Consider the following 69,186-nt stretch of genomic DNA (forward strand, 5'->3'; position numbering starts at 1 on the left):
TAGGGGCCAGGGCCTCCTCCCCTCCCCCTCATACCCAGACAGCCTCTGCTCCCCTGGCAGGGCTAAGCCCACAGACAGGCAGTGTCTGGGCTCCTGGACCACCGCAGGGCAGCCGTGACCCGGAGGCCCCAGTGTCCAGGGCTCCCAGGGAAACCTGCATGCTGCTCTCCCTTTTCCTCCCCATGTCCACGGTCAAGGCCAAGGCCTGGGTCGTTTCATGAGTCACTCCTGGCTTCTCCATACTGGGCATGTGTCACAGGACCCTGCGTCACATTTGCCCTAGTTCAGTTGCTAAGCTGCCGTCACCCTCCCACTCTGAGCTGATCTGCCCTGACTCTGTGTCATGCCAACTGAAGAGGTGGTGGTTTTTTCCAGGTTGGGCCTGCTTAAAATCTACATGGTCACGTTAAAAGGGCAGTAGTCTAGAAATTGCCTGATGGTCCAGTGGCTAAGACTCCGTGTTCCCAATGCAGGGAACCTGGGTTTGATCTCTGGTCAGGGAGCTAGATCCTACCTGCAGCAACTAAAGATTCTGCATGCCACAACTAAGACCCCTTGCAGTCAAATAAATAGATAAAAACAAACAAAAACACAGCAGGAGTCTAGAGGAACTCTGGGACCTCACCTGGGGCACACCCACATGACTGCTCACTGCCACGCTGAGAGCAGAAACGCAGCAGTGGCCTCAGTGCCCGCTGCCAGGGGAGGGACACGTGGTCAACACATAAAGGACCCCAGGGAGCTGTGGAAGTGAACCTGAGTCACAGGCTTCGGGTGGACGAAGGGCGCCAGCAGTGTGAACGGAAAAAGCAGAACGAGAAAGCTGCCCTGGGACGCTGTTCAGGCGCTGTGAACTTGCAAAACAAAGCTGCGGGCTCCCCAGTGGGGAGTTCACGTGCGGTGACGCATCAGGGAGGGCCTGCGACACTCAACCATCCTGCGTGTGTTCACTCAGCTCTCCCGGGGGCCTGGCTGTCGGCGGGTCACTCTACCTCTCACTTGACGTCCAAGACAGTTTAGCACCAACTCAAGTGCCTGGAGAGGGACTGCACTAGCGCTGCCTAGCGTGGGGGAGAGTAGCTGAGCACACACTGCCTGGACAGCAGTCAGCTCCCCTCCGGGCGCAGCTGGGAGCTGAGAGGCCTCCTAGACTCAGACCAGGCAGAAGGCCCTCCACCCTAGTCCCCTGGAACAGCATCCTTGCGTCCTGATCCCCGACGTACCCTGTCTCCACAACTTCCCATGGAGGCGTCCCAAACCCACAGTGCCTCCTACCTACCACCGGCCAAGGCCAAGGGCACAAGGTGCTCTGGGGTGAAAGGGGACAGGAGGCCACTGGTGGGAAAGGCATGGTGATGAGGAACCCAGAGAGGTGTGAAGTAAATGCATCAAGGCTGGGGGAGGAGGAGGAACCTCAGAGAAGTCTCTGGGGCATCACCCACACCAAGCTGTAGCAGGGCAATGGGTGGGGAGCTGCAGCTGCTCCAAGGCTCCTTGGGGCCGAGATGCTGACCTTGCGGGACAGCAAGACTTCCCCAGCTTGGAGGAAATGCCCTAGGAGAGGAGATTTAGGCCAGCAGTTAGGGGTAGGGGACATGGAAATCCTTGACCCCATTCCCTCGGCTGGCCTCTTCTGGACAAAGGGTGGCCTTGACAGGCCAGGGCTGCCCTCCGGACTTCAGACAATTAAGGCTCTGATGACCCGAGGCCATTAAGTTGAAGGGACGCCTGCTGGGGTTGGCCAAGGGGCCTCAGAGTGGGGAGGCAGGTGCCAGGGGATGGGGAGGGAGTGGTGCCTGAAGTGAGAGAGTTCCCGGTTTCCTTCCCTAAGTCTCCGCTAACTCTTGGGGCCGAGACCCAAAATGACCAGAGAGAAACCATCAGTCAACTGCTCCCGCTTCAGAGAAGGTGGGACTGGCTTGAGCTGTGCTGGCCAGCATGGTGTCGGGGAACTAAGCACACAGTCTGAACAGGGACAAAGACTGTCAGGCCTCCTCCTCCCCAGATGCTCGGGAAATCCACCCTCACCCCAGAACTCTCTCTTCTGAGACTTAATTCAGGCCTGCAGGAGTTCCTGGTTCCACGTCAAGACTGTAGGGGCAGGGGAGGGGTGCCAAGAAGAGAGAGAATGCAAGGGACAAGTGAGAAAACTAGTCCTGCCATGATCCCCTTCCAGTACCCTTCGTTCTGGCTAGGAGAAACTTCCTGGTGGATACTTATTTTTTAAAATAAATTATTTTTAGGCTTTTTTTTTAGCTGTGCCACATGCCATGTGGGATCTCAGTGTCCCAACTAGGGATCGAGCCCGTGCCACTGCAGTGGCAGTGGAAGCACAGTCTTAACCACTGGACTGCCAGGCGAAGTCCCGGTGGGGAACTTGCGGTTTCACAATTCTTTTCACGAGAGCAGACCCCAGCTTCAGAGGTCAGGAATCCAGAAGAACTGACTGCATTGCTTTGTTTCTACTGTATATGGTGATCCTGCTACTATGATTTATTACAAGAAATAACATCAAGATCCCCTTTAAAAACAAAAATGAGTCTATTTGAAGGTCAAATTAATGAATTAATTCAGGCCCCAGGCTAAGAGGCTGGTGCACAGTATTTACTGCAGGCTTAGATGCTGAGGATATAGATACAGCAGGCTCCCAGGTCCTCGGGGCAAGGACAGGGAAGGTCAGGGCTGGGCCTCAGGTGCATTGGGCCTAGGAGCCCGTTGAATTGCCTGTACCAGCCAGCCGGTCTGGGACCACCATCTAGAGGGTGACTGGGTGTGTTGTGACTGGGGATGAAGATCTGGAGGGGTGAGGGGCGCCAGGGAGGGAACTCAGGTCCAGGAAGTAGAAGGCCCAGAGGCAGGGTAGCAAGTCCACAGAGGGTACCAACAGGGCCAAGCAAAGGACAGGAAGAAAGCTGGCTGCCTGTTGGAGGAAACAGAAGAGGCAGAAGGCGGCCAAGGGTGGAAGCCACAGGGGACCCAGTCAAGTCCAAGAGCTCAGAGGTCCAGGAGCCCAGCAGGCTTCTGAGGCCAGAGTGGTTGAGCCCAGGGATCTCCTTTCCCCAGGAAGCTGGGCACCTCCCGTTAAGTTTGGATCTGGCTGTGGGGTCGGAGCAACAGAGACTGCCTGTGACAAAGTCAAGTGCAGGTTCCTCTGGGCCTGGAGCCCTCAAAGCAAATTCCAAGCAAAGGGAACAACCTCTGAGCTCGGATGACTTATTTTTTAAACCAGTCGGACCTGTTCCTGACTGAGGCCTCGCTGGCCACCCTGCCTCACACTGGTACCATCATGGCACCGGACTGCCCCACGCCTGCGCTGGGGAGGTGTCCACCATTCCTGACAACTTGGTCAGTGAGCCATGACCTGCGGGGACCTGGGCCTGTCACCACCCACCAGGCAGCCCCCGCCCTCCTCAGGAGCTCACACCCAATGAGAGGAAAGCATTCTGGGTGTAAGGATGTGCTCGGGTGTGCAGAACGGGGGCAAGAGACCACTGGGCCAGAGGCTGGGAGGGAGGAGAAGTACTTCCGGAGAGTGGACCCGAGAGGCAGCAAGGATGAAGGAAGTCCCAGGGTCTGAGGGCCAACAGGAAGTGGACAGGAGAGCCGGACAAGGGTGGGGAAGGAGGGAAGCTACAAGGCCAAGCAGACCTGCTGGACTGGAGTGTGCTGTCCACACTCGCGGGAGGGTGGGCAAGGAGCTGACACGGCACCCCAAGTCACCAGGGATGCTCCCCTCCGCAGGCCCAGCTCTGCCTTCTCTCTCATGCCCAGATGGACATCCCACTTTTGCACTCTCACAACCCACAACTTGGGGCAAATGTCTCTTGGGCCCACCTGATATTCACCGAGTTCCTCAATGGCCCCTGGGCGGGCTGTCTCACACCTGGGACAGGGCACGGCACCTCTGGACGACTGTAATACCCAGGTGTGGAAGTCTGAGCCACCGGCAGCAGCTCTTCCCAGAGAGGCAGCGACTGATGCTGAGTCAGGTCCTTTGGAGGAAATCGCACGTCTGTTTTCCTGCTGTGGTTGGGAGTCTCCGAGTGACCCTCCTCTCAGGCCCAGTCAGCAGGTTTTTCTAGGAGCTGAGTGGAAAAGGAAGACGAGGCCATCCTCTGGGAGCCTGGGCTAGTGGAGCCTGGGGGACTGCTCAACAGGAAATGAGCAGAATGTACCCAAAGTGCAGCACTAGGGAGAAGTGTCTGTAAATTCAGCCCTGGGGAGGGGGGCAGGGAGAGAAGCCAGGGTGTGGGGAGAGAGAAGAGGGGGAGGGGAAGGAGGAAGAGGGAGATGAGAAAGGAGGAGGGCAAAGAGCAGAGAGCAAGCAGCTGCTGCTAGTCTGACACATTCCACATTCCTTGAGAAAAAGTCCAGAAAGATCACCCCTAACGTTTCCCTGGGGAAGGGTTTGGGCAGGGCTAGCAGGTAAAGATGTCCCCACAGGTCTGCAAGCTCCCAAACCCTCCAGTGGCTGGGAGGCTCCAGCATCAAACCCTCCTTAAACCTCAGTAACCTCCCCCTGCCCCTCCCCCGACCTTGGAAACCATAAACAAGACAATTGGGCTTTCCTCCCCTACTCCCCCGGCCAATGGCCTGATGCCTCTGAAACCCTATGGAGGAAGCTGGCTGCGTGCCCCAAATGAAGAACTAACTTTCTCTAGATTGGGTCAGTCTCAAGATACTGGCAACAAAGAGGAGAGGCCAGAGATAGGGGCCAAGGCAACATTAACTGTGGTCCCTGACCCAGGGTCAAAGGCCATGGGACATGCAGGCCAGAAGCAAATGGCGGGCCTGAAGAGCCCAGTTGCAGCCTGTCAGTTTGTCCTCTAAGGAGAGACACAGAGCGCTGCACAGAGGGGCACTGGAAGGGCAGGCGGAGCACTCAGGGCCCCGAAGGAGGCTGGCTCTGGAGGGACGCTGGGGGGACAGGTGGGTGGACGGCATTGTTTTCTGGGTTCAGTTGCTAAGTCTGCGACAGTTCTGGGGTCTCAAAACTGTGATAGCCTCCAATTCCTGAAGCTGAGCAGGAAGATACTGAGAAACCTCTCACCTCACAGGCTCTTATTAAGTGGCACACGGAGTATAATTAAGTATCCCACAGCCTGGCCTCAAAACACACCCAGATAGGCAGGGCGATCAGCTCCCACTGAGTTCTGTGATAAACTGCCTTTACTACACCCAGGATTCTGAGTCACAGTGAGCTTCAGGCTCCATACACAGCCGTTCCGAGCAGTGGACTGAGAACATGATGAGCCGGTGGTCCTGGCACGTTAATATCGAAGAGCTGCAGGATGCTGTCTGACCCTGGGGTGCCTCCCTGATGGCGAACAGTGGGTCCTGCCCAGGAGGTCAGGTTAACCTGGTTTTACGGACAGGCCTGGGAAGCACTGGAGATGAGAGGCCCCTGCTTCCTTCGGGGAAGGGCAGTTTTGGGTTGCTTCTAAAGCTCCACAGCCCAGCCTACAACACAGGGCTGGTCACTGCACCCAGCTAGCTTGTGAGGCAGGATGGGATCATCTCCGCCCAGGGTCCTGCAGGGACACTGTGAGGTCAAGGGTATTCCTACGGATGAGTCAGCAGAATGGTTTCCTGTAAGAGTGGACTTAACTCACTTCCCGCCACACGTGGACAAGGCCACGGCCAAAAGCCCTTCCCACATCTGCTGCCCCGAGGCAGAAGGTTTTCCGGGGGTGAGTGTCTGCAGCTGCTGGGCTCAAGGTCCTGAGCCAGAGACCAGTCCCACTCCCACTCCCACCCCCACCCCCAGACCTTGCCTGACACCTGTCACTCCCAGGCTCCATACTTTGATTCGTGCTGACACTTAAGGGGTTATAAGTTCCAGATTTTTGTGTCCTAAGATCATCCACGTCTGTTACTCAGCAGGCCAAGTACTTTGCTGGGAAATCAAGAGTGTGATTCCACAAAATGAAGTTTAAAAAATAGGTCGGAGCAGGCAGTATCTGGGAGACCTCTGACATTTCCCCAACTATTGCTTACTCCTACAAGTTCAGGTCTGGGTCCCCTAGTCCTTCCCCACCCCCATGCCTCTCCCAGGAAGCTCAATCTTTCCTCCTAGACACCAACGCGGGGCCTAGAGAAAATCGAACAAACTTCAAAGTTACGGGATTCGGGGGTCATGAGTTCCCCTCCTAGCTTGGATGGAACCAATCTTTTAATTCAAACTCTCTCCCTCCTTTCAGGCAAAAAAAAAAAAGAAATCAGGCCAGCATTCCAGGCGGCTGCCAGATCTACTCCTAGTTACACTCTCAGATCTCCACATACATAGCACAGCCACAAGAATGACCAGGAAACCATCAGCAGCTCAGGTGGAAATTAATGTCACCCCCACACACTACAGTGACAAGTGAGCTTCTGAGACTGGAGCTAGCTAGTGGGGTCCTCGACCCACCTCTATTCCCCAGAAAGACTCATAAAGGCGTCTCCCCCCAGTTTAGATGTGCACAAAGACCAGGTGATGCTGACTGGGATTATTACATGGGGAGGCGGGAGAGGACCACAACCACGGGCCCGGGACAGACACCTACTTCTTTTTCTGCTTTATGCTATGGATTCCTCAACGTTCTCCAGTTCAGCCTGTCAGTGACCAGAAGTAAAAACTCACAAACTTCCCACTCAAGCTCAAATCGATTTTGTTTAAGACCTGAAAGCTTTCACCAGAGAGGAACTGTTGCGGAACTGGTCATGCCAGCTACCGGAAGCTGGTTTGTCACCGATGTCATCAATGAGGGAGACCTGCTGGAAACCTGCTTCTCTACTCCTGGCTCTCTGTCATGCGTCCACCTTTCTCAATTTAGAGACGACACTGTTACAAGCCTTTGAAATCAAGAACCTGTTTCAGAGCAGGGCTTCTAACGTTGGTGCTTCTGTCATTCGGACAAGATAACTCTTGGTGGTATAGAAGGCTGTTCTGTGTGTTACAGGGTGTTTAGCAACCATTCCTGGCCGCTACCTACTCAGTGCCACTAGTGTCTGCTCCCCAAGGCCTGACAAAACCTCTGATGCTGCCAAATGTCCCTGGGGTGCTGCACGGAGAGGAAAGGGGAGAGGGAAGGGTTAGTCACCTCTAAGTGAAGAGGTGCCGATGCAAGCTTGACAGATGGCAACAGATACTCTGGGGTTCTTCTGAGGACTTGGGCAGGGAAGATGTGGTGTCCGGGTGCTGAGTTCTGCATATATCAGGTTATCTCTTGTTTCAAGAATTAGAAAAAGCAGGCAGCTGCCACAAGAATGCCCAGGAGGGATTTCTGTTGTTGCTGTTTGGTTTGGTTTGGGTAAAATTATCCTCACTTTTCTCAAACTGTAAAACAGGGTTTCCCAACCTCAGTACTGCTGACATCTGGGGCCCAGTACACTGTAATACAATTAATTACCTCCAAGTTTTGGCAGCCAAACATGCCTCCAGACATTGCCAATGTCCTCCAGAGGATGGAATTGGCCCTGGCTGAGAACCACTGTCCTACTGGAAGACAAATGCCCCTCAATCCTTTGGTGTAGAAAGGGGAGTATGCTGACCCTTGGGCCAGATAAAGTGAGACTGAGACTGACTGAGATCAACAGAGACTGGTTTAAAACACATTCACTTGGTGAACCCTCAATATATATTAAGACTTAACAGGAATGTTACCTGGCCCAGACGATCCTATCCTGAGGACACAGAAAGAGGATGAAGGCGGTGTTTCTACAATCAAGACAAGAAATATACAGAGAGGTGGACATGTCCAGATCCACAGTGGAGGTCTATGGAAACTATTGCAGAGGGAATGGAACACAGCCAGGGTGATTCTTGAGAGCACAACTCAACACAGACTTGGTCACGAGGCCAAGACGGCGGCTCTCAGGCTCTCAGAGGAGCACGTGGCCATGGCTGCGATTCTTTGGGACTGGGTCCCAGAATGCCGCGATAATAAACTGATCCGAACCACCAGCTTATGCTGCACTGAGCTTTCCAGGTTTCTAAGCGCTCCCTCTAAGTGCTACATTCAGGTCTGAATGCAGGCCATTCTTCCTTCCTTGAGAGGAAAGGCTCAGGTGGACACCCTGAGAGCCCCAGCTAGTCCCTCCAGCACAATGAGTCTTCTAGGGGGAGGATGGGCTACTAGCCTGAGGGTGGGGCGGGGAGGGTTTCCAGACACCCGTCCACAGGAAGGAACGAGGTGGCCCAGGAGTTCTTCCCAGACCTATAGTTCTTACGTGAGGGGCTACATCAGGGTGCAAGATAGAGAGCAGCACTGCAAAGTGCTCTGGTCAAGTGTGCAGCGAGGCGGGGCGGAGGGGGAGGTAGAGGCTTGCTGGGCCAGGTGACTCATTCCACCCTGCTGGGGCACAGGGCTACACTCTGAGCAACAACCCTAGCATCCATCTAGATTAAGTTTCTCTTCCTCCAGTGTTTAGCCTGGAGTCGAGAGACAGACCCCACATATCTTTAGCCCTGTCTAGGATCATTACTTTCCCCCTCAAGGGGCCAAAGGTCCCAGCTGTGTATCACTGAGGACACCCTTCTTTTCCCTCCCACTGGACCTCTCCAAGTCATGGGTTAAAGTCTGGTTTGCCAGCACTGCCTAAAGGATTCCTATGACCATTGCTTGTTCCTTCCTGGAGTCCATCCACACAAACTCCAAACCTAAGATTCTTAAGGGATAGAGAAATCTGGGAACTTTTTGGATTTGAGCCTATAAACTGAATTTTACATTTGCCTAGTTTTCTGAAGAGTGGACCCACTCAGCTTTCACCAGATTTGTGAACAACGGGGCCTGAATTTCCAAAACACCTATTTTGTCCATCACAAGTAGAACACTTAAACATTCTTGGATTCCACATTCCACTTCTGGGAACTTAACCTGTAAAGCCAATCCTACCTGTGAGCAGAGATACTCACTGGCTTTTCATAACAGTACTGTACGTGGCAGAAAACTACTTGAAACTATCTAAACATCCATCAATAGACACCTAGTTAAAAAAAGTCATGGTAGACTTCATGGAACAGAATATCACGTACCCATTAAAAAGATCCAGAAGGAGGTAGAGGAAAAGCAAAGGAGGAAGATGAAATACATGACATCTTATCTCTTCAAAAGAACAAAACAAAACAACAGAATTGAGCAGTAGGCTCTAGTGCTGGGGCTCTACGGGGAGAGGGGAAGGAGGGGGTTCCCCTAAAGACATCTCGCACCATGGGAGACATGGGTGGTTGTCACAATTGGGGGAGCTCCTAAATCGACTGGGAGGGGGCCAGGTGTGCTGCTCAATGCCCCAGAGTGCCCAGGATGGCTGCCAGGACAGAGAAAGACCCGAGGTGGAGAATTCTGACTCTAGTATGATCTCCAAGACACAGTTAATGAAAACCAGCAAGTACATGGTTCTATGCAGACCATGCTACCACTACGTGGGTTTTTTAAAGAAGAGGCGTACACTTCTCTTTGGTAACTGGTGACAGTCTTGTTTCTGGGGAGAGGGACTGGATGTCTGAGGAACTGAAGTGGGAAATTGACTTTTCACTCAATCCTTTCAATTCTGCACCCGGCCCACTGAGAAGGCTGTTGGTCATCTTTGAAAAAAAGAATTGCTCTAGACACAGAATTCCCTGCCCCGGGGCTCTCTGTGTCGACAGCCTCCGGACGGCTTCTTCCTCTTCTCTCTCTCCGCTCCCTCCCTGACCTTTTAGAGGGAAGGACAGGAGGCGAGGGATCCATGTCCGGGAACAACCTCTGGGTGCATCTCTGCTCCCCTCCACCGTCTGCCCACCATCCTCGAGGAGACTGGAGCCCACATGGCGGACAGAGCCTGGGCGCCCTCGCACGCAGACCCTGTACCTCCTAGGCTGTACCCACCCTGCGAGGGACGCGTGCCAAGATCGCCCCCTCACTACCTCCGGTTCCCTCCTGAGTCAGGGCCAGGCCTGGCATCGCCTGGCCCCCCTCCGAGCAGTCTGAGCCCGGGGCTCACCGCACACCACCCCCACCCCGCCCCGCCTCGGCCTCCGCTCACCTGGCTCGCCTTGTAGAACTGCTTCTTCAGCCCCGCCACCGACATGCTGCCTCCCGCCGTCGGGCCTGCCGCCCGGACCCAGCGAACCGGAGGGACCGCGCAGGCGACAGGTTTCCGGGCGCCACCAACCCCCAGCGCGCCTCAGCGGGCCCCTACGGCACCGCCTCCACCGCCCTCAAGCCAGCCCCGCCCGCCCCGGCGCCGCCTCAGACCCTCGCGAGCCCGCGCGGCCAGGATATTACATGGCAACCGCACACTTCCGGTGCCGGCCCCCGCGCGCGCACGCGCGCCCTGGGCCCCCCCCGTCTGCTCACACGCGCCCCCTGCCGGCGGGGGAGTGCAGGCACATCCCGCCTGCTAACCGAGAGGCCGCCTCGGCCTATGAGTGGACTGGAGCGAACCTAGAGAGGCTGTAGCGGCTGCAGCGACCCCTGGAGTCCCGGAGGTGGCCCTGACGTCTCAGGAAAAGTGCTTAGACCCTTTCTGTAGAGGCTGGGCAGGCCAAGGGACAGGTAGAACTCCAGAGGCTGAGTTTACAAATCTTCACATACCTTTTCGCTAATCTCAGCTATATAGAGTTCTTCTGAGGTCTTCCACCACCTTCCCTTCCAGTCCTGTGTTCATTCATTCAGTTGCCCAAATCAGACATCAGGTTATGACTTGTACCTCCTTTCCGCTACCCACTGTCTCTCTGCCCTGATCAGACCATTCCACCAGTCTTCTCTCTGGTGTGCCCAGCTTCAGGTTCTCCCCTCCAGTTCATCTGTTACAAGGCTGCCAGAAAGATGCTTCTATAACATAATTCAGATCACATGATTCCCTGGCCTATTCTAAAGCCAGTAGTATTGGCCTTAGAATACTTCTAAGGCCTTCTTGACATGGCCTACAAAGCTTGTAAAATTTGGCCCCATCACCTTTTCTGACTTCTATAACCCATCATCCTTTTTCCCTATGGGCTTTGCTAACATTATTCCTCTCTTGCTCATTTCCCCCCAATCTTTCCTCCCATCCCTTGTGCATAAAAGAACTCTATTTGTAATGTCACCTCCTCCAGGAAGGCTTCTCAGATTCATACATGCTTACGGCTATTGATTTTTTTCATCAGTTGTTTTTTGTTGAACGAATCGAAAGTTAAGAATGAATCAAAATGAGTAAATGAATCCAAAAAGAAGAGCAGGGTTGGGGCCGGTTGCACAATGGATAACAAGTCTGACTACAAGTTGTAAGAAGAACAATAAAGTGACTAGAGCTAAAGTGCTTGCAACTTCCGTGTTGAAATCTCTGACAGAGTTGAGCGATTTTGTGAAGCAGAGGATTGCTGAAAGTTTACAAGTGCCTCTACAGAAGGTACTGGACTAGATCAGACTATTGCTTTAAAATATACATGCCCCAACCTCTCCCTAAGGTCCTGATGGGGCTATTATGAATAGTGTGAAAAACCTCCCATGTGATTTTGATGGGTGTCCTAAATGGTGATCCACCAGCCTAAATCATTTCAGGTGCCAAAATGTCAGAGAAAGAAAGGAAAATATCCTAAAGGTTCAGACAAGGATACCGAGACCTTGAGTAAGACATGACTTGTCCAAAGTGATGTCCTATTTTTCCACATTATTTTCAACCAACCCTACTGATGTAATTATCCAATCTACAAGATAAATAGAATTCTGAAATTGGACTAAGTTAATTATTTGCTTCTCACTTTGCTTTGCTTGAGAGAGTAAATTGGTGCTGAAGAAAACCTGTTCTAAGGCTCAAAGACTGACTCTGAAGGTCTCTGTTCCATGTGAAGTTTTTAACTGACATGATCACACAGTTCAATCAAATGATATTTATGTATTCACTCAAATATTTATTGGGTACCTACTAATGAATAAGTCACCAGTAGGTCCTGCAGATACTGTGATAAATGATTCATGTCCTCATGGAGCTGACGATAAAAACAGAAATGAATTCACCAGCCAGTAACATGTTAATAAATAAGCACAAGCTGTAATTGTTCCAAGAAAAAGAACAGTGTTGTAGCAACTTCATCTTGGAGGCTGGGGAAGAAAGGCTCCCCTGGGATTTCAATCTAAGATCTGAAACTGACGTAGAAATCAACCAGGGAAGGAGCTATGGAAAGCGTTTCCGGCGAAGAAACAGTATGTGCAAAACCCTGAGGATTAAACAAGAAATGTCCATTTCATTCATTTCCTCTGAATATATATATCGCATCTCAAATACTTTTGAAGCGATGCCCAGAGTTTATTTTGCTTTTATTGTTTATATAAATTATAATTTTAATTACTGTGGCTATATTCAGTGAAGTGAAGTGAAATGAAGTCGTTCAGTCGTGTCCGACTCTTTGCGACCCCATGGACTATAGCCTACCAAGTTCCTCCGTCCATGGGATTCTCCAGGCAAGAATACTGGAGTGGGTTGCCATTTCCTTCTCCAGGGGATCTTCCCGACCCAGGGATTGAACCCAGGTCTCCCGCATTGGAGGCAGATGCTTTCCTGTCTGAGCCACAACCTATGTGCAATTAGGATAAAAAAAATTAGTCTTCAGCAAAATCGCAGTTTCAGGCTGTCACCAGCGCGCTGCGTAAAGCGTTTCGCCGTGACGTAGGAGCCTAATCATCCCGCCTCCCACAGACATATCACACGGGCTCAGCCAATCACAGTGTGGAACACTCAACTTGACATCACCCATCACCAATCGCAGGACACCCGCTACCCGTCAATGGCCGGCCACCGTGAGGAAGCCCCGCCCTCAGCTGGAATATCAATAGGGGAGCTATGGAAGGAATGGAAGCTTCGGTTCTCGCGATGATGCTCCCGGCTCTCCCCTCTTCCCGAGTAGGGCCGTCACGTGACGCGGCATCACCCAATTGCCGTGTGGGCCGCGGGGGTCGCCGCGGTTCCCGCCAAATACGAGCGCGGCGGCCGCGGCAGCAGCGGCGCGGGCGGGAGGGCGAGCAGCAGCGGCCGCCTGAGCAGAGCCCGCTCCTCCGCCGCCTGAGAGGAACTCGAGACGTCGCCCGCGCAATGCTGGAGGAGCCGGAGTGCGGGGCGCCGGGCGCCCGGGGAGAGGCCGCAGGTCGGTTCCAGCCTGCGCTGAGGGAAAGGGGGGTCGCGGCGCGCGGCCTGTGTGGGCCGAAGCGGCGGTTGGGGGTGGACTGGCCTCCTGGCCTGGGCCCACGGCTCTGCATCTGGCGTTCGGTGCGTAGAGCCATTACAACCCCGGGGAAGGGCCTTGCGACCCGAAAGGCACCTCTTTGACGTTATTGTTGCAGCCGCGACCATTTTTTTTTCCGGCGCTTTTACGTCAGTTCGTCCTTCCAGAGCGCTTTGCGGTGACGGGTGTGTGTGTAGCCCGGAGGGGAAACTGAGACCCAAAGAGGCGAAAGGGCCGGATTTGTTGGTTACCGAGTGCGTTTGTGTCCCCCGGACAAGTAGGACCCTGCAGCGGCGCTATGGGCCGGATGTGGAAACTGAGGTCCGGGGTCCCATGGGGTCGTGGGACCGGAATAGCTCCGTCTAAGGGTCGGGGCCAGCCCAGGTAAGAGGCCCGGGTGGTAGGGGTCCCGGATTCTTGATGCCGCCGGATATGCAGGAAGAGCTATCTTTCTCCTTCCTGTGTCTTGGGAGGGGGCTTTCTGGCGCCTGGCAGGCCCCTTATATGGGATGGCGAACTGAGGAGGACCAGACGGCTTGTCTCCCCTGCTCCACTCCCATTTTGCCCCCAGGACTTGGCGCAGTGCTTGCTTGACACATAGTGGGTGCCCAGTAATTAAGTGTCGGTAGGGACATCCGTTAATCTAGTTCAGAATTTCTCAGCCTCAGCGCTGTTGACACTGGGGGCCATTCTGTGCGCTGAAGCAGCACCTCTGTCCTCCACCCATAAGATCTCAGTAGCAGGCCCTGCTCGTCTGGGACAACCAAAAATGCATCCACTGCCAAAGTGCCTCCTAGTTGAGAAGCACTGTGCTGTTTCCAGACTTTGGGATTTCAAAGAGACAGAATTCATATAAAGTTGGGGCTGATTGTCATGGACGGTCACTGGACCCAGTATCATGTTTAAGAAATTTACAAAGCACCTTCTGTTATTATGACCAGGCTATCCTAAAATGGGAGGATGTTTTAATGCCAGATAAAATTAGGAGGGATATAGTCTCAGAATAAAAAGCAGTGGTAAGTTTGTACAGAAATGTTTGTTAATTGCGCGTATACCTTTGAATAGACTGAGTCCCTGGATGGGATCCCTTTTATTTCGACCTGAGGGCACCTCTGTTCTGCTTGCATCAAAGCTGGTGACTCAAGGCCATGCCAATAAATCCTTGTAATTGACTGAAAATTAAGTGGCTAAAGATTGTGTATCCTTCAACGGGGGCGGGGAGGAGTTCATGTTTTTGAGAACCGAAAACTTGGGAATAATACTATCTTGAAATGGGAAGAAAGGAAATGTCTTCTGGGTACCTTTCTTGTATTCCTAGCTTGGAAGCAGGTAGAGTAGGTTCATCTGTGGGCAGTTGAGTTTTTTTAGAAAGCCAGGATCTGATTTTTAAAAATACTCACTCGTATGCATCTTTTAAAAAAAAAAGAATGTAGATTAGCTAAAATAACTAGACTTTTCCAAGCCAGATCTAGCAGATGTCAGCTTCTCAACTTATTCTAGCCATTTGAAGATATTTATTCAAGGACTTAGTTCTGTTTATGGTCATTTCTATACCAGTTTTGATACTGTTATGCCTTTTTTTTTTTCTTGCATATTTCTTTCCCCCCTGTGCAGGAAAATAGCCTCCCTTATCATTTCTTGACTGTGCTTCAGCTCCAACTTGGCAGGCTCGAGATGCTTTAAGTTGTATCACCTTTTATAATAAACCCTATTTTAAGAGAAAATAAGCCCTATACCAATTGTACAGATTTGTTGGTGGGGAGGGGTTGGATTGGAGGAGAATGTTTGGGCTCCTATTATGGTAAAATCAGCTGATGCAATGTTTTCTCTCATCTCTAGTTTCCTTACTTGATTTCCTACTACCTGCAAGGCCCTGAGCCCATGTGTGGGACAAGTCTGTGTACTGTCACAAAGCTGGTGTTCTGATGGGGGGAGAGACAGAAACACAAAAGTCTCAGGTGTGCTAAGTGCTCAAGGGAAATAAAACAAGATGTGACAGCATTCAGGAGAGAATTTCTTAACCTACTGACATTTGAGATCAGATAATTCTCTGTGGTGGGGAGCAGTCCTGTGCATTGTGAGATATTTAGCAGTGTTCCTGTCCCTTACCCACTTGATGCTGGTAATACACTCTCTTCAGTCATGACAATCAAAAAATGTCCTTTGTTGCTCAGTTGTGCTTGACTCTTTGCGACCCCATGGACTGTAGCCTGCCAGGCTCCTCTGTCCATGGAATTTCCCAGGCGAAAATACTGGAGTGGGTTGTCATTTCCTTCTCCGGGGGATCTTTCTGACCGGGGATCGAACCTGTGTCCCCTGCATTGGCAGGCAAATTCTTTACCACTGAGCCACCAGGGAAGCCCAAGGATGGTGTTGGAGTACCCAGATGAGCCCCACTGGACAATCACTTTGTATAGTAGGTACTGTATTTTTTGCTACGTTGTTTCCAGCACTTAATAACATATCCTGTGACATTCATTCACAGCCATGGATTGCAAAGACAGGCCAGCTTTTCCAGTCAAGAAGTTAATACAAGGTAACTCTGGGAATGGGTTAAATATTTGTTCCTAGCTTATGTCCTTCATTGTTTTCTCAATTATTATATTTTTCATTTCCCTTGAGCAGAGGCAGGCCATCTCCTGGGGTCCTCATCAGAAGCATCAAGGGGGTGGAGGGGAGAAGACAGTTGCATCTTACATTTGGAAGCTGGGAAACCCTTTTCACTGCGTGCTGTTCCCAGGACCAAATGCAGAGGTTGCTGCTTTTACAGCTGGATTCCAGCATATTGACTTTGTAATATTTTTTCTCGTGGAGGAAAAATATACTGTATATTCTATGTACCGTAGAGCAGGGGTACCCAACCTCTGGGATCTAGTGCCTGATGATCTGAGATGGAACTGATGTAATTATAATAGAGTGCACAGTAGATGTAACCGTTCCCCCACCCTCAGTCCATGGCAAAACTATCTTCCACAAAACCTGGGCCTGGTGCCAAAAAGGCTAGGACCACGGCTGGAGAGAGTTTCACAAGCATTCTAGCCTCTGCTCCCAAGTTGTCAAAGCCAATAACATCTCTTGATGTTGCCAGATGTCCCCTGGCAGGCACAGCTGTCCCCAGTTGAACACCTTTTTACAGGAAGTGTCTCAGAATCCTTTCATTTGCAAAAGGGAGGAATGAATTTACCCTTAGGTCAGATTAGTGGCTGGACTATATAAAAAAGGATGGGTTTTGGTTTTCAAAGCTTGGTTATCTGGTTCCCCTGTAGCAGCTGGCCTTCTCCTATCATGACTGACAGCAAGGTTGGTGTTGGTAGGAGTTGTATGAAGGGCAGCCGCCTTCCGAGGTTAAAGGATTAGGGCCAAACCGTATAATCTGTGGGCATGATCATCTTATAAACAAGCCAGAACAGGTTTATATGTTTGGTCTACATTAGAAAGTAGTTAATAAGATGTTTGGGTGTTTTGAGTACAGGCAGACTCTGTAAGAAAGTCACCCATCTGCATTTCCTCAGTCTTCCATGTGCCTGTCTCTCAGAACCATCCAGAAGGTTGACATGCAATGGGAGGATACTTGTTTCGTTGGCAAGAAAAGCTAACAGCCTGGAGTGCTAGGAGCAGAACAAAATCTTAACTGCAAATGGATCTGTCTCTTTAGCTTTTGGAACCAGATACACTTATCTTCAAATGGGATTTCCACCTGTAATAAATAACTTTAGAATTTGAACTGGATTTCAAAGAGATCAGAAAATGTCTTCTTCGAAATTCTTGCAAAGTCCCTGCTCTAAAAGCTTGTCAGTGTTTGGGGATTTTGTTTGCTTTCCATTTCTTTTTTTTATTTTTGTTTTTTTTGTTCATAAGTTTTTGCTTTTAATTCGGTTGTTGGAAAAGTCCATAATGAAAAGACTTGTTTAGTCACTAAATTGTGTCCAACTCTTTGCAACTCTATGGGCTGCAGCATGCCTGGCTTCCCTATCCTTCATTATCTCCTGGAGTTTGCTCAAACTCATATCCAATGAAAAGATAATCCCTTTTCAAACTTTAGATATCCTCCCTACCCCCAAGTACATCAAGGTTGTTCATTTTTTGAGAATATGGAATGTTAAAGTATTGATTGTCACTCTTCACACTATCACTTAAAAGAGGTCCTCCTTCTCTTCTGGTTTCAGCCCGACTGCCATTCAAGCGCCTGAATCTTGTCCCCAAGGAGAAAATTGACGATGGCTTGGACGACACAGGGGGCTCTCGGGGTGGCCCTGTGCAGACTCAAGTCCACGACTTAGAAACCTCTTTGGACCACTTGGAGAACTGTCACATGGGTTCTGACATCGATTTTAGGCCAAAACTTGTCAATGGGAAGGGACCCTTAGATAACTTTTTAAGAAGTCAAGTTGAAACCAGTATTGGCCAGGCTGTGGTCATAATCGATTTGACAGAGGACTCGAACAACCCCCGGGACAACATGGTGGGCCACAATAAACTGAATTCTGCCACCTCCCCAGCGCAGAAGAACATAAATGGAGTCCCAGACAAAGCTGGAGATGACAGGGGACTGCCAAAGGCCAATCAGAAGGACGAGCTGGCAAGTCCCGAAGAGGCCCTTTCAGAAGTTTCGTGCAAGACAGAGGCATGGGGTGCTGACTCGGGGGGTGTAGACAGGAGGGGACTCGCACAGAGGGGCTCACCCCAAAACTCTCCCAAGCTGACTGGTGGCCTGAGCGCGTGCTCTGAGAAGGACCTGGACGGCTGGCGTGAAGCCGGGGGCATCCTGTTCAAGGGGAAGATGCCCGTGGTTGTCTTGCAGGATATCCTGGCTCCCAGACCGCCAGCCAGGTCTCCTCCTGCCACTCCTCCCGGCCAGGCTGTGCCTTCTGAGAGTGAGACACCGGAGTCCAGCCCAGAAGAGGACTTGGCACTGAGCCACTCGTCCTTGAGCTCTTCCTCTCCCACCAGCTCCCCCGAGGGGCAGTCTGCGCCCACAAAGCTGCATACAGGCCCCAGCCCCCTCCCTGCCTCCACACCCGTCTGCAGAGTGAGTACCTCCCCTGAGTCAGTGCTGCCTGAACCTAGAGGCTTCATCCAGCCCCTCACTCTTCACCCAGGGATCCTATGTTGCCCACCTGGCTAGTGGCTGAGTGAGTGCGGCCACAGATGAGCTCTTGTGACCTGGGCAGGTCCATTGCAGAATTCTTTCTGATAGCGAGAGCCACTGAATTGTTCATTGTTGTGCATACTGCGATGTGCACCAGTGTGTGTGTCCGTGCCTTCCTGGTAGCCTTGTTCACACTTAAATAATGGTGCTGGTCACCTTAGCCACACTAGTGACTTAATGGCTGTGATCCTCAAGTTAGCCTTTATGTATATATATATATGTATGTATATGTGTGTATATATATATATATATATATATATATATACACTCACGTATATTTTTTCCGATGTTTATTTGGTTGCACTGGGTTTTAGTTGCAGCGTATAGGGTCTTTGATCTTTGTTGTGGCATGCGGGATCTGTAGTTGCAGCATGTGAACTCTTAGTTGCGGTTTGTGGGATCTAGTTCCCTGACCAGAGATCAAACCTGGGTCCTCATGCATTGGGAGCGCAGAGTCTCCGCCCTTGGACCACCAGGGAAGTCCTTCAAGTCAGCCTTTAACTTCAGCTCCAGGCACTCCTATTCCAACAGAAGAGTCACATAGTCATTGCTGGTAAGCACTCAGCGTTGGTGACGAGACCCAAAGATGGCAGGAAGAACAAAACGGGGCATCCTGAAGGGTCAGCTCTCATGACCTCCTGTCTTAAAACCTCACCCAGAGAAATGAGAACAAAAAAGACCTGGCTCTGTGTTTAAGGCCCCAGGCAGGTGGCTTTGGAAATTTCTGTTTCTATTATTGTCTTCCAAAGGACATAATGGCAAATATCTCTATTCTCACCTGTCCTTGAGGTGCTATGGGTAGAACTGAATCAATTAGTCAAGAATCACAAAGCATATTTCACAGTATCTGTGGTTTGAGGGTTTTGTAGCACTTATATGTGTTCATAATCGGGTTTTCACATAAGATTGGATCCTGGGGCGAGTTGTTTATTTTCTACTGTACTTGCTTTATTTGACCATAAACTGCCTACCTTGACTGCTTTCTGAACTTCTCTCCCTAGCATATTAGCCATTATTCTAGACAGTTCCATTTCTTATCTTATCTCCCGAGGAGATTGGAGAATGGGGAAAGTGGCTTCCTCTTTAGGTTCACAAAATAGCAATCAAGTCCAGAGTCATCTTTTTTCCTTCTGAGTTTCTAGATGTGTCAGACTGAGATACTCAGCTTTTAAATTCCCATCTGAGCTGTCACCCAGACTCTCAGAACCTGAGTTTGGGTCCCATGCCATCAGCCATCTTGTTCTGTTTTGACCCTCCAGTCACACTGAATCCTTGCTGCTTCTGCTTTGTAGAACTACTTTGTCACATGACTGGTGACAGCCAGTGAGCCCAGAGAACAGGACATATACGCATTTTCATTTTCCTTCATAGCTTTGTTTTTTAAGTTTGTTTTTATGCACATAGCCAGGTCCCAGGACTGGGAGGCCACGCTGTTGGGGCTTGTCACAAAGCAGTGCTACTTCCTGTGCACCGGCCTAAATGCTGAGCGCATGAACCAGGTGTGCTGAGTTTACCAAAGCCTGCCTCTGAGACCCTGATCTGACTCCATACACAGGTTTGGGGTTTTAGATGTTCTAGAAGACAGTGTTATCACTCAGCTTTGCAAATAGTTCATGCTGCAGGCAGTGAGGTCTTATAGCCCTCCCCGCCATCCTGTGGCACAGAATTGCCCCGGTCACCCACAGTGTGGAATAGAGCCCCCTGATGCTGGGTGACGCCCCACGTGTGAGAGTGAAATGGAGTGACCACCAGGAGATGCCTGAAGGCCTTGCACACTCAGTTTCTGGTTTATCTCCTCACTTTCAGGAGTGCTGGATTTCCTGAGTAGTTGATTTTTGTGGTTGGTAACTAACATTAACAACTTTCCCTGCTGTGGGCCCAGGTTCTTCTTGACCCCTGTTACTGTGGGGAATTCTTTTTCCATTTTCTCTCTGCCTTCTCATCTCCAGATTGTAGGCAGAAGCTTGTTGTAGGCTTGCAGATTGTTTCTTATTCCCATGTCATATGTGTGGTTTTTATTGGGCTCAGTTTATCCTGGACTTGGTATCATAAATCTGCATTGGGAACCCCCAAACATTAGCTGATCCGTGTGTGCGTGCCTGTGTGGCCGAGAGGGAGACCCAGCTCGTTAAAATGAAGATCACCCCGTCCCTTCATCTAGAGAGCCTGACTTTGAAAAAACACTCAGGAACACCTCTTCTAGATAACCCCAGGTCTCTTGACTAGCCAAAGCGTGGCTGTTTGGCCTCAGAGCTTTTACCACCTGGGATAGAGCTGTTTCTCCAGTTTGTTTGCAGAGACATGTGTGATTAGTCCACGTTATTGTTGACTCAGATGTTTGTTCCCTAAAGAACTGTGTGGATACGGTGGTGTTACCGGAATCTACACCTTGCCTCTGTACAGTTGCTGGAACTCTTTAAATTATGTTAAATAATGGTAATATAAATTATACAAGTATTAAATGCTCTGTTTTTTAAAAAAAGTATCACTGAACCATCAAAGCCCCTTTTGGCTTTTTCCTGTCCTGCAGGTTGCCACTATAGTCTCACTTTGCTCTGTGTGGTGTGTATGTGAAGGATCCCTGGGAATATACTGTATCATTTTGTTACCTTACATGAGCCATATACTGTCAATATGTTTCTTTTTTATTCCAGGGTATGTTTAACTGTATTTTACACTGGGATGGGAAGATGTATGTCTTTTTAACTGCTATACTGTATGCAGATGGTGCCATGGTGTGGATAAACTGCAGTTTGCACAGTCATTCTTGTTGACGGATATTTCTTTCTTTTTTTTTTTTTTTTTAAAGTATTTATCTGACTGCCCTGGGTCTTAGTTGCAGCCTGATGGATTTTCCAGTTATCTTCATTGTGGCGTGTGGGATCTTTAGTTGTGGCGTGAGAATGATTAATTGCAGCGTATGGGATCTGACCAGGGATCAAATCCTAGGCTCCCTATATTTGGAGCCCTAAGTCTTAGCCACTGGACCACCAGGGGAGTCCCAACGGATATTTCTATCATCTCTTGACTCTCAGCTTTGATGGCTGATAATTGTCCTGAGCTTCCCTGGGTGGTGGTTCAGAAGTGCAGGCTCACAGGACTGGTCACTGCACTCCGGAATACAGTGCAGGAATATTACTGCACGGATGTGGTTACATATGTTTTGACTCTTGGGTAGTTGATGTATCTGTTTTAACCTCATACTAGAATATCCTGGGTCTTACTTTTGGTAGCTGAGTTCCAGATAGGGCTTCCCTGGTGTCTTAGGAGGTAAAAGAACCCACCTGCCAATGCAGGAGACAGGTTCAATACCTGGGTCGGAAAGATCCCCTGAAGAAGGGAATGGCTACCCACTCCAATATTCTTGCCTGGAGAATTCCACGGATGGACGAGCCTGGTGGCCTACAGTCCATGGGGTTGCATAGATTTGGTCACGACTGAGTTGCTAAACACTGACACTTTCCAGGTAAGTAAAATGTGTGGCCTGTATTTTGAAAGAGTCTTATAAATACTATAAATACTTAGGCCAAATCTCAAGAAGATAAAGTTATAGCTGTTCAGTAAGGTTTATCCAAATGTATGGTAAAGCAGAAGAGATACTGGTTTTAAGTTAAATTGCAGTTGCTGTGATTATTGGATATCATGATGCCAGCTCCTGGTAATCATGTGAACTCTTTTATTCCTGGACTCACAACACAGGGTAAGATTTGGAAGGGGCCTGATTCTGCAGCTGAATCTTAGCAAGTATGGGCGAGACCCAACACGTCTTCCTGCACAAACGCCCTGGTACAGCAGGGTGTGGCAGTCACGTTTGGTGCTGTATTCTTTGAATACAAAGGACAGTGACATAGATACAGCACCTTCCAAACCCTGCTACCTTCTTTGTTGTGGGGGTGAAGTCCGCAGGTTTGACAGGCAAAGTGGATGCTGGAGAAGTGGATGCTTTTTCTTAAGCGCTTGATTAGACAGCTTTGGTGTTTCTGTGGGCACCTGGCTTGGAGAGGTGGGGTTGAGCACTCTGCCAGTCACGTGGCTTTCACATGGCCAGGCTCGGCCCTCTGCTGAGGGAAGGCTTGGTCTAGAAAGGACTCAATGTGTCCCGAGTAAGAAAGGTATCTTATCTGTATGTGTTAATCTGTAGGAAGTCTTAAGGCCGGGCTTTCCTGCCCTAAGAGAGAAAGTACTGTTTTCATGTATTTTTGTCGGTATGTCGACAGTTTTGAGAGAGATGGGCTTTTGATCTTTCATCTTGTCTCATTTCTTGGCTGCATAAGATGAGCCCGGGGAGGGGGGCATCCAGCCCAAATTCTCCCCATTGCTTGTCCAGTGAATGGTGTGATTGCCAGGATACCCTGCTCTGGAGGGAGCTTAGACCACTAGCCTGGACTTCTTGTGTGTATTCCTGCTGCTGCTGCTGCTGCTGCTGCTAAGTCGCTTCAGTGTCTGACTCTGTGCGACCCCATAGAGCCATTTTGCCAGCATGGTGAGGGAGCCCAGCCACGCGTCTTGGTCTGTCCTTGCAGCCCAGGCACAGTATGCAGCAGGGCGATTGAGAATGCTGTGCTCTAGAACATAGGGGTTCTGGACCGGATCACCACTTCCGGCCAGCTGACTCTTTATCCTGGACGTTCACGCCGTGTTCTAAGAGGTAAAGCCTCACTGGGCAAGGAGTACAAGTTCGTGGCCCATGGGAATCCAAGCCCACGCACGTCTTGCTTGAGTCACATGGTATTGATTTGTAGACATGACAGGCAGACCTCTGACCTAGTGCGGATCTGGTTTCAGATTCCCCTGCCATAAAGTGCATGTCAGAGTAAAGCAAGTCATGTGGCTCTGTTGGTTGCCCAAAATACATACCTTAATTAAAAAAATACTTAACTGTGAAACTTCCCTGGTGATGCAGTGGTGAAGACTCTGCTCTCCCACTGCAGGGAAAGTGGGTTCAATCCCTGGTCAGGGAACCAGGATCCCACATGCTGCACAGCGTGGCCAGAAAAAAAAACTTCACTGCAAAAAATGCCATCATCTGAGCCCTCAGTGAGTCGTGGCCTTTGTAGTAGTAACATCGAGGATCACTGACCACTGATCAGCATACCACGTATAACAATGAAAACATTTGAAATTTGAGGATTACCAACATGTGACACAGAGACACAAAGGGAGCAAATGCTGTTGGGAAAGTGGCGTTGATAAGACTTGCCCAATGCAGAGTTGGGGGGGGCCCCCCCCCCGTTTTTCTTAAACGTGTTATCTTGGAAGCGAAAGAAAGCAAGGTGTGCCTGGAGTCTCAGAAAACCTCCACTGTCAGCCTTCCTGGGGAAAAGTAGAAGGGGCAGCCATGCAGGGCTGGGTGTCTGCAGGACTCGGGGACTCGGCCTCCACAGTTGCTTATAGGCCTGCTGCTCTGTGTTTCCCCAACACCAAGGCCCTGCCTGTGGCTCTTGATACCAAACTTGGCCTCCATTTTTGGTCATCTGCCTTCTGGCCTCCCTTAATATCTCCACATGTACACTTATGTGCTTTCATTGAAGCTTATGACCCAACCAAGACCTTCTGGTTTTGTTTGCTGGAACCATCACCCAGAAAGGTTTCCATTGTTGTTTTACAGAGTGTTGCCCCGCCGGAGACCTCCCCTCAAGGACAGTTCAGTGTGTTAAACGTGTTAAAGTGATTGAAACAACCCGTGTTCTCATTTCAGTGTCTTTCCTTTCAGATAACTAAGAAACTGGTCAGAGGCTCTGCAGAGAAGAACAAGATGAAACTGCAAAGGGTAAGGTTTGTCTCCTGAAGTAGCAAGTTCCCCAGCTGCACTCTTCGCAGTAAATGGGCAGCAAAGCCCTTTGCATGGCTCTGACCCAGTTTTCACTTTCCCCTGCCCGTCCTGGGCAGCATTTCAAATCTTGCTTCATTTTACATAACTGGGCCTCATGTTTGTAGCTTACATCACTCTGAGCTTTGCTGAATCTGGAGGTTTCGCTTGTAGTCTTTTTTAAGCTTTTACTAGAATCAGTACTGTCATAATAGTTAGGCATCCCCATTGTAGGGTTTTCTTTGTCTTTTTTTCTATTTTTGGCTGAGCCACTTGGCATATGGGATCTTAGTTCCTTGACCAGGGATTGAATCCATGCCCCCTGTAGTGGAATCTTCTAGTCTTAGCCATTGGACCACCAGGGAAGTCCCCCCCATTGTAATTTAAAATCGCCTTAAAAAGAACCCAGTTCCTCTCCCTGCGCCCCATGCTCCTACAGGTAGATTGAAGTTACATACACCCCTTCTGAGGCGCTGTAAGGAGGGCCCTTATACCAGATGGGTGATTACTGTAAAGGGGTTCCCTGTTGAGTTCTTTTATCTGGGGGGTTACATTGTTACACACAGCAGTGCAGCGGGGCCTTCTTTCTTACTGAGTGAATTGCAAAGCAGGTCATGGACTCCACCCCCGTCAGCACCAGCTCAGGGAAGGGGCACTCATGACAGTCGGCTGTGTGCTTATCAGGTGCTTCTTGTGCTGTCCTGCCTTATGACCGTGTTCAGTTTTTGTGTTTCAGGTTTGATGGCTTTAATGTTTTTTAAGTATTTATTGAATTTGTTACAGTATTGGTTTTTTTTTGTGTGTGTGTGTGTGTGTTTGTTTTTTTTTTTTTCCGGCCGTAGAGGCATGTGGGATCTTAGCTTCCCAACTAGGGATTGAACCTTCACCCCCTTGGATTGGAAGCAAAGTCTTAACCGCTGGACCACCAGCGAAGTGCTCCTGATGTCTTTTGAAAGTTTATCTCATTCTTTGTTGGAATTTCAGAACTAGACACCTGCTTGGCAGGTGTGGCTGAAGAGGTCTGATTTATGCCTGATTCCAGAAGCCTCCTGTCCTTGCAGTTAGCAGTGAGGAGACACCCCCCCACCCCCACCCACCACCACTCTGCAGTTGCTTCTGGTTTCCTCACCCTGTTACTTGATCAGTTACTCAAGCCCCTGCTCCAAGTGTCCCACGAGGACATTTGGCAAGGACATTCTCAGGTCTCTATCAGCGTGCCTCCATGGCTTTTGTGATAGGGAGCAAAGGTTGATCAGGGCAGGGTGTTCTCTAGGGACAAAGACACAATCATAGGCCCAGATGGAGAGCTGAGCTGTCGGGCTCCTGCCAAAGGTGGGAAGCCTATGATGATTCTTGTTCTGGAGAATTACCCAGTGCTGTGAGAAGGTAGGGCTTCCTCAGTGGCTCAGTGGACAAAGAATCTGCCTGTAGTGCAGGAGGAGACACAGGAGTTGGCGGGGTTGATCCCTGGGTTGGGAAGATACCCTGGAGAAGGGAGTGGCAACCCACTCTAGTATTCTTGCCCGGAGAATCTCATGGTCAGAGGAGCCTGGTGGCCTACCGTCCAGAGAGTCGCAAAGCCTCCGACATGACTGACAATGTTAGAAGGTACCATCCCTTCTGTCTGAGAGCTGAAACTTGTTCAGTGTGAATGCCATGTTATGTAATAACTCAGTGCTCCAGGCCACATACAAATTCTTGGGAATGAGGAACCGATAAAATGATATGTTCATGCTTCAGAGAAACCAGCGGTTTCCTCCTGCTGGTGATAAGGAGGCCCAGGCATTGTCATGGATATCATGATGTCTTTTCTTACTTCTGACTACCTTCTCAGATCCTGAAAAATGTTTGTTTGGTTTTTTGAGAAATGGTTTTAAGTTTTAAAACAGTGGGAAACAGACGAGAACACATTAAAAAACATAAGCAAAAAAACCTTTTTGAGAAATGGCTTTACAGATTAAAAAGGTTTTTTTGCTTATGTTTTTTAATGTGTTCTCGTCTGTTTCCCACTGTTTTAAAACTTAACTCATCAGGTTTCCGGGCCTTGTCTCATCCTGCTCTCCCATTTCAAGAGAAATAAAATAAACACTGTTGTCTAGAATAGTTTTGGAGGGAATGGAAAGAAAATGTCTTTCGGCTGTGGCATGCCAGAATCTTAGTTCCCTGACTAGGGATGGAACTTGTGCCCCCTGGAGTGAAAGCTCAGAGTACTAACCACTGAGCCGCCAGGGAAGCCCCAGGAAAATGTTTTTGTTTTGAGGACATGGAAGCAAAACCTACAGGTGTTTTAAATGTGTCTTTATTACCACACTTTTTTGAGCAAATAAATGTTACTCCAACCCAACAGCGGGTATCCCATGTAGGCAGCTGAGAAGGGCTTACTTCATTTTTTTTAATTAAGTAAAAGTTGACCCTCATTCCACGCTTGAAAATGGTGTCTTAAACGCATCATACTGTTACTCACCTACAAGGCCCTGTGGCAGCCGGCCAAGCCTCTTGGCCTTTCTCAGGGCGAAAGGAGATGTAATGGACCAGATATTCCCTTCTCTGTGTGTGTGCTGGCCAGCGGGCCTCGCATCTCCCCATCCGCCTGCACACAGCCTGCCCTCCCCAGTGTCCGCCTGCAGGGCTGAGCTGTGTGCCGTCTCTGTGCAGGATAAGGAGCGTCTGCGGAGGCAGCTGAAGCTCCGGGCCGAGAAAGAAGAGAAGGAGAAGCTGAGGGAGGAGGCCAAGAGGGCCAAGGAGGAGGCCAGGAAGAAGAGGGAGGAGGAGAAGGAGCTGAAGGAGAAGGAGCGGCGGGAGAAGCGAGAGAAGGACGAGAAGGAGAAGGCGGAGAAGCAGCGGCTCAAGGAGGAGAGACGCAAGGAGCGCCAGGAGGCTTTGGAGTGCGTGCCCCGCCCCCTCCATCTGGGGTCCCACACCCTCTGCCCTGTCCCACTGTCACCTTACCCCACCCCCCTCCACGGGCATCAGCGCAGGCGTGGGCCAGCAGGTGTCACTGAGTGTGATGTCTCATAGGGCAAAGCTGGAGGAGAAGCGGAAAAAGGAAGAGGAGAAACGGTTGAGAGAAGAAGAAAAGGTAGAATGTGTTTCTAGATTGCGCACCTTCCCATGTGTTTGAGAAGCAGGGCTTCTGCCTGATTGCTGCTGGATATTGCATGTCCTCCCTGAGGTGGTGGTGGAGGGCGGTGGGCAGGACTGACACTCCTGTAACTAGGCCGGTTTGGGTGCTGGCCCAGCCCTGCCTGGCTGGCTGTCTCCTCTGGTCCCTATGCCCACAGGAGCAGCTCTAACCTTTGGAGTTGCCTGGTGCCCATTTGTGGGTTTGGCAAACTCGCATTAAATTAATGCTTTCAACGTAAAAATGCTTGGAATTCAGTTACAGGGGCTTTTGCATGCTTAAGTTCTCTATTTCTTTCTCACCCTCATCTTCTCTTGCATTGCAGCGCATTAAAGCTGAGAAGGCCGAAATCACGAGGTTCTTCCAGAAACCAAAGACCCCACAGGCCCCCAAGGTGAGCAGCCTGCTTCCTCTGGCTTTGATTTTGGTCTCTGTCAGGCTGTACTGTTTGAAAAATAAAGAGGCATCTTCTGACCCACTGGCTGTGCTTTCATCGAGAGGGATGTCCTCTGGCCTTGGGAACTTTGATCTCCAGTAGAATCTGGAGGTTTTAATTCTTACCATCCACTGTGCGCTCAGAAAGGCAAAAAGTGGCATGTTTGCTCAAACTACCAAGTGTTTATAGAGGTTGTGCTGAGATCCTTGAGGGAGAACGACCAGTCTTCACCCTCAGTGGATGTCTCCTTAAGATAAGAGGCAGGATTGAGCGTAAAACAACCCATGGGGTTCATTCAGCACAGGATTCTGCTTCCTGTCACCTTCTAGACCAGGCTCTGCCCGTGAAAACCACAGACCTCCATCCCCTCCCTCCTCCATGCTCCAGAGGTGCAAGGGTGTCCTTCCAGGTCTTTCACTGAGCATTTCCCTCCCTCCTTGTTTGTGTATTCATGTACCTAACAAATTATGAATTTATTGTTTACTGCTTTGCTGAGCTGTATCTTGGATTCTTGCCACACTGGCCCTTGTTCGTTCGTTCTTGTTGCTGCAGTACCGTGTCATGGTGTGGGTGCATCATACTTGGTACCCCCTTGCCATTGATTTCCACCCCCACCTCCCAACAGTGTGTGGGTGTCTCACACTTCTGTGGACCTGACTGATGGGTGAAGAAAAACATATTTATTTCTCTTTGTGTTTCTCCATGATTCTTGGTGCAGTTGAACATCTCTTTGTGTTTGCTTATCATTTTATTTCTTTTATTTTTCTGCCAATTCCTCTTTTTTGTCAGGTTATTGCAGGATTGGCTTTCTTCTGATCTCTGGTTCTTTGTATTATCTTGGTTTTTGTTCTTGGTGAGGTGTCTCCTTTGACACTGGGTCCCATGTCTTTTGGCTTCTCCTCAACACCTGCTGTGCAGGTCCGTCACACAGTAAGCACAGTGGTGCCATCACATCCCTTTTCCATTTCAGACCCTGGCTGGTTCCTGTGGGAAGTTTGCCCCTTTCGAAATCAAAGAGCACATGGTCCTCGCCCCTCAATGCCGAACTGCCTTTGATCAAGACCTCTGTGACCAGCTTGACCAGCTCCTCCAGCAGCAGAGCAGCGAGTTCTCCTTCCTGCAAGATCTGAAAAGGCGGCGGCCGCTCAGGTCTGGGCCCACTATGGTGTCTAACCGGAACACAAACCTCTCTAACAGGTTAGTTCTGAGGGGAGCTGCCGATTGCCCTTGGTGAAGTTGGAGAGTCCTGAATGGCCAAGCAGAGCCCGGTCACTGCTGAGTCCCTTGGCCTTGACCGGTCAGCTCCCTCCCTGGCCTCAGGCCCCGAATTCCACTGCTCCATCAGCTCTCTCCTGGTTTCACCTCCGAAGTCTCTCAGGTGTGGTGGCCTTGCAGATAGTCCCGGCTCTGGAGTGCAGGCTGCCTCTCCTGGGTCCCCAGACTCCTGCCCGGATGGAGCTGATGTCTAGACCACTTGCCTGGAGGGCTGCTCCCCATCTCTTGCCAGTGTACTTGTTTTCACATGCCCACTTCTGTACGTGCTGTGGGGCAGCAGCTCCCTGTCTGGTTCCTCTCTCCTTCTCGCGCCATGTCCCTGGAGTAAACATCGGCCTGCTTTAGGGCTGCCCGTCTCTAGTGCCCACGACCTGCCACCCCGGGAAGAAGGATGTTGTGGTGGGCGAGTGCACCATGGAGGAGCCTTCTAAGCCAGGCTTTGTCTCCAGCGATGTGGTGATTGTGGAGAGCAGCAAAGTGGATGGCGTTCCTGAGCGGAGAAAGTTTGGCAGGATGAAGCTTCTACAGTTCTCTGAGAACCACCGGCCAGCATACTGGGGCACGTGGAACAAGCAGACGACAGTCATCCGCCCAAAGGACCCCTGGGCCCAGGACAGGGTGAGTGTGTGGGCACTGCTCCAACCCTTGCGTATCCTTCTCAGCGTGGCCTTCTCCCGTGGCCCTGGGGCTCCACAGAGTTCTAGCTTTTGAGCTCTGGCATTCCCTCCCGACCCTGGAGACGACAGTGACTGCTGTGTGTGTGCCCTCAGGACCTCCTTGACTACGAGGTGGACAGCGATGAGGAGTGGGAAGAGGAGGAGCCGGGAGAGTCCCTCTCCCACAGCGAAGGGGTGAGCGTGGCAGGGGCTGAGAGTTCTGGGGAGAGGGCTCTCTCAGACAGCATCTCAGCACCAGATTTATAGCTACTCTTGGAAACCCTTGTTTGGTGACACTCACCTGCCTGATGTGGACAGGGAAGCGCCCAGATACTCCTGGGTGGGCCCGCCCGTCTCCTGCCACATCCGCTTGCCTTACTCTGGGCCCCACTTATCTATGTTCTGCCTGGCCCTCCACCCCCACCAGAGTATAGTGGGCCAGTTAATGGGATCCTGGCTGATCCTCAGGGTGTCCGTAGAAATGACACATGAAGCACTCGAAGGCTGTTTCCTTTTTACGTGTTCACAGGTGAATTATAAGTAAAGCACATGTTTCCACACGTTATCATTGTGTTTTTTTCTCTTGAGGACGATGATGATGACGTGGGAGAGGATGAGGATGAGGACGATGGTTTCTTCGTGCCCCACGGGTACCTGTCTGAGGATGAAGGAGTAACTGAGGTGAGGGGTGGACGGGAGGTAATTGGGCCAGAGCTTGGTGGCTGCTGACCTGGACGTGGTTGCATAGGTCCTGGCCCAGCCTGTAGCCGATTCCTTGTGGACCTCGCTCCTCAGAGGTTCAGCCTCACCCCCCAGCTTTCTCAGTTCTTCCGGATGGTGGGACTTTTGAGGGAGCCATTTCCAGAGCTCTGAAGGCCTGCTGGGTTGTGGGGAGACTGGCAGGTGTGACCCATCTCAGAGTCACACTTGGGGACCTTTGTCCTTCATACATTTCCAACCAGCGAGGCAGATGGGTCTTGTCAGGCCCACAGTGAATCTGGCTTAGACAGTGGCATCATTCTGAGGTGGGAGAGGCCCAGCATGTTGATTTCAGCTCTAGGATCACATGTTAAGTAGAAAACCCAGAGTGGTGCTAAGAGGTCTACTGAAGAGGTAATAAAAATAAATACCTGTGGCTCTCCAGTGAGGGCTAGAAAGGCAGGTGCACCTAAGATACTCGCGGGTGAAGGTGCCAGTTATTCAGTCTGAAAATATTCTCTGCCTGTATTATCGCCAGTCAGGTGCCATCCACACTGGCCCTGAGTCTGTGAAGAGCTCTGCCCACCTCCCATATGCTCTCTCACTGTCCCAGAGCGGGGCACCAGGGGTAATGGGGAGCAGGGATTCTGAGCGAGTGTCTGTTCTCTAATCTGCCAGGAGTGTGCTGACCCGGAAAATCACAAGGTGCGCCAGAAACTGAAGGCCAAGGAGTGGGACGAGTTTCTGGCCAAGGGAAAGCGGTTCCGCATTCTCCAGCCCGTGAAGATCGGCTGCATCTGGGCGGCCGACAAGGACAGCGGTGCTGACCTGAAGGTGCTGCAACAGTTCACGGCCTGCCTGCTGGAGACTGTGCCCCCTGAGGAGGAGCAGACGCCCAAGGCCTCAAAGAGAGAGAAGAGGGACCAGCAGAGTGAGCACCAGCTCTGGGCGGGGGCGGGGCGGGAGACTCCCTCTGAGGGTGGCCAGGTAACTCACAGGTTCTTCAAAGAAACAGAGCCAGTGCTTGCTGAGGAGGTGTCCTTTCTGTGACGCTCATGAGAGCTGTACAGGGTGGCTGCTTCAGTCAGCCTGTTTCCCTGATGGTCACACACATTCTTAGCTCTTCAGAGCCAGGAGGGCAACTCAGAATGGGTGCATGAGGGCAGTTACTAAGGAAATGGACACAAGAGGTGAGGCCTGACAGTTTATTCCAACCAGTCCCGCCTCGTGAAGTGTGGGCCTCCCAGAGTCTCTCCTGAAGCAGTTCCTGTGTTTAAATCCACCCCTAAGCAGCCACCTGTGCTAAACCTGCAGTGGTGGTGGTGATTTTGCGATATAAGTCAAATCACTGCTGTGTGTCAGTTATGTCTCAGTAAGCCAGGAGGATAACAAGGCCACCTAAAGCAGTCTATGTCTCAGCCTCCCAGGGGCTGTGTTCATTCCGTCTCCCCCTGCCCCCTCTCCCCGCCAGTCCTGGCCCAGCTGCTCCCGCTGCTGCATGGGAACGTGAATGGGAGCAAGGTGATCATTCGGGAGTTCCAGGAGTGCTGCCGCCGAGGACTGCTCAGCAGGGACGCCGGCAGCCCAGAGCACAGTGCCGCCAGCCCCCCGAGCCCCGGCCCTGCCCGCCCGCAGACCCCTACCGCCGGCGAGGACATGGCCGTGCCCTCCAAGGCCAGGCTCAAGCGGATTATATCTGAGAACTCGGTGTACGAGAAGAGGCCCGACTTCAGGATGTGCTGGTACGTCCACCCACAGGTGCTGAAGAGCTTCGCCCAGGAGCACCTGCCTGTGCCCTGCCAGTGGAGTTATGTCACCGCAGTGCCCTCGGCCACCAAGGAGGACAGTGGCAGCGTCCCCGCCCCGGGGCCTGGCCAGGGTATGCCTGTCTCACTCAAGAGGAAGTCGGCGGGTAGCATGTGCATCACCCAGTTCATGAAAAAGCGCCGGCATGACGGGCAGGTGAGACCCCGCCGCGGCTTGTAGTTTGTAGCAAACTTTCCTTTTAGGGCATGTTTAGATTTATAACAACACTGAGGTGACAGAACTGACCATAATAGAGGCGTGGGTGTAGAGGTTTCCCCACCCACCAAGCACTCACAGCAAAGTCTGCCTGGCTGTCACAGCTGATGAACCTAGGTGGACGCACCCCTATCACCCAGACTCCAAGGTTTACTGGGTGCACTCTGGCTTCCATGTGTCCCGTGGGTTTGAACAGATGTGTGATGGCGTGTGTGGCATCACAGTGCCACACAGCCATGTCACTGCCTTCACACCCGTGGTCTGCCTGTTGGTCCTTCCCTCCCTCTACCCTGGGCCGCCACTGGGCCTACTGCTTTCACTGGATTTTTCAGTTAGTTGTGTAGTGTGCCTTTATGCTTTCTTCCTGTCTTTTCATGGTTTGACAGCTCATTTCTTTTCAGTGCTGAATGAAAAGTGCATCTTTTCCATGCAGCAGCTTCTGTTTAGTTAGTTTTTGTGTTCATTTAACACAGTTACCAAGCGCTTACTCCATACCAGGTAACCTGCTAGGCCTTGTAGACAGTGGTGAGCAAAACACCATCAAAGGGGAGACAGACTGGAGTCCATGGTGGGAGCAGCCAAGTAACTGTATCCTCATAGCACGTGGAGGAGGAAGCGTGTGGCCTCACGTAGATAGGCTATGTATGGGGAGGGCCTCGCCTCACCTCGAGGCAGGTGGGCTTCCTGAGAGTCGCTGGTCCCCAGAGCGAAGGCTCCCGCACTGCCTGGACACACGGAGGCTGGGCCCCCGCCTCAGCCCTGGTCTGTGTTTGACGTTTGTTTCTGTTACTGGCATGGGAAGGTGATGGGTTTAGTCTCTGGCTACTGTCACCAGAAGCCTGGTCTTGTTTGTGGACACCAGTCTTCACTGAGGCCAGGGTCTCGCGCAGCTGAAGATCTTAGAGACTCAAGTTTACGTGGGTGAGACGGTGTGGTGAGAGCTGGTCTCTTGCTTGCCTCCGGGGCTCTCCTAGGGTGCTGTTGCTCCAGGAGGTACTGCTGGGGCTGAGGGAGAAAAAAGGGAGCCTGCGTGTGCTCCCTGTCCCCTACCCCTGCTCCTGCCGCATGTGTGGGGGCAGAATGGGCAGGGGGCTGGCTCCTGGAGTGACGCCCGCACACAGATGAGGTCTTGGGTGCGATGTAAGCCTTCTTCCTGAATCATCACAGCAAGAGGGAGCCTAGGACAGTCCTGTGCAGTCATGGCAGCTGTTCCTGCCACTCCCCCACCCCATCCCTGTCAGCAGTGGACACAGCTTGGTACAGTAGCGCCCATCTGGTTAGGAGTGAGGGACCCAGCCTCTCAGACAGTTCCCTCCTTGGGCCTGGACCCAGAACAGGCCCTCATGTGTTCAAGCTGTGCTGAGCTGCAGAACTCATTATGGTCAACGTCATCGTTAGCCAGACAGTCTCAGAAGACTGCACCTGTGGATGCTCAGGTTGAAACCAGCTGGGGAGCCAGTGTGAACGTGGCCAGGGCTGGAAGGACCCTTTGGTGTCCCAATCCAGGCAGGGTTTGCGGGCTGCTGCCCTCGTCAGCCCTCCACAGCCACCTTGCTGAGTCCCTTCTGCTCTTCTTCCCCTCCGACGGCGTCCACACACGTGCTCGCAGTCTTTGTCTTCATGTGGAGAAAGACGGGTTAGCCCTTATCACCTGTTTCCTCTTGTACTTGACGTGGATCTCTGCTCTTGGTGCTTTGTTATTGACTGAGAAAAAGTGCTCCCCAATAAACTGGGGGCCCCTCTCCCCAGGTAAGAGGAATTGGTCTGTGAGGGGCAGTGACATGGGGTGTTACATCTGATGACACCCATAGCAGTCAGTGGTATTCAGCTTCTCCCCGTTCACTGGCCTCAAAGGGGCTCCGAGGTGTGGCAGGATCTCACAGAGGGCCACACGTCCAGTGGTTCTGATTCATTGGGTCTGAGAGTAGCTGCTAATGTCTGCACTTTAAAAACCCCTTTTTGGAGCTTCCTTGGCAGTCCAGTAGCTAGGACTCCAAGCTTCCAATGCAGGAGGCGAAGGTTCAGTCCCTAGTCAGGAACTAGATCCCACATCCTCGCTTGTAACAGCGCTTGGACCCCTGGGACCATGTAGGCCTCGAGGCCGTAAGTGCATGGGAGTTGGTCTGCAGCAACAGGAGGGCCTGAGCTGGTGAGCAGTGTGGTCCGGGGCCAGGCTCATGTCTCCTGCTGCCCTGCCAGCCAGCGAGGTGAGGATGGCCAAGCCTGCCTGGGGAGGAGTCCCGTTTACTTGGAAGGAGGAGCAGACTCCACCTGTGTCTTTCTGACTGGAATGCTCTGACCCAGCCACCCAGCTGAAAGAGAGGCTGGGGCCATGAGACCTTGACCACCTCCAGCAGAATCCGGGTGGTTTGGGACAGGCAGGCCAGAAGAGAGCTCTGGGTGTGCACTGAGCTAGCCTGCAAGGCAGAACACAGGAGCTGGGGAGACTTCCTGAAGGCTGGGTTGGTGGCCTGGGAAAACGTGGATGGTGTGTATGAATATTTTAGATCGGGTTGGGATTTTTAACTTATGGGAATTTTAGAAGCTTTTCATTTAGAGTTCCAACTAGTGTTATACTTTATGGGTTTACACAGTACTGTGATCAAGTGAGATGAGCCGGCTATTAGGGGCCACTTCTGCCCCAGAGTGAGTGAGTGAGTGTGTGTGTCCGTCCCCCCGACAACTCAGCTCTTTAGCTTTGTTCTGTTTTTGCATGGGCAGGGGCTCGCTCTGTCGTTTCCAGCCTCAGTGCTTGGTGGTGGTGACATGTCTTCCTAACTCCCAGGGCTGCATGGCCGGCTGTGTGCCCTCTGCCTGCGATAGCAACAGCAGCATGTCGGGCTCTCCCCCGGCTGCATGTGCCAACAACCCTCAGCCCAGCACGTGGGACCCCATCCTGGAGCCTCACCTTAGAGGCTTGAGATCCATCATGTGCCTGTGGGGCTGTGGGCTGCTGTTCCTCCCACAGAGGGCTTCTGGGCCCAGAGCAGTCCTCATCCGTCTGCACTTGGCTCCCAAAGTGGAGGCCCGGGACTGGGGAGGCTAGGAGACCCACCTGTCCCTGTGCTCACCAGACCCAAGCCTGCATGGCTGGGGAGTGGAGAGTGCACTGTCTGTGCTTCTGAAGCAGGTGCCTGGAAGCTGCCCTGCACCTCCCAGCAGCCCCCATGCCAGCTTGGGGCCATTCCTGCCTCGGGGGCCCCCAGCCCATGGAGCCCTTTTGCAGCTTCTACACTAGAACTGAGGGGTCTGTGAGCGTAAGCTGTCTGCCAGCCAGGCTGGGACCGTGGGCACAGCAGACAGCCTTGCTGTACTGTCGTCCCTTTTCCAGGCAGACTCACAGAGTAGAAGGGCTCTAGGAGGGTGTTGAGCCCCTTGGAAGGGAGCCCAGCTCCACTGCCTGTGCCAGCGCTTGTGCGTGGGCGGTGTTTAGGATTGGTCCTATTACTTCCCCATTCTGTGTCTTTGTCCCCTCTGGTGGAAGCTTGTGATAACAGCCCACCCCTCCTGATGCCCATTCTCCGGGTGCTGGTGGCGTCCACATGGGCAGAACTGGGCAGAGTGGGCATCAGAGGAAAGAGTTCACAAGTGTTGGGCAGAGGGACCAAGCTATTGTACAGAGAAGGAAACACTGACCAACTAACTTCTTAGCCACCTATTTATTCCAGCAGATAATAATTCAGAGAAAGCATGTGTTTTGTCCATCTCCTTTTGAAACCAAAGTAGAGGATCCCCCCTCCCAATTCTAATTTGCAAACAATAATGCATTATTTTTCTAACAAGGTAAATAATTAGTTCATTTGAGAGTACTCCCAAGGTTTCCTTTGATCATAACTCTTTTTTTTTTTTTTTATCGTAACTCTTGAGACATTAAGACTTCCCTGACTCAGACCTTAAAGAATCTGCCTGCAGTGCAGGACACCTGGGTTTAATCCCTTTGTGGGAAAGGCCCTGGAGGAGGGCATGACTGCCCACTCCAGTATTCTTCCCTAGAGAATCCCATGGACAAAGGAGCCTGGTGGGCTCCAGTCCATAGGGTCTCAGAGTCGGACACGACTGAGCAACTAACACTTTGACTTTCATCAGGCTCCTCAGATAGCGTCTCCTGGATGGGCAGAGAGGTGTCGGGTGTGCAGCAGTGGGTGGCGGGGTGGGGGTCACACCGACCCTGTCTGCTGCTGCTGACACAGTGTGCCTTGTCTGTTGAGGTTGGCACTGGAGACCTGGACGGCTTCCAGGCGGACACAGAGGAGGAGGAGGACGAGGAAGGCGACTGTGTGATCATGGACATCTCTGATGTTGGGGGTGAGCAGGGTACCACACCCTCCTCTTTTCCTTCAAGCCAGCCGGGAAGGGAAGGGGCAGTTAGTCACCCCTCAGCTCGCATCCTGTGAGTGATGAGGACTGAGGAAGAGGTCCTGAAAGGCGCCAGGCAGGCTGGTGTGATGGCGGTGTGGGTGTCGGGCCTCCTGCCCTGGTCTGAAAGCTACATTCAGGAAACCAGAGACCCGAGGGTTGGTGAGGAGCTGTGTTAGGGAGGAGGGGTGTAGGACCTCTGAACCATACTTCCCCAGGGCAGGGAGCCAGAGGCTGGCCACTGAGCCTTGCTGCCCACTTTCCTCATCTTTACCATGGGCTTCCCCTGCCCTGGAGGGTCAAGTGCAGAGCCTGCTGGACAGGGCTGCAGAAGCACACAGGCTCAGGGTGAATGCAGCCGAAGCCCCAGTGAGAAGGCGGTGGCTTGCCTGCCCTCCCCTAGAGTGGACCCAAGGCTGAAGCCCCTCCCTCTCTTGCCTTGCAGACATCCAGGCCCCATGCGGAACCACTTCCGGAGCTGGGGGCTCAGTGGGGATGGACACCAGTGAGACCCTTGTGGCCCCCAGCTCACTTGGCCTGTCCTGAGTGCCCAAGTGACCCGTGTATGTATGTAGAATGGTTAGGGTATTCTCGACGCCTCTCAGATACTTGAAAGTCCTGACTCCTGTGTAAAGAGCACTTTGTCCTGCTTGGCAGACCTCCCTGGAGGTCTGGAAAGTTTTATATAGGATACTTGGTTAGTTCTTTTTGATATTTGTAAAAAATTTCCTCCCAAAGCTGCATATTAATCTGCCCTTTAATAAAGCATTATTGTGATGTGACCTGCATGGGGAGGGCCTAGTCGTGCCCTGTGGACCCTGAGCAGGCACAGTGACGAGATGCTTGTGAATGAATTGAAGCCCCTCGGATGCGGCGCGGCACCCGGACCTGACATGGACCTGTATAAACTATTGTCTAGCCCGACCTGGCGTGTCTGTCGTCTCTTCCAACACATGGTGTCTGTGCCTGGTGTGTCCAGAGGCCAGCGCTCTGCTGCCCAGTGTCCGCCCCTCAGTTCCCCATGCGTGGACCTGTGGCCTTTGTTTAAAGTTCAACGCTTCGTACAAGTTCTGTCCCATCTCTTTGTTGTGAGGTCCTTGGCCTCCCTGCTTACCTCATTCAGGGCTGCGCTCCTCGGCAGGTGCTTGTGCTGGTTAACCCCTCCTGCCCCTTGGCGGGTGGGCAGAGGGTGTTCCCAACCTCGGGAGTGCTGAAGCAAGGAATTGTGGAGCCAGGCGCTGCACCTACTGGACCCTGGAGCGGCCCTAGGATAGGGCTGTGACGGGCCCAGCAGAGGCATCTCAACATGTACCGAGGGCCTGGGGCAGCGAGGCTCTGGCAGAATTCTGACTACTGGAACCAGGTTCCAGTCCTGCTAGCCCTTCACAGCACGTTGTTTTGTTGGAAGAAGAGTCAGCTGGCATCTCAGCGTGAGTACCTGTTCAGATTGTGGATGCCTCACCCACGAGGTGGGGCAACATGACCCCGCCCTTGGGGACCACACCATCTGCTAGCTAAGACACCCCCCCCTCCCCCTGGGCCTGCCTCTCCTGGCAGCACCCTGATCCTCCTGGAGAGGGTCTCTTCCTCCAGCTCTGTGGGGGTAGGGTGCGGACCCTGGCCCCACCTGGGAATAAGTGCTGCAGGTTGTTGGCACAGGGGTGAGGCATGGGTGCAGCTCCCCTGTGGGTGTGGCCACCAGCCTCAATCATGGTTAAGTGCCTTTAACCTTGCTAGTTGCCACCTGACAATTTACCCACTAGCAGGTTCTGGGGATCAGGCAGCCAAGGAGGGTGGGCCCAGGTCCTGACCCCATGTGAGGACAGTTGCAGGCTGCCCAAGTGTGAGGCACAGCTTGTGTGGGGGCTACTCAGTGGCTCTGGGTTACAGGAAATTTTTATGTCTAATCACATTAGGGGCCTGGAAGCTCTCACCTCAGAGTGGCCAGAGAGCCAGTTACCACTGGCCTCCATGAAGGCGGGGTCCAGACAGGGCAGGTCCTCTACCTTCCAGACCTTTGTTTTCCTGTCTCTGTTAGATCGCTGTGGCTGCTGTTGACAAAGCACCCACATTATTCCTAACAGTTCTAGGGGCAGAAGCCTCATGAGGGCCTCGCTGGGTTAAATTGAGGGGAGGGATGGTTTCTTCTGGAACGGGAGAACCCCATTTCATTCTTCCAGAAGAACCCATTCTTTTGGAAGGGGGAACCCCATTTCTGCTTTTTGCAGCTATTAAGAAGCCCCTCCTCCATCTTCAAGACCTGCAGCGTCACATCTCCCATCTTTACTTCCTTCCACGTTAGAGCTCCCATGGGGACACCTAGGCTCACTACATAACCCAGGACAGTCCCCTAGTTCGTCCTTAACCACACCCAAGTCCCTCTGGCACATAATGTCACGTTCATGGGCTCTGGCCCCAGGGCTGGCTCGTAGACGGTGGGGACAACATAGGAAAGCAGGGGAAGTGAAGAGCTCGCCTCAGACACGAGGGGCTCTTGGGACCCCAGGCACCATCCCAGAGCAGGTGTCCACCTGACCCTGCTTCACCAGGAGTCAAAGCCAGCCTTGCTCACTGATGGTTCCACAGCTGCTGACCCTGCCTCCCGCAGCTTGAACTCCACCAGGAAACTAGTCAACATCCTGTTTATTCAAGTTTATAACTTTACAGAACTTGTCCTGACAGGCCCCGGCCTCCCTTGGCCAGTTACTCTGGGGCACACAGGATCCTGGCCAGGGCTGCAGGCTACTCTGCCTGGGAGACACCCACGGCTTCTGTTAAACAGATTACTAGTGATGCCCTCTCCTGGCGGTGGTCATGGCTGTTGTGCCTGGCCAGCCAGCGCCCACTTCATGCCTGCAGTACCCCATGGGCAGGGCGAGTGGTTCTGGAGGAGGTAGGGGGACCAGGATGGGAGAACGTGGAGGACAGCACGAGGCAGACCCACGGTGGGGCTGAGCCAACCCTGCTTTATTTCACTAGAGCTTCTCAATGGCCGACAGGAGCTCGGGTTTCAGGATAGACGTGTCTGGCTGGGTGCCTGCAGCCCTGATGTCCTCGAGCACAGCCGCGTCCCACGAGAAGGTCAGGAGGGCAGAGGGCACCTGCAGCAGGGTGAGAGGCGCAGAGCTCCAGCTTCACATTCAAATCTCCCCTCTGGAGCCCGGGCCACGCTCACCCAGGGTTGTTCCCCACGGGTGATAGCACCACTGTGCCCTCAAGGGCTCATCAGCTGAGGACTGCCCTGTGGCCTGGCTGAAGCCCACCCAGCCTGGGGCAGCAGTTGGCACTTCTTCTCCAGGCCTCCTTCCCAGTCTCCCTGAATCAGGGTCTGACCACAATCCGGCCCCCTCCTTCATCCTCTCAAGGAATTCCTGCATTTTGAATGCCTTCTGGTCTTTGCAGAGGACTCTCAACACACATGGCACATTTCCATTTTACACACAGAAGTTACTCAAGGTCACACCACAGGTGGGATGGTGGGTCTTAACCCAGAGACACCTCCCCAGTACCATCCCATCCCCTCTTGGGGGCTTGTGCTGATTTAACAAGAGCCCAGAGAGTCAAGCTAATGTGCGGGGAGCCGTCACTCACCAGCCCACATTCGTTGAAGGCCAGGTTCTCATCTTCTGACAGCTTCTGTCCACCTGAGGCCAGCAGCTCAAAGGGCAGCCAGTCGTTCTGCAAGGCCTCCCGGACAAACCCATACAGCACTGCCACCCGTTCCCGGGCATAGAAGGTCCCTAGGGGTGGGACAGTCGAGTGGCGCTGGAGCTCGCGGGAGCCCCTCTGCACTAGCCGCCCACGAGCCCTCAGCCTCCTCCCCGGGGACAAGCGCAGCCCAGACAGGCCATGCGGGCGCCCAGCACGCACCCTGCACCCTGCAGTTGTCGGGGACGCGCACACACACCTCCCCGGGGACAAACGCAGCCTGGGGGTACCGCACAGGTGCCCAGAACGCACCCTGCAGCAGGCAGCCATCGGGGAGGCGCACGCGCAGCAGCGTGTACGTGTACTTGCGCATCTCCCGCTGCTCCTCCCGCTCACGCATGGCCTTGGTCCGTAGGACGCTCAGCCGCTCCACGGCCTCCGACCGCAGCCGCTGCTCCCGCTTGATCTCCTCGGCCGTGAGGTTGAAGAAGTCCGCGGGCAGGTCGAACTGCGAGGCCAGGGGTGAGGGCCGGAAGACACGGCGCTGGCGGGCCAGAGTGGCGCGCACAGGCTCGGCGCTCAGCAGCTGCTCCTTGTGGCGCTCCAGACTCTGAGGCTCGGCCAGAGCGGCCTCGCTCAGCACGTAGAACTCCTCGGGGCCCTCTGGAACATGCAGAAACGTCACTGCCTAGTCCGGGAGACCCCTCGCTGGACCGTCCCGCCCCAACTCTGGGCTCTTACCCTGGTCAGGGATTGGAAGCAGCACCTTCTGGAAGCCGATGGCCTCAAAAAACTCGTGGGTCCCTTCCAGGCAGTGAATGCGCTCCTGAGAGCGGAGGCAGAGGTCACACGGAACCCTCGGGGCCTCCCTGTGCCCCACAAGACTCTCTGCCCACCCTGGCCCCTCAGCCCAGAGTCCCTGGTCTCAGTGCAGCTGCTATCCCTGGACTGGCTGAACCCCCTGAAGCCGTCTTGAGGGGCTGAGCTCACAGAGGGCCCAAGACTGCGAAAGGTCAACACCAGGGTGAAGGAGGATGAAAAGCCAAAGGACAACATGAGGAGGGAGTGCCAAAGGTGGGGCAGGCCAGCTGTGTGATGCTGGACTCAGGTGGGGGCCACCAGAAGCAAGTGGGGCCCTGCCGGCCACAGGGGCAGGCACCACGGGCCAGGGTGGTGGGCCACTTTCTCCACAGATGCCAGAAGCCTGCCTTTGTGTGGAAAACCTCCCCAGTGCAGATGTTCTCTCAACTAACTCAAAGAGAGCTCACACTACACTGTGGGTGGTGGGCAGGGCAGAGGGTGTATGGTGCTCAGAGAGCCCACCCTCCCTCCCACCACCTCAGCCCACCTGGACTGCTCCCCACCGCGCCCCCATCACCCACCCGCCAAGCAGGGGCCCTTCTGCAGCCAGCTTCAGCCCCCATCCCAAGCTGCCTGCAAGCCAGCTGCTCCCTGTGATGGCTTGGGTCCTGGGGGGCCTCATGGGCCCAGTCACACCAGGCCAAGTCCCTCTGCCAGCAGCCCTCACCTGGAACACCTTGTTCTGCACCTTGATCTTTCGGTACTTCTCCTCCTCTGGGTGCAGGTGGATGTTGTCCAGGTACCTGGGGTGGACAGCGGCCGACAGCTCAGAGCCATGCCACCTCATTAAGGGTGACCCCAAGCAAGGTGCCATCATACCTGGACACTCCACAGAGCCCAACCCCTGGCGCACCAGGCCTCCCCTTTGGTCCTGCCTTCCCAGGGCACCAATGACCCACCACGGTGGGTGAAGCGGGGTAGGGCCAGAGTAACGGCCTCTGGAGCTGACGGGTCCCTGGAGGTCCCCCAGCTTGGGGGGCTCCTAAGCAGCACAAACTGATAGGCACCCCCATCCAGACCTGCTCAATAAGAGGAACAGGGTGACCCTGCCTCTTCACTCTCTCCTGATGATCCCAATAGGAAGCCAGGGTTGGGAACCCCTAATGCAAGGTCCGTCTAGTCAAAGCTATGGTTTATCCAGTAGTCATGTATGGATGTGAGAGTTGGATTATAAAGTAAGCTAAGTGCCAAAGAACTGATGCTTTTGAACTGTGGTGTTGGAGAAGACTTTTGAGAGTCCCTTGGACTGCAAGGAGATCCAACCAGTCCATCCTAAAGGAAATCAGTCCTGAATATTCACTGGAAGGACTAATGCTGAAGCTAAACTCCAATACTTTGCCCACCTGATACAAAGAACTGACTCACTAGAAAACACCCTGATGCTGGGAAAGATTGAAGGCAAGAGAAGAAGGGGATGACAGAGGATAAGATGGTCGGATGGCATCACTGACTCAATGGACGTGAGTCTGAGTAAGCTCTGGGAGTTGCTGATAGACAGGGAAGCCTGGTGTGCTACAGTCCCTGGGGTCGCAGAGTTGGACACGACTGAGCGACTGAACTGAACTGATGCAGGAAACCTCTTCATTTTAAAGACTAATAAATGGCCCCAGAGAGGCCAGACCCCTTCCCTGAGGGCTCAGGGAGAGGGCCATGCTCCCTACAGGCCTCTTCAGCAGGAGTTGGCGCCTGGCGGGAGAGGGCTGCTCACTCACTTGGCGATGGTGTCCACGCCCAGCTTCACCCGGTCCCGGTCCTTGTTGAACGTGTGGATCTTCATGATGGAGGCAGCCACTGGGTCAGTGGAGAAGTGCTGGGGGAGTGAAGAAAGCAGTGGGTCAGGAAGCACCCTCCTGGGAGCCTGGGGGCCACACTGGCTGAGTGGCCGGCTCTCAGCATGCACTGGCAGCATGTCTGGAACCCGCCGGCCACTGCAGACGCACTGCCTCTGCTAATCCCCCAGCCCCGCAAGGGACGTTCTAGAAACAGACTGAAGTGGCAGAAACAATGCCAAAAAGGTCTGTGACCTGCGGCTGCCCAGTGCACAGCCAGGGAGGCAAAACAGTGGAGACGCCACTGACTCGTCCCCCTGCCTTGGGGGTGGCACCTGCCTCCCTGGGGATTGGAGGGGCCATGTTTGATCCTTCAGCTGGCCTAGCCTCTGGGTGACCCCAGGGACCCTGCAAACAGCATCCCAGTAGGGAGAGACTGAGAATGGGTCACTGAGGAGAGGAGCAAGGTCAGGCAGCAAGTGTGCTCGCACTCTGGACAGCTAGGCACGCGGCCTCACCATGGGGTCTTGTTTTTCTGCAGCCCCAGAAAGTCAGCAGTTACATGGCCAGTGGGGCTGGTACCTGCGGCAGCCCCAAACACATCTGCTCTGCCTGAACAGTGGTGGGGGTGAACAGTGGGGTCACTAGAGGTGATGGATCAGAGCAGAGACCACCTGGCCACTCAGATCTACCTATGCACCCCCGCAGAAGCCCAGCCAGAGCCTCTGCCTGCCCCGGCCCGCCTCTCTGAACTACAGTGGGGGTCAGCCTTCAGCAGTCATGTATGTGTCACTTGACGTCTGATGTGAACTGGGTCAACTCTCCTGGGGACTTCAAATCTGGACCCCGTTCAGTCTGCCAGTTAAGTTACCAGCATAAGACAAAAAGGCTCAGACCGGCCAAGAAAGTGGGTCTGCAAAGAAGCAGCTGTGAGATGGGGGCAGGGGGGTGTCCTCAGGATATGGCTGAGCCAGGCTGACGGCCCCCACTCCAGCCGCCTTGGGACAAGCATACCCAGCCCCAGCAAAGAGCTGCAGCTCTCAATGCTGTTCTCAGAAGTATCCAGGCAGCTCGCAGCCTCATTTAAATTAGGACCAGGGCATGTGAACAGACAAGGGACAAAGGAACACAACATCCATGTAGGTATTCATGTTGTGATGGGGGTGGACTTCACAGTGGCCAGAAACAGGTATTTCAACAAATAAGGACTGGGGAAAACTGGGTAACTATCTGGGAAAAAATAAACACACACAACACTGTAAATTAACTATACTCTAATAAAAATTTTTTGAAAATGAAAATAACCCTAGCTGCATGCATCGTATTCTACACAGGGATAAATTCTAGTTGGAGCAAACCTTTAAACGTTAAAAAGCAAAACAGAATAGCACTAGAAAAACCACAGAAGAACTGTTTTAATTCTTTAGTGGGGAAGGCTTTTCTAAGTATGCCACAAAACCTGGAAGCCATAAATTAAAATCGATGCACTGAATTACATAGAAAAAATTTCTGCATGGCTATGTGACCATAAGCAGAATATAAAAATAAGCTGGAGAAAAAAAAAACAACATCTGGAGTAAAATATCCCCAGATCATAGACAAAAACCTCATACTGCTAATATGTAAAAAGTGCCTACAAATCAATAATAAAAAAAAATACCCAATACAGAAATGGTCAAAAGATGCATCCTCATATGAAACACAGACAACCTAACCCTAAAAAGGGAGATGCAAACTAAAAACTGCTGAGACGTTGTTTTTACCTATCAATTTGGGTAGAGACAATGAATGTTTGGTCACCCACAGTGACAGTCAGGGGACAAGGCAAATGGGAACCTTCTCCCACAATGCTGGGGAAAGAGTGAATCGGGACAAACTGTGGAGATGTTCTTTGTTCCAGTAACTCAGCTTCTGGAATGGAACCTACAGCTCGAAGTGCTGTACAGACCAGGTTTTCAGCATCAATACTGTCCTCTCTAGTGAAAGATTGGAAACTTCCTACATGCTCATCAACACAGTGCTGGTTAGTCAAGGGACAACTTACAGGAGTCACCGTGCAGTCACTATGGAGAAAGCAGACTTTCAAACTGCTCAGAGAAAAATGGAGGGACTTCCACGATGGTCCAGTGGTGAAGACTCTGTGCTTCCAATGCAAAGTGTGGGGGTTCCATCCCTAGCAGGGGAACTAAGATCCCACATGCGGTGTGGCAAAAAAAAAAACCCAGAGACGGGTGACAGAGCAAATGAGGTAAAAACGTTAACAACTGGCAGATTTAGGTAAGGTGGGGAGAATGACACAGGTATTTGTAATTTGATCCCTGGAACCTGGGAGAATGTAGGTTACCGGGCAGGGGTTGCACAGGTGGAGTTAAGGCTGATGATTAGCGGACCTTAAGATAAGGAGATTAACTGGGATTACCAGGTGAACCCAATAAGAGGGGGAAGAGAGAGAAAGAAGCAGAGAGCGGGCAGCTGGGAAAGGCCTGGCCTGGCTCAGCTGGCCGTGAAGGAGGAGAAGGAACAGCAGACAAACAGCCTGAATCCCCAGGGCTCCCAGAAGGCAAATAGCCCTGTGGCCATCTTGACTGTAGCCCACTTGTAACTTCCAGAACTGTGAGGGCAGAGATGTGCTGTCTGGAAGCACTGCATTTGTAATATTTGTAATAATCTGTTGGAACAGTAATAGGTCACTCCCGCCCTAGGTGAAGGAGATTCAGGTGTTCTTTCTTGTTCTTGTAGTTTTTCTTTAGATTTGGAATTATTTCCAAATACAGAATTTTAAGGAAAAGAAAATAATACGGAAGTTCTTCCTGTACTGATAAACGTTGCAGTTCCATGTCAGATTGAATGGCAGATTGATTTTTATGTAAAACAAAAATGCAGCCCATGTAGGAGATACAAATGCCTCGGTAGTTTGTATTTGGAGCATCTCTGAAAACGGATATAACATGCTCAAAGCTGGTGCCCTGGGGAGGGTGGAGTGGCTTTCTCCACCTACCCTCCCGGACTGTGAATTCTGTCCCATAGGTGAGGGAGGTTAGCACAGAACCGGAGCACCCCCAGGTGGGGATGCTGCACGGGCTGCCGGGCCTTCCAGACTTCCAGGGGCGGCTCAGGCATCGGGGCAGGCACTCACCATGAGAATGGCCTCTCTGATGCGGGCGTCCCGCTGGTCCTTCCTTAGGATGGCCCCTGTGAGAGGGCAGGTGAAGTACACTCCGGGCACCGCCAGGTGGGCCGAGCCTCCCTCTTTGGGCTCTGGCGCCTGGGAAGATGGGGGAAGGTGTCTGAGCCTGGACTGTGGACAAAGGCCACCCTGAGTACCACAGTCCTGAGAGCGTGGCCCTGGGAGCCAGGCAGCCTACTGTGGAACACTGTGGCCCAGAACCCAAGCCCCTCGGAGCGCATCTTCGGGGCTGTAAGATGTCCTCGAGGGACCAACTCAGAATCCAACAAGGTAAGGAACAGAGCGCATCTCTGGACACAGAGCAAGTGCTCAGCCGAAGACTCCTGCCCTTCCTGCTCCCCTGACTGAGGAGTGAGGAATGAGCTTTGGAAAGGGAGTCAGGGGGGCAACGGTGCCCTGGGGGAGTCCTGGCCTTGGTCTGGAGCTCAATTCCTAGGTCACCTTCAAGGTTCCTTCCTTTCTAAAACTCAGTCAGGCCTCACGGGTGGTGCTGCTCAGAACACCCCTTCCGCCAAGCTCTCCGTTAAGGCCTGCCTCCTCCAGGAAGGCCTCACAGATTACACCAGTCTCTGTGTGCCCCACCACCAAGGAAAGCAGCAGAGGGCAGCGCTAAGGGAAAGGGCTTTGGAGTCAGACAGCCTGGGAATTCCAGTCCTGCCCCTGCTGGTTTCGAGGTGCAAACTGAGGACACTGGGCTCTCTGAACCTGTTTTCTCTTCTGAAAAGTGAGAACTATAGCAGCTTCACCCCGTGTGCAGTTACAGGGGAATGACTGAATGGACGTGCAGCCCCTCCCCCGGCACCTGGGTTTGGTTTCATTATGCACCAGGCATGCAGGTCCCAGATGACACCACCCTCCACCACGGGGTTCCCTAACCTGTCTCAGTACCCTGAGGCCAGAGGTGACCTCGATCCACCCTGACAGCTGCATCTCCTTCTCATCCCCAGCAGTAGATGCTTATAGCCCAGGACTGGGCACCAATCAGACCACAGCAGGAAAGAGCCCAAGCGGTCCCTCCAGGTCCCCCTCCCCAGGCCCCACTTTGGGGGTCCCCACTGCTGCTGCCACAGTGTCTTTACCGTGTTGCTCCCTCGGGCCTCTGGGTTCCCACTGACCGTTGCTTCAGCTCGGAGTTCCTTTCTCACTGTGGGGAGAGGCAGGTAGACGGAGAACAGGCCGGTGTGTGGAGTGAGCCTGCACGCCCCGTCCAGGCCTGAATCCTCACATGGGTCACACTCTAGTCCTTCCAGCTCGAGGTCCTCCCGGCCCCACACTTCTCCACGCCCCCAGGCCCAGACTGCACCAGACCATGCCCTCCTCCTGCTCCAAGTCCTGGTTCTGTCTCCTTCCACCATCCCAGACATCCCTGCCCCAGATCACAGACAGACCCCTCCTCAGCCTTTTCACCAGCACTTCCCCTTTGTGGTAAAAGTGTTAGTTGCTCAGTCATGTATGATTCTGTGAGACCCCATGGATGGTAGCCTGCCAGGCTCCTCTGTCCGTGGAATTCTCCAGGCAAGAATACTGGAGTGGAGTGCCATTTCCTTCTCCAAGGGATCTTCCTCACAACTGTGATTTAAACCTCTTCCTACCTCAAAGTGTGGGAGCCCGAAGGCTCTGGGACCCGTGAGAAGCAGAGGATCACCCAGAGGACAGTGGAGATAGGCCTGTTCCACCTGCCCCATGTCCCCCCACCATGGCTGGAGGACAGTCGAGGCTCACCCTGGTTCCGGATGGAGTCCTGAGATGTGGGGCCCCGTGCCCGGGGCTGCTTCTGCTCCAGCCGGGCCAGGGCCGCCGCTGCCGCCATCTGTGCCTCATTGGTGGGTCCCTGGCGGGGCTGCCGGACTAGTGGCTGGCTGGGCTTCTCTTTGGGGGCCTTCTCCCTGAGGAGACGCAAGGGGATGGCGAGGTGACATGGGGTTGGCAGGAGAGTTTCTGTCCCCTTCCCCTCCTGTCCCAGCAGACATAGAGGTGCCTCTTCCCTGGGGGCCACCAGACAGTGGTTCTAACACTGACAGAGGAGCCCCTGGAGGCAGATGGTGGTTCTGTTCCCTGCTTGGCCCTTCTGGGCAAATCCTGCCCTGGTCTGGGCCCCGGAGTTGTCACCTGTCAGGCAGGGGGAGAGCACACCCACCGTGTGCCCCCTTCCCCATGGGAAAGTCTCCACCCCTATTGTCTACAAGGGTAAGACCCATCCAGACTTCGTCTACTGAGCACCAACTGTGTGCCAGGTAGACAGCATGCCAGGAGCTAAGGCTCATCATGTCTATTCCTCAGGGCAACATTCCTCCCTGCGAGGGCTCCAGCCACTCTCTCACAAGCCCCAGAGGCTCATGGAAGCTGGGGCAGTATGCCAGGCTGCACACAGGCCCTGTGTGAGGCAGGCTACAGAGATTTGGTTTGCTATTGCTTCCACCCTGGGAAGCAGGGTGATTGCCCTGTAAGATGGGCACCCTCCAGCCCTGACCCAGCCGGGAAATGACCTGGCCTCCTCCTCATTCCAGCAGAGTCCTGCCTCCCACCCAGGTCTGACTCTGCCTTGCTCTCCTTCCCTCAGGACTCTCCCTTTGGAAGCTGGAATCATCTATGCTATATCTCAAGAGGGAGCCAAGAATCTTCGTTGATGGCCTTGCTGCACCGCCCCACCCCCCCGCCCGGTCCCCCTCTCTGCTCAGACACCCAGGGCAGCCCTCTTTTCTGATCCCTGGTCCTCTTGCCCACCCTGTCCACAGCTGAAAGTTTCAGGCTGAAGAACAGACAAGTCACGTATGGATAGCTCTGCCCAAGCCCCACCATTCCATAAAAGCACCATTTTCCAAACCTTTCACTCCCCCCTCCTCCCTTCATGACTCATCCTGGCAGCCAGAGGGGTCCTTCTAAATCCCAGTCACTCCTCTGCATACACAGCACCCTCACCCCAAGAACGACAAAACCCTGTTGCAAACACAGGCCCTGTGCGAGCTGCCCCTTTCCCTCACTTGTTCCCATCTTTGCTCTGCTGTTCTCCCACCACAGGACCTTCGCACTCTGCTTTCTGGGGGGTATCCTTCCTGGGATGGACAGGGGCCACTTCAACAGCGCATGCATGTGTGTGGTATGGGTTGATTTCCACACGGCTAAGTCTGAGCTCAAACTTCCCCTTCTTAGAGAGACATTCTCAGAGCACCTAACAGTCCCCAGCATCGCTGGCAATCTCAACCTTGTTTTTTTTCCTTCATGGCCAACCTTCCGTCATTTATGTACTGGCTTACTTGTCCACCTCCCCTCACAGGAAGGGGAGCCCTGAGAGGGCAGGGATTCTCATGCCATGGCAGTTAGCTGTACACACACCCTGCATCTCCAGGCTGGCTCCAGGCACATCACAGAAGCCCAAATTTCCACATGACTTCACTCCCCTCTCCTTCCAGGCCTCCAGTCTGACAAAACCATCAGCCCTCACCTCCTTCCAGTCACACACAGTCCCAGCTGCTCCAGCTCCCACCTCCACTCACTACTTGATGGACAAATGATTGGACTCCCCTGTTTGGCCCATGATTGTCCCTGGGCCTCTTTAAAGGGGTCCTCCTCCCCACCCCCAACCCCAGGCTCCTGGGACCTGCACTTTCCTCCCTGACTCACAGATCTGGCCCTCATGGGCCTCCTTCACCCCACTCAGTGATCCCTTCCCAAGAACCCCAGGGAACCCCCAAGCCTCATGACAGATGCCCGGATGTCCTTACCATGCACCCACTCTCCCTCACCCAGCCCACTGCCTCAGCATTCCCTCACCAACCCTTACTGCCAGCCACCCAGTCTCTCCTCCCAGCCCTCACCTCTTCACAATCCCTTCCATTATGCCTCACAGACCAGCCCCCCATGCTGACAACTTTCTTAAGTCACCCCCCCATCCTAAACCCCCTCGGGCCCCCAAGCCCTCTCTGTAGCTCCCTGTAGGAATCCCAGCTCCTTCTAGATTCCTTCTGCTCATCCCTCCCCACAGTGGAGCCTTCTCAGCCCATCCACCTTGCCTCTCCAGCTCATCACTATCTTCTGCTCAGCACTGGCCCCTCACACTTCCCCACGGAGTCTCCAGTGTGGCCCCAGGCCCCTCTCTTCAAGTTTTCCCCAGTCAAGTTACAGAGGCCTGGAAGTGCAGGCCACCTTCCCTCCCCTCCCAGGTCTCCCTCCGGAGCCTTCAGGCCACTCAGCGTTCACCGACGAGGAGGACCCCCATCTCCTTCTAGTCGGAGTCCCCCAGGTCCTCACCTCCACCCACCTGCTTCCCTTCTCCTCCCAGACCTTCCACAGCCCCTCACGACGCCACTCACCTCCCCCGCGCCCCCGCAGTTCACCCGCACCTCCCAAGCCTGACCACACCTCCAACAACGCCTAAGCCCTCCGGATCCTCACCTCCCATCCACCCTCCTGCCCCACAATCAAGGCCCAGTTCTCTGTCGCCACGGAGCTTAAGCTTTACGACTTTTTGCGACCCCAGCTCTTCTTGTTTCTCCAGGATCAGTCCCCAACCTCTGATCACCGAGATGCCCTCAGATCTTAGGCGATGACTTTTCAGGGGCCGTTCTCCGCATCCCTAGCCTCTCCCTTACCGCCCGCCCTAACCGGCTAGGGTCTCTTAACTGACCCCTCAGTTCCTGCAGCCCCGCCCCCTCCAGCCTCGCTCCCTCTGCCCCGCCCCCAGAGGCCTCCCCTCCCCCAACTCCCACCCCTCCCTCGTGCCCCGCCCCCGGAGGTGTCCCCCACGTTCTCTCAGCCGCCCCTCCACGCCCCTCGCCTTCCCTAGACTTCCCGCGCCCCACCCCACCCGCCCATCCCCGACCCCGGGTCTCAAGCTTCAACGCCTGTCACGCACCCCGCCGACTCCGTGAGCTTCTGACCCGGTCCCGCGCTCTTGAACTTGATGTCGGCCTTGATCTCTTGGAAGAATTTCTTCATAGTGGCGGGGGGCCCGGCGGCTGGGGGCCGCGGGGGGGGGGGTTGGGGGGGCGCAGGGCCCAGTACGGGAGGGGCCGGCAGGCGCCAACAACCGGAAAAAAAATACGCCGCCGCCGGAAGTCCCGCCTTCGCGAGGGCAGTCCACGTGACAATCGGCGCAGGGTCCCTCTCTAGATCTCTGCGTCTTGCTGGCCCAAAGTGACCACTCTGCACTTTCGGGGCGCGTCTCGGTGGTTCGTCGGGATTCTGTTGCCAGGGACAACGACGGCGCTTCCAGAGGGAGGTGCTTCCAGAGGGAGGTTGTGTTTGAACGCCTTCCACCGCGTTCCCCAAGGAGAGACAAGAGGGAGAGGGACAGGCCGAGGACCCCGCGGAGAAAGCGCTGGCCCTGTCCTTTTACTTACTCAAGAACCTTCCCTGACTACCCAGCGGTCACGTGAAAAAGTCCCAACTCTGTGTGGGGGCAAAGTCCCCACGACCCAGCCACGTGGTCAGCGCCAGTAGCCCTCAACAAACACAATGTGGGAAAAAATGAAGAGGATGGGTCGCACAGAGCTAGGGCTTGGGGACCCTCGATGGCGGATCACCGAGGGGTTTAACTTAAAGAGATCGGAGATTATCCTCAGAGCGCTGACGGAAGTTCAACGAAGTGCAGCCCAAACTTTTACCTTCCTGAACTTTATTTTCCTAGCTATGAAATGAGGATACGAATAGCACCGGCTTCATAGAGGTCGTGAGGACGATGCTGCAATTCGAAATCTGAATAAATCGCGGACGTTATGATTTTGTTATTGTTCAGTCGCCAAGTCGTGTCCGACTCTTTGCTACCCCATGGACTGCAGATTTACTTCTTTAAGAACAGTTCTTGAGAGTCCGTTCTGTACCAGCAGTGAAGAAAACAAAATCCCTTGCCTCAAAGAACTCGTGATCTTTTTGATTGGAGGAGAGAGCCAGAAAATAAAAAATCTATGGTGGAGCGGATGGTGTTAGTGGTATGGAGAAAAATTAAGCGGGAAACAGGATTGAGGGGATGGGAGGGTGGACCCAGTTTGTAACATCAAATAAGAATCCGACACAGGAAAAGAGCTTGCTTGAGACCACCAGGGAAATTTGATTGGATCCAAGTGTTAGATGATATAAAGGAGCTATTGTTGATTTTGTTAAGAATTGTAATGACATTGTAGTGATGTTTAAAAATAAATTTTTTTTCAGCTAGAGATATTTTCTCAGGTATTTGTGGGTGAAATAACATCTCAGATAGGTTTTCGTTTTTATTAAAATTTTTTATATGAACCATTTTTATCAGATATTTTTTTAAATACTCTGGAAAACGGACTTCCCTGTCAGTCCAATGGTTAAGACTTTGCCTTCCAATTCAGGGGCTGCAGGTTCAATCTCTGGTCGGGGTGCTAAAATAAGACATGGGCTGTGCTGAATCGCTCAATTGTGTCATATTTTTTGTGGCCCAATGGATTGTAGCCCACCAGGCTGCTCTGGCCATGGAATTTTACAGGCAAGAATACTGGAGCAGGTTGTAACTTCCTACTCCAGGAGATCTTCCTGACCTAGGGATAGAATCTGTATCTCTTGCATTCCCCTCATTGGCAGGCAGGTTCTGTACCACTAGCACCACCTGGGAAGCCCCAGATCCCACATGCTTTGGGGCCAGAAAACCAAAACATAAAAGCAGAAACAATATTGTAACAAATTCAGTAAAGACTTTAAAATAGTCTACATGGAAGGAAATCTTTTGAAAAGTAAATAATAAAATACTCTGGCGAGGTTTCACTTTTGGTTCAGTGGTAAAGAATCTGCCTGCCAATGCAGGAAACTGGTTTGATCCCTGGTCTGCGAAGATCCCATATGCCTCAGAGCAACTAAGCCCATGCGCCACAACTACTAAACCTGAACTCTAGAGCTGGGAACCGCAACTACTGAACCCACGTGCCCTAGAGCCTGTGCTCCACAGCAAGAGGAGCCACCATAATGAGAAGCCCCCGCAACAACTCAAGTAGCCGCTGCTAGTCACAACTAGAGAAAAGCCTGTGCAGAAACGAAGAATGAGCACAGCCAAAATAAATAAATAAAATTATTTTTAAAAAATACTCATGTTGGTTGCTCAGTCATATCTGACTCTTTGTGACCCCATGGACTATAGCCCACCAGGCTTCTCTGTCCATGGGATTTTCCAGGCAAGAATACTGGAGTGGGTTGCCATTTCGTTCTCCAGGGGATCTTCCCAACCCAGGAATTGAACCCAGGGCCCCTGCACTGTAGGCAGATTCTTTACCATATAAGCCACCAGGGAAGCCCCCCCCACCCCAAATACTCTAGCAAAAAAAAAAAAAATACACATGCATATGTGCACACATTTAGGTTGGAATTCTCATGGCTGCATTTTCTCTGTGTGATTGAATGCAAGAGCAGTTATGCCCAGAACATTTACTGAGCAACTGCTGTGTATCAGGCCAGCACAGTCACAACAGAGAATAAGACTGATGGGATCCTGCCCTCAAGGGGCTCACAGTCAATTAGGGATACAACTATTAAATAAGTATATAGTGACAGGTAGTGATAACTCCTGTGAAAGAAAATAAAGTAGGGGAAGCAAATCAAGAGTGACGGGAGGGACTTCTCTAGTAGTCCAGTGGTTAAGAACCCACCTTGCAATGTAGGGGACCTGGGTTCCATCCTTGGTCAGGGATCTAAGATCTCACATGTAACAGGGCAACTAAGCGCATGAGCTGCAACTACTAAGCCCGAGCCCAGCAGCTGCAGAGTCCATGTGCTGCAATGAAAGACCCTGCATGATGCAATGAAGATGGCTTGCTACAACTAAGACCCCATGCAGCCAAATAAGTAAATACATATTTTTTTAAAAAAGAGCAATTGGAATTCTCTTTCAGATAGGCTAGTAAGGTCTGGCATTTGAATAGAAATGTCTGAAGGAGACAAGGGGCAAAACCATGAAGGTATGTGGGAGAAGAGCATTCCAGGCAAAAGGAACAGCAAAGGTAAAGGCCCTGAGGTGGTAGCTTATTTCACAGAGCACTGTGCCCAGAGCAGGGTGGGCAAAGGGGAGAGAGGACCTTCTGCTGAGAGCAGGTAATATGTGGTCTGATCATCCCCTCTATTGGACAGTCTATAGCCACAAGGAACTGTGGTCTGGTGAATTAATTTGTAGCCAGGGGGAAATTCTTCAGGAGATGTATAAGTTAGTAGTTGCTGCATGACAAGCAGTCCCCAAATTTACCAACTTAAAAGACCAACTATTATCTCAAAATGTCTGTGCATCAGAAATCAGGAGTGGCTTAGCTGGGTGGTTCTGGCTCAAGGCTCTCAGGATACGTTGAAGTCAGTGTTGTCTGGAGCTATGGCCACATCTGAAGGCTCCACTGAGGGAGGGGCTGCTTCCAAGCTCACTCAAATGGTTGTTAGCAGGCCATAGTGCCTTGATTGCTATTGATCAGAGGCCTTAGGTCCTCCCTGAATAGACCTTTCTATACACCACTTGAGGGTCATCATAACATGGCAGCCGGATTCCTCCAGTGTGTGTGACCTGTGTGGGTAATAAAAGGGAGTGAGAGGGAGGGAGTGAGCAAGAGTGGAGTGGGATTTCCCTAGTATTCCAGTGGTTAAGAATCCATCTTCCAATGCAGGGGAAAAGGGTTCAATCCCTGCTTAGGGAACTAAGATCCCACATGCCACAGGGCAAATAAACCCAAGAGCCACAACTAGAGAGAAGCTGATGCACCATAGTGAAGAGCACGAAAGATACAGCATGCTGGTTTTACCCAGCGCAACCAAGACAATTTTAAAAAACTAAAAGGCAGGGGGAGAGGAGTGCCCAAGAAAGAAGCCACAGTCTTTTTATAACCCAGTATCAGACTTAACATACCATCATTTCTAACATTTGCTATTGGTCTCACAGACAGAGACTTTCCCTCAATGTGGGTGGAGACTTCACAATAATGTGAATGTCAGGAGGTGGAAATCACTGGGGTCCAATTCAAAGGCCTCCCACCACACTACAGTGTTGAGTAAAAATGCAATGGTTGGGACTTCCCTAGTGGTCCAGTGGTTAAGAATCCACCTGTCAATGCAGAGGACACAGGTTTGAGCCCCGGTCTGAGAAGATTCCACATGCTACAGGGCAACTAATCCTGTGTGCAGCCACTACTAAGCCTGCCTGCTCCAACTATTGAAGCCCCCATGCCCTAAGACCTATGCTCCCCAACAAGAGAAGCCACTGTGATGAGAAGCCTGCACACCACAACTAGAGAAAGCCCGAGCACAGTAGCAAAGACCCAACACAGTCATAAATCCACAAATTAGTAAATAAAAATTTTAAATGCAATAGATGATGCTATCTGCCCACTGGTTTACAATAGGTAGAAAACATGCTGCGGAAAAAACAAGGAAGAAGGGAAGAATTCTAACACTGGTTATTTAGGGTTGGGGGGATTATAGGGGACTTTTCTCCTCTTTCTCAACTCTCTTTAATGGGGTTCTTTGACTTTTACGATAGAAAATAACATTTTAAAGTAAAAGACAGTTGCATTAAGCCTCTAGGTCTAAATTCACGAGAATTACAAAGGACAGAGAAACAAAACAGCCTCATGGGAATTCCATGGTTGCCCAGTGGTTAAGACTCCTCACTTCCACTGCAGGGGCTGCAACTTCAATCCCTTGTCAGGAAACTAAGATCACACATGCTTTGTGGCAGACTCAAACTTAAAAAAAAAAAACAAAAACAAAAACAGTCTGACAAGGAAATAGACAAATCCAGAATGTGAGACTTTCTTCAAACCAGCTTATCTGGTTGCTCAAGAAAGTCAAAGTTGTGAAAAATAAACAAGATTTTCATCAAAATGGACTGTTGCTGCTGCTGCTGCTAAGTCACTTCAGTTGTGTCCGACTCTGTGCGACCCCATAGACGGCAGCCCACCAGGCTCCTCCATCCATGGGATTTTCCAGGCAAGAGTACTGGAGTGGGGTGCCATTGCCTTCTCCGATCAAAATGGACTAGAATAATGTAATCTTTACTTGCAGTGCATGAACCTTGATTTGATCCCGGTTCAAAAGAAAAAGCTGCAAAAACTTCATAGAGCAATGAAGAAAATTGGAAATGGACTGAATATTAAATAACATCATGGCATAAATATGAATTTTCTTTGTGTGGTAAAGGTCGCATATAATTCAATGTCCCTATTCTTGGGAAATGCCGAAGTATTCAGTGTGACGAAGTATTTAGTATTTAGGGTGACGAAATATTTAGTATTTAGGGTTACGTGTGATGATGGATGTATGAAACTTACTTTCAAATGTTTAAAAGCAAATGCATATATATTCACACATGAATATAAAGGACATATGCAAAAATATTAACTGTTGTTAGCGACTTTCCTAGTAGTCCAGTGGCTAAGACTCCGGGCTTCCCATGCAGGGGTCCTGGGTTAGAGCCCTGGTCAGGAAATTTCCCTGGGCTTCCTTGATAGCTCAGTTGGTAAAGAATCTGCCTGCAATGCAGGAGATCCCGGTTCGATTCCTGGGTCGGGAAGATCTCCTGGAGAAAGGATAGGCTACCCACTCCAGTATTCTTGGGCTTCCCTTGTGTCTCAGCTGGTAAAGAATCCACCTGCAATGTGGGAGACCTGGGTTGGGAAGATCCCCTGGAGAAGGGAAAGGTTACCCACTCCAGTATTCTGGCCTGGAGAATTCCATGGACTGTATAGTCCATGGGCCTCAAAGAGTTAGACAGGACCGAGTGACTCTCACTTTCACTTTCAGGAAACTAGATCCCACATGCTGCAAATAAGATTTAAGATCCTGCATGCCACAACTAGGAGCAACCACGGCCAAATAAACAAAAATAAATATTAAAAAATTGTTGACTGTAGGTGTAGGATTGTGGTGGTTTAAAAATATGTCCAGGACTTCCCTGGTTGTCCAGTGGTAAGACTCTGCACTTTTACTGCAGGGGACACAGGTTCCATCCCTGGTTGTGGAACTAAAATCCCACATGTGGCACAGCATGGCCAGATACAAACAAAATAAATACATTCATAAAGTCTTTGACACTCCTGCTTTCCAAAGGTAGAACCTAATTCCCCTACCATTGAATGTGGCCTGGACTTAGTGACTCACTTTTAACAAATGGAGTAGGGTAGAAGTGGTAGTGTGCAACTTTGAGACTAGATCATAAAAGACATTGCATTTTCCTTTATGCTCTCAATTTTGTTTAGATATTTATTTTTGTCTGTGTCAGGTCTTAGCTGTGGCTGATTGCAGCTCAGACTCTTAGTTGCTCTGCAGCATGTGGGACCTTAGTTCTTTGACTAGGGCTTGAACCTATGTCCCTTGCATTGGAAAGCAGATTCTTAACCACTGGACCATCAGGGAAGGCCCTATGCTCTTGCTTTTGAATGACTCTGTCTGGGAGAAGCCAGCCGCTTTGTTGTAAGAATGCCCAAGCTGTGATACGGAGAGGGCCCTGTGATGAGGAGCTGAGGCCTCCAGTCAACAGCCATGGGAGGCAGCTGCCATGGAAGAGGCTCCTCCAGCCTTATCTGAGCCTTCAGATGATGCAGTCCTGGCTGCATCAGTCTCAGAAGAGATCCTGAGCCAGAACATCCCAGACCCCTGACACTCTATGAATCTGCATAAGATAATAAATGTTTGCTGACAAAGGTCCATATAGTCAAAGCTATGGTTTTTCCAGTAGTCATGTATGGATGGGAGAGTTGGACCATAAAGAAGGCTGAGTGCCAAAGAACAGATGCTTTCAAATTGTGGTGCTGAAGCAAACTCTTGAGAGTCCTTTGGACTGCAAGGAGATCAAACCAGTCAATCCTAAAGGAAATCAACCCTGAATATTCACTGGAAGGACTGATGCTGAAACTGAAGTTCCAATTGGCCACTTGATGTGAACAGCTGACTAATTGGAAAAGACCCTAATGCTGGGAAAGATTGAAGGCAGGAGAAGGTGACAACAGAGGATGAGATGGTTGGATGGCATCGTTGACTCAATGGACAGGAGTTTTGAGCAAGCTCCAAGAGATGGTGAAGGATAGGGAAGCCTGGCATGCTGCAGTCCATGAGGTCTCAAAGAGCAGGACACAACTTAGCAACTGAACAACAACAATAAATGTTTTCTGTTTTTTTTAATATGTATTTATTTGGCTGCACTGGATCTTAGTTGCAAAATGTGGAATCTTTGATTTATTTTTTTGGTTGTGTTATGTGGGATCTAGGTCCCTGACCAGGGATCGAACCCATGGGCCCTGCAATGGGAATGTGGAGTCTTAGTCACTGGACCACCAGGGAAATCCTGGTGTTTATTGTTGTTGTAGTTTTTTAATTTTTAAAATAAGTAATACATTTTTGGCTGTGTCAGGTCTTTGTTGCTGCATGCAGGCTTTCTCTAGTTGCAGTGAGCAGGGGCAGCTCCCTAGTTGTGGTGCTTGGACTTCTCACTGGGTGGCTTTTCTTGTTGGGGAGCCCAGGATCTTAGTGCTCAGGCTTCAGTAGTTGTGGCTGCAAGACTCTAGACCACAGGCTCTGTAGCTGTGGTACATGGGCCTAGTTGCTCTGTGGCATGTTGAATCTTCCTATACCAGGGATTAAAGCCACGTCCCCTGCATTAGCAGGCGGATTCTTAACCACTGGACTACAAGGGGAGCCTTGTTTGTTGTTTTAAGCAACTAAATTCTGGGGTAATTTGTTAGGCAGCAATAGCTAACTAATAGAATAACACACTGTGTTCATTGGGTTACCATTATCATCTTTTCTAAATATTTGATACTGATAATTCCAGTTTAGCACTGTGAAATAAAGGGTCATATTCCTTATAGTCTCAAATGAAGATAAAGAGACTGGCCCCAAATCGCACAGTCAGAAAATGCTAGAGACCCACCCCCACTTCCCTGAGAGTAAAGTGCTATCAGATTACTTTGTCTGTACATTGAAGATTAGGAGGTTCCCGGGATTCTTAAAAGCCTCATCTCTTTTCTCCACCCATTTTGCCCACTCTCCCTTAGCTACTTGGAACTATTCTTGCCTTATTACCTCCAGACTTTTGTCCAGGTATTGATCTCTACTGGAAGAGACCTCTACCCAATCTTTCTAAAGAAATCTTCTTCCTCCAGGAAGCCCTCCCTGACTACCTTTTTCATACTGGTTGTAGTCTATTCTGAGTTCCCCAAGCACTTCCCTCTTATAAAAATCATTGGTAATGTTTGCTGAGTGCTTTTATGTGTCCATGTTCTTTTTAAAAAAATATTTTGGCCATGCCACGCAGTGTGTGGGATCTTAGTTCCCCGACCAGAGATTGAACCTGCACCACCTGCACTGACAGTGCAGACTCTTAACCACTGGACTACCAGGGAAGTCCCTTACTGAGTGCTCTTCACATGCCATATTCTATGTGCAGTTCTATTTGCAATCTTCACAGCAGCTCTGTTTATAAATCAAACACTGTTGGGATTCCCATTTTACAGACGAGTAACCTAAGGTCTGGAAAAATAAAATTACTTGCTCTAGGTCGCCTGGTTTTTCCATAGCTTCTGATTTTTGTGTTGAAAGGTATCTCAAAGTTTAAAAAAAAAAAAAAGAAACAAAAAGCAAAAAACTCCTATGTTGTCTTTAAAAAGCTTTGTAGTTTAGTTTTTACATTTAGGGATATTAAGATTTCTTTTTTATGTCATTTTTTTTAATTTTAAGATTTCTTTTTGTGTGTGTATGATCTAAAGTGAGAGTCGAGGTTGTTTTTGTGTATTCATGTGGCAGTTTAGCTGCCCTATAGAAAAGTAAGACTTCATTTCTATCGGATCGAGATTTTAACCCCCATGACCAGTTGAATAGTTCACCCTAAAGATGACCATGTCCTGATCCTGATAACCTGTGAACATGGTAATGTTTGTGCAAAAGGGATGTTGCCGATGTGATTAAAGTAAGGACCTTGAGATGGGGAGATGATCCTGGACTATTTGGATGAGCACAACCTAATCAACCCTGAATACTCATTGGAAGCACTGATGCTGAAGCTGAAGCTCCAATACTTGGGAGCTCTACCACCTGATGCTAACAGCTGACCCACTGGAAAAGACCCTGATACTGGAAAAGACTGAGGGCAGGAGGAGAAGGGGTCGACAGAGGATGAGATGGTTGGATGGCATCACTGACTCAATGGACATGAGTTTGAGCCAACTCTGGGAGATAGTGAAGGACAGGGAAGCCTGGAGTGCTGCAGTCCGTGGGGTCGCAAAGAGTTGGACAACAACACGTAATTACAGGGTCCTTATAAAAGGAGAACAGGAGAATCAGAGGAGATGTGATGACAATAATGTGAGAAGGACCCAGAATGCTGTTGCAGCTTTGAAGATGGAGGAAGAGCCACAAGCCAGGGAATGCAGGTGGCTTCTAGGAACTGGAAAAGGCAAGGAAGCTGATTCTCCTTGCCATCCTCTAGAAGGAATGCCATTCGGCCCATACTATATTTGTTTCTTCTAAAAATGTATTTATTTGTTTGGCTGTGTTGGGTCTTAGTTTCAGCACATGGGATCTTTTGTTGTGGCATGCGAACTCTTTGTAGCAGTGTCTCGGATCCAGTTCCCTGACCAGGGTTGGAACCCAGGCCCCCTGCACTGGGTGCACGGAGTCTTAGCCACTGGACCACCAGGGAAGTCCCTGATTGTACTGTATTTGGATTTTAGCCCGGTGGGATCCATATGGGTCTTTGGACCTCCAGAATGGTCAAAATAGATTTGCACTGTTTTAAGCCACCAAGTTTGTAGTGATTTGTTACCAAAGCAAAAGGAAATGAAGACAATTCCTAGACTAAACACCCCCTAGGAAACAAGTACTGGTATTTCTCACTAATTTATAGGGAAGGTTGCAAAGTATTGGATAGACTTGTCCATATCCCTGCAGCTTGCAAAAGGAAGATTCAAACCCAGGACCGTCAGACTCCAGTTACATTTCAGTGCGTGCTCCTGGAGCTGTAGTGCAAACTCACATACCATGGGGAGCTTGTTTAAAGGCAGATTCTGGACTTTCCTGGTGGTCCAGTGGTTAAGAGTGCCTGCCAGTGCAGGGGACACAGGTTCTATCTCTGGTCCCAGAAGATTCCATATGCCTTGGAGTAACTAAGCCCGGGAACCACAACCACTGAAGCCTGAGCATGCTACAGCCCATACTTTGCAACAAGAGAGGCCACCCCAATGTTGTTGTTTCAGTTGCTCAGTCATGTCCAACTCTTTGCGACCCCATGGACTGCAGCCACCGCAGAAAAACCAGCGAATGTCAACTAGAGAGTAGCCCCTGATTTCCACAACTAGAGAAAGCCCACATGCAGCAAGGAAGACCCAGCACAGCCAAAAACAAATAAATAAGTGTGAATAAATAAATTTAAAGGCAAATTCTGATGCCTCTGGTCTCCAGTGGGTTGTGATTCTGCATTTCTGACAACATCCTCCCAGGGGAGAATGAATGAGGACGAAATGAATGAATGTCACCCCCACTGCTTAGGTAGGGAGAAGGTCTGGGTCAAATGTCCAACATCCCCAGATTCCAATCCCCTAGTGTTAATCCTCTGCCTCAGTTTCTTTATCTGGAAAGCAGAAGTGAGAAATAACAACTAACATGTGAATGAAATTAACCACGTTAAATGCTTACTGTGTGTGACTTGGAACATAGTAGCTGCTCTATAAATTTTACTTTAGAAAAATATTTATTTATTTGGCTGTGCTGGGTCTTAGTTGTGGCATATGGGCTCTTTGATCTTCATTTTGGCACTCAAGATCTTTAGTTGTGCCATTCGAACTCTTAGTTGTGGCATGTAGGATCCAGTTCCCTGACCAGGGATGGAACCCGAGTCCCTGCATTGGAAGAATGGAGTCTCAGCCACTGGACCACCAGGGTGCATGCGAAGTCACTTCAGTTGTGTCCAACTCTTTGGGAGTCTATGCACCGTAGCCTGCCAGGTTCCTCTGTCCATGGGATTCTCCAGGCAAGAATACTGGAGTGGGTTGCCATTTCCTTCACCAGGGGATCTTCCCAGCCCACGGATGGAATCTGCGTCTCTTAAGTCTCCTGCATTAGTAGGTGGGTTCTTTACCACTAGGGCTACCTGGGAAGACCCAATAAATCTTAATTATTATCCTACTTGAATAAGTGTGCAGTAAATGATTGTTAATGATAGGATTGAAAGCTGATGCCCCTGTCTGTAAACTAGAGATCAAGCCTGTAGCACACAGTGCATGCTCAGGTCACTTGCTAATTAGAAGGAGATGTTTCATGCAGTTCTACCAGACAGGGCAGCCCCTTCCCCAGCTTGCCTCCTGGGGCCAAGTATCAGGAACTATTCTCTGAGGCACCAGGAAGAAACTTCACCTCCCCACTAGTGATGACTAGTGGTTCAGCTGCTGGCTTCAGTGACCACCGATTCAGCGGAAGGTGTGGATCCTCTCCCTTTTCAGCTGGCCACTTTGGGGCTTTCCAACCCTCTTGGGGACTCTGCCCCCAACAGAGCCTGATACTTGTTTTTAGCTGTTCTCAGGTGGCTCATCAGTAAAGAATCCACGTGCTAATGCAGGAGACCCAGGATCAGTCCATGGGTCGGGAAGATTCTCTGGAGAGGGGAATGGTAACCCACTCCAGTTTCTTGCCTGGAGCATCTCATGAACAGAGGAGCCTGGTGGGCTACGGTCCATGGGCTTGCAAGTGAGTTGGACAAAACTGAGCAACTAAACAGCAACATAGCTCTCTGTGTGCCCCTCTCTGGGCCTCAGTATCCCCATCTGTACTCTGGCCTAGGCTAGACCCCTCTGTACCAAGTCCCTCATTTATTGTGCAACTTCTTCCCTATATGAGGATGCCCAGATTTAGCAAATAAAAATATGGAATGACCTATAGGATCTGAATTTCAGATACAAATACTTTACTGTTTTATAAGCATAATTTCCTGGAGGAGAAAATGGCAACCAACTCCAGTTGGTTTTTGCCTCGGAAATCCTATGAACAGGGAAGCCTGGTGGGCTGTGGTCCATGGGGTTAAAGAGTTGGACACGACTTAGCACACACATGCACACATACTTTAAATTTATAGGGAATTCCTGGGAATACCTGGTGTTGCAATGGTTAGGACTCATCACTTTCACTGCTGGGACCCACATTTGATCCCTGATCCAGTAACTAAGATCCCACTTGCCCACCGGCATGGCCAAACAAACAAACAAAAGGTGTAGTCTTAACCATTTCAGAAAGAAATATGTGTCAAATATTTTTATTGGATGATATAAACTATGTGTTAAATATTGTTATTTGATGATATAGGTCACTTCAGTTCAGTTCAGTTGCTCAGTCGTGTCCAACTCTTTGCAACCCCATGAATCGCAGCACGCCAGACCTCCCTGTCCATCACCATCTCCCGGAGTTCACTCAGACTCACTTCCATCGAGTCCGTGATGCCATCCAGCCATCTCATCCTTGGTCGTCCCCTTCTCTTCCTGCCCCCAATCCCTCCCAGCATCAGAGTCTTAATGAGTCAACTCTTCGCATGAGGTGGCCAAAGTACTGGAGTTTCAGCTTCAGCATCATTCCTTCCAAAGAAATCCCAGAGTTGATCTCCTTCAGAATGGACTGGTTGGATCTCCTTGCAGTCCAAGGGACTCTCAAGAGTCTTCTCCAACACCACAGTTCAAAAGCATCAACTCTTCAGTGCTCAGCTTTCTTCACAGTCCAACTCTCACATCCATACATGACCACAGCAAAAACCATAGCCTTGACTAGATGGACCTTAGTCAGCAAAGTAATGTCTCTGCTTTTGAATATGCTATCTAGGTTGGTCATAACTTTTCTTCCAAGGATGGTATATGTATTTATTATTAATTATCTTATTGGTATAAAATATTTATGACACAGTCACTGTCTCAACCATTTTTAAGTACACAGCTCAGTGACATTAAGCACATTCACATTGTTGTGTAACTTCCCCCACCATCACCTCCAGAACTTTCTCATCTTCCCAAACTGAAACTATTGTCCTCATGAAACACTGATTCCCCTTCTTCCTTCCCCAGCCCCTGGCCTCTGTGGATCTGACTCCTCTAGGGACCTCCTGTGGAATCAGACAGTGTTTGTCCTTTTTAATTAGATTTATTCACAGAGCACAGTGTTCTCAGGGTTTATCCATGGTGTAGAATGTACAACATTGTTGTTGTTCAGTTGGTCAGTTGTGTCCCTCTCTTTGAGACCCTATGGACTGCAGCACGCCAGGCTTCCCTGTCCTTCACTATCTCCCGGAGTTTCCTCCAACGCATGTCCACTGAGTCAGTGATGTCATCCAACCATCTAATCCTCTGCTGCCCCTTTCACTTTCTGCCCTCAATCTTTCCCAACAGCGAGTTGACCAAAATGTTTGTTGGGGTTTTTCGTAATATTTTACAGAAAATTCAAATGAGCTTTTTGGCCAACCCAGTATATATACCTTTTTAGTATAGCTAATGTCACGAATATTGCACGGAACATACTTATACTAAAAAAGTATTTGTTGTATATCTACAATTCATATTTAACTCAGTTCAGTTCAGTTCAGTCACTCAGTCGTGTCCGACTCTTTGTGACCCCATGAATCGCAGCACACCAGGCCTCCCTGTCCATCACCATCTCCCGGAGTTCACTCAGACTCACTTCCATCGAGTCCGTGATGCCATCCAGCCATCTCATCCTTGGTCGTCCCCTTCTCCTCCTGCCCCCAATCCCTCCCAGCATCAGAATCTTTTCCAATGAGTCAACTCTTCGCATGAGGTGGCCAAAGTACTGGAGCTTCAGCTTTAGCATCATTCCTTCCAAAGAAATCCCAGGGTTGATCTCCTTCAGAATGGACTGGTTGGATCTTCTTGCAGTCCAAGGGACTCTCAAGAGTCTTCTCCAACACCACAGTTCAAAAGCATCAATTCTTCAGTGCTCAGCCTTCTTCACAGTCCAACTCTCACATCCATACATGACCACAGGAAAAACTGTAGCCTTGACTAGATGGATCTTAGTCGGCAAAGTAATGTCTCTGCTTTTCAATATGCTATCTAGGTTGGTCATAACTTTTCTTCCAAGGAGTAAGTGTCTTTTAATTTCATGGCTGCAATCACCAACTGCAGTGATTTTGGAGCCCAAAAAATAAAGTCTGACATTGTTTCCACTGTTTCCCCATCTATTTCCCATGAAGTGATGGGACCGGATGCCATGATCTTCGTTTTCTGAATGTTGAGCTTTAAGCCAACTTTTTCGCTCTCCTCTTTCACTTTCATCAAGAGGTTTTTTAGCTCCTCTTCACTTTCTGCCATAAGGGTGGTGTCATCTGCATATCTGAGGTTATTGATATTTCTTCCAGCAATCTTGATTTCAGCTTGTGTTTCTTCCAGTCCAACGTTTCTCATGATGTACTCTGCATAGAAGTTAAATAAGCAGGGTGACAATATACAGCCTTGACGTACTCCTTTTCCTATTTGGAACCAGTCTGTTGTTCCATGTCCAGTTCTAACTGTTGCTTCCTGACCTGCATACAGATTTCTCAAGAGGCACGTTAGGTGGTCTGGTATTCCCATCTCTTTCAGAATTTTCCAGTTTATTGTGATCCACACAGTCAAAGGCTTTAGCATAGTCAATAAAGCACAAATAGATGTTTTTCTGGAACTCTCTTGCTTTTTCCATGATCCAGAAGATGTTGGCAATTTGATCTCTGGTTCCTCTGCCTTTTCTAAAACCAGCTTGAACATCAGGAAGTTCACGCTTCATGTATTGCTGAAGCCTGGCTTGGAGAATTTTGAGCATTACTTTACTAGCGTGTGAGATGAGTGCAACTGTGCGGTAGTTTGAGCATTCTTTGGCATTACCTTTCTTTGGGATTGGAATGAAAACTGACCTTTTCCAGTCCTGTGGCCACTGCTGAGTTTTCCAAATTTGCTGGCATATTGAGTGCAGCACTTTCACAGCATCATCTTTCAGGATTTGAAACAGCTCAACTGGAATTCCATCACCTCCACTAGCTTTGTTCGTAGTAATGCTTCCTAAGGCCCACTTGACTTCACTTTCCAAGATGTCTGGCTCTAGATTAGTGATCACATCATCATGATTATCTGGGTCGTGAAGATCTTTTTTGTACAGTTCTTCCGTGTACTCTTGTACCTCTTCTTAATATCTTCTGCTTCTGTTAGGTCCATACCATTTCTGTCCTTTATCGAGCCCATCTTTGCATGAAATGTTCCCTTGGTATCTCTAATTTTCTTAAAAAGATCTCTAGTCTTTCCCATTCTGTTGTTTTCCTCTATTTCTTTGTATTGATCACTGAAGAAGGCTTTCTTATCTCTTCTTGCTATTCTTTGGAACTCTGCATTCAGATGCTTATATCTTCCTTTTTCTCCTTTGCTTTTTGCCCCTCTTCTTTTCACAGCTATTTGTAAGGCCTCCCCAGACAGCCATCTTGCTTTTTTGCATTTCTTTTCCATGGGGATGGTCTTGATCCCTGTCTCCTGTACAATGTCACAAACCTCATTCCATAGTTCATCAGGCACTCTATCTATCAGATCTAGGCCCTTAAATCTATTTCTCACTTCCACTGTATAATCATAAGGGATTTGGTCATACCTGAATGGTCTATCAGTTTTCCCTATTTTCTTCAATTTGAGTCTGAATCTGGTAATAAGGAGTTCATGATCTGAGCCACAGTCAGCTCCTGGTCTTGTTTTTGTTGACTGTATAGAGCTTCTCCATCTTTGGCTGCAAAGAATATAATCAATCTGATTTTGGTGTTGACCATCTGGTGATGTCCATGTGTAGAGTCTTCTCTTGTGTTGTTGGAAGAGGGTTTTTGCTATGACCAATGCATTTTCTTGGCAAAAGTCTATTAGTCTTTGCCCTGCTTCATTCCGCATTCCAAGGCCAAATTTGCCTGTTACTCCAGGTGTTTCTTGGCTTCCTACTTTTGCATTCCAGTCCCCTATATTGAAAAGGACATCTTTTTCGGGTATTAGTTCTAAAAGGTCTTGTAGGTCTTCATAAAACCATTCAACTTCAGTTTCTTCAGCGTTACTGGTTGGGGCATAGACTTGGATAACTGTGATATTGAATGGTTTGCCTTGGAGACAAACAGAGATCATTCTGTCGTTTTTGAGATTGCATCCAAGTACTGCATTTCGGACTCTTTTGCTGACCATGATGGCTACTTCATTTCTTCTGAGGGATTCCTGCCCGCAGTAGTAGATATAATGGTCATCTGAGTTAAATTCACCCATTCCAGTCCATTTTAGTTCGCTGATTCCTAGAATGTCGACGTTCACTCTTGCCATCTCCTGTTTGACCACTTCCAATTTGCCTTGATTCATGGACCCGACATTCCAGATTCCTATGTAATATTGCTCTTTACAGCATCGGACCTTGCTTCTATCACCAGTCACATCCACAGCTAGGTATTGTTTTTGCTTTGGCTCCATCCCTTCATTCTTTCTGGAGTTATTTCTCCACTGATATCCAGTAGCATATTGGGCACCTAACGACCTGGGGAGTTTCTCTTTCGGTATCCTATCATTTTGCCTTTTCATACTGTTCATGGGGTTCCTGAATTTTTTTGAAAAAAGATTTATTTACTTATTTTTGGCTGTGCTGAGTCTTCATTGAGGTGTGTGGCTTTCTCACTGTGATGGCTTCTCTTGTTGCCAAGCACGGGCTTTTACAGCGGTGGCTCAATAGTTGCGGTGCATGAGTTTTGTTGCTCCTTAGCATCTGGGATCTTCTTAGACTAGTGATGGAACCCGTGTCCTCTGCATTGGCAGGTGGATTCTTATCCACTGGACCACTAGGGAAGGAAGCCCCAGGCTTCCTGAATTTTATCTGTCAATTTTACCTACAGCCTTTCTTCATATAGCAGCCTAAAGAACTTTTTGTTTTAAAATGTCTTTATTAATATATCATTTACACACCCTAAAATTCATCTTTTTCTTTCTCTGTTTTTCTGGCTATACTGTGCTGCATGCAGGATCTCAGTTCCCCAACCAGATATTGAACTCATCCCCTTGCAGTGGAAGTGCTGAGTACTAACCACTGGACCACCAGGGAATTCCCTAGAATTCACCCTTTTTAAAGTGTATAGTTTGATGAATTTTATTGTATATTTTATATTTACAGAGCTCTTGGACCATTGGAGAAGGAAATGGCAACCTATTCCAGTATTCTTGCCTGGAAAATCCCATGGACAAATGAGACTGGCAGCCTACAGTCTATGGGTTCGAAAACGAGCCAGACATTACAATAACTAAACAACAAGGACCACTACCAGAATCTAGTCTTGAAAGATTTCCGTCACCCTAGAGAGAAACCTCATACTCCTTTACAGTCACTCTGTATTCCCAGCCTCAGCTTGAGGCAAATACTGATCTACTTTCTGTCTTGAAAATTTTGCCTTTTTTGGATGTTCTCATATGACATAGGAATCATAGAGTGTGTTACCTGATGTCTGTTTTTTTTTCCACTGAGTATATTTTTGAGGTTAATCCCTGTTGTAGTGTATATCAGTCCCAGGTTTCGTTTTCTTGCGGGAGGGTCAGCAATAAAATTCATCAAAACATGGCTTATTTGGTTTATCTGTTTACCTCTTGACAGACATGTGCATTATTTCCCCTTTTTTGTTTTTGTGAATAATGCTGTTATGACTATAGCGGTGTAAATTTTGGCATGGATGTTTGTTTTCATTTCTTTTGGGTAGATACATAAAGTTGGAATTGCTGGTTCATATTAAACTTCGTTCATTTTCACTTTTCATATTAAATTTTGTAAAAAAAAAAAACAAACCTGCCCTTTTGAGATATATTTCATGTGCACAAGGATGTTTCTTGAGATTAACATATTATCTCCGTACCCTGTGCTCAAATCCCTCCATTTTTTTTCCCCAAGAAGTTAAAACCCAAGCCTGTCACTGATATTCACAAGGCACAAGACAGGTACTCAATGGACCCTTTTGTTGTCCCTTCTACCTCAAATGTCCCTTCCAGTGCCCACCTTACTATATAGACCTATGTCTATCATCTTTTCTCTCTCTGGTTAAACTACTACAG

At 50.7% G+C, this 69,186-nt stretch overlaps 3 protein-coding genes across 9 annotated transcripts in view; 1 reads left to right on the forward strand and 2 right to left on the reverse strand.

Moving 5' to 3' along the window:
- Positions 1-10,297, reverse strand: part of SH3GL1 (SH3 domain containing GRB2 like 1, endophilin A2) — a 27,293-nt gene extending 16,996 nt beyond the window's left edge. Inside the window, exon 1 of the mRNA XM_040241989.1 lies at positions 10,006-10,297. Within this exon, the coding sequence (XP_040097923.1) occupies positions 10,006-10,050 (45 nt within the window). The 5' untranslated portion in view covers positions 10,051-10,297. The remainder of the gene's footprint in view (positions 1-10,005) is intronic.
- Positions 10,298-12,915: 2,618 nt separating this feature from the next.
- On the forward strand, positions 12,916-37,609 carry CHAF1A (chromatin assembly factor 1 subunit A). Of its 2 annotated transcripts, none has more exons than XM_040241990.1 (15): positions 12,916-13,084; positions 15,648-15,698; positions 17,329-18,191; positions 24,025-24,081; positions 26,776-27,005; positions 27,139-27,199; positions 27,567-27,635; positions 28,648-28,874; positions 29,402-29,570; positions 29,723-29,803; positions 30,197-30,289; positions 30,986-31,238; positions 31,779-32,269; positions 36,538-36,634; positions 37,131-37,609. In XM_040241990.1, the coding sequence occupies exons 1-15, from the start codon at positions 13,033-13,035 to the stop codon at positions 37,229-37,231; spliced, it is 2,895 nt and encodes a 964-aa protein (XP_040097924.1). In that variant the 5' UTR covers positions 12,916-13,032; the 3' UTR covers positions 37,232-37,609. The 2 variants fall into 2 exon arrangements, with proteins under 2 accessions (XP_040097924.1, XP_040097925.1); XM_040241991.1 differs by lacking the exon at positions 12,916-13,084 and adding an exon at positions 13,238-13,546.
- Positions 37,610-39,312: 1,703 nt separating this feature from the next.
- Positions 39,313-52,516, reverse strand: UBXN6 (UBX domain protein 6). Of its 6 annotated transcripts, none has more exons than XM_040241992.1 (10): positions 51,003-52,516; positions 47,873-48,036; positions 47,230-47,294; positions 46,100-46,228; positions 42,907-43,004; positions 41,862-41,937; positions 41,075-41,159; positions 40,646-40,996; positions 40,277-40,425; positions 39,313-39,786 (listed from the first exon to the last, which is right to left on the reverse strand). In XM_040241992.1, exons 1-10 carry the CDS (start codon positions 51,083-51,085, stop codon positions 39,661-39,663), a joined length of 1,326 nt encoding a protein of 441 aa, XP_040097926.1. In that variant the 5' UTR covers positions 51,086-52,516; the 3' UTR covers positions 39,313-39,660. The 6 variants fall into 6 exon arrangements, 3 of the variants coding, with proteins under 3 accessions (XP_040097926.1, XP_040097929.1, XP_040097927.1); XM_040241995.1 differs by lacking the exon at positions 51,003-52,516 and adding an exon at positions 50,543-50,813; XM_040241993.1 differs by lacking the exon at positions 51,003-52,516 and adding an exon at positions 50,161-50,813.
- Between the last annotated feature and the right edge of the window lie 16,670 nt (positions 52,517-69,186).

Source organism: Oryx dammah, unplaced genomic scaffold (assembly GCF_014754425.2).
Source record: "Oryx dammah isolate SB20612 unplaced genomic scaffold, SCBI_Odam_1.1 HiC_scaffold_5, whole genome shotgun sequence".
Classification (NCBI taxonomy): Eukaryota; Metazoa; Chordata; class Mammalia; order Artiodactyla; family Bovidae; genus Oryx; species Oryx dammah.

Bases quoted from the DNA above. Each gene is read 5' to 3' on its own strand.
- CHAF1A (XM_040241990.1), top strand. From the start codon at position 13,033: ATGCTGGAGGAGCCGGAGTGCGGGGCGCCGGGCGCCCGGGGAGAGGCC. The intron at 18,192-24,024 runs GTGAGTACCTCC...CTTTCCTTTCAG, and splicing joins CCTCCACACCCGTCTGCAGA to ATAACTAAGAAACTGGTCAG. The intron at 24,082-26,775 runs GTAAGGTTTGTC...GTCTCTGTGCAG, and splicing joins ACAAGATGAAACTGCAAAGG to GATAAGGAGCGTCTGCGGAG.
- UBXN6 (XM_040241992.1), bottom strand. From the start codon at position 51,085: ATGAAGAAATTCTTCCAAGAGATCAAGGCCGACATCAAGTTCAAGAGC. The intron at 47,295-47,872 runs GTGAGCCTCGAC...CTCTCCCCACAG, and splicing joins GGACTCCATCCGGAACCAGG to TGAGAAAGGAACTCCGAGCT. The intron at 43,005-46,099 runs GTGAGTGCCTGC...TCACTCCCCCAG, and splicing joins TCAGAGAGGCCATTCTCATG to CACTTCTCCACTGACCCAGT.